General features: G+C 31.9%; 1 protein-coding gene across 1 annotated transcript; it reads right to left on the bottom strand.

The window, feature by feature from the left end:
* Window positions 1–17665: 17665 nt before the first annotated feature.
* On the bottom strand, window positions 17666–57805 carry LOC129224941 (sushi, von Willebrand factor type A, EGF and pentraxin domain-containing protein 1-like). The gene is made up of 9 exons (XM_054859488.1): window positions 57718–57805; window positions 50439–50630; window positions 41213–41395; window positions 34786–34959; window positions 27209–27379; window positions 23870–23929; window positions 23576–23650; window positions 20455–20622; window positions 17666–18184 (listed from the first exon to the last, which is right to left on the bottom strand). The coding sequence occupies exons 1-9, from the start codon at window positions 57803–57805 to the stop codon at window positions 17964–17966; spliced, it is 1332 nt and encodes a 443-aa protein (XP_054715463.1). The 3' UTR covers window positions 17666–17963.
* Between the last annotated feature and the right edge of the window lie 14284 nt (window positions 57806–72089).

Here is a 72089-nt window from a genome sequence, read left to right as displayed (position 1 = left end):
CTTTCTCAGTTCTAAACGCATAGACAGTAACAGGAATTTATATTTATGTCAGAGTTAATAAGAGCTTACTACGGAGGGTGATTTTCTAAAAAACCTTAAATTTTCTAAAATAAGTCTTTAAAAATAAAATGTTTAAATTTTTTTTAAAAAACATGTATACTGAGTCTTTATGATATGCTTAATAAGAGAAAAAAAAAAGGAACTCCCTTTTATCATAAAACAGAGCTATGCTGTTCTGAAATAGAAAAGGCCTGGAGAGTGACATTATTGTGTACAAGGAGAGTGACATTTTATTTACAGAGCCTATTACCACAAGGTCCATAGTTTTATTTAAAGCTAAAAATGTTATTTTAAAAAACTCTTGTCTTTAATTTGAATTACAGAAATAAGATTAATTAAAAAACTGTTATGTAAAACAAACATGTTGCCTAAGAGAGCGACAGAAAAAAATGTAGCATATCTTAAGTTTTCATCTTAAAACTATAATACGACCACAAGGCAAATCAGCACTACAAAATAAATACTCTAGGAATCCAACAAAATGATGAGAAAAAAGTTTTATTATACTGAAAATTCCTTCTTTTTACCTGTAATAATTGAATCCATTCCTAGGTCAGGAGAGTGACATGAAAACTTTGGAACAAACTTTAAAATGATGTATCGTGGTTATTTGAATAATTAAATATAGAATAAAATAATACTATTTTACACCATTTAGAAAGCATAATTTAACGGTACAAATTTAATTTGTGGAATAATGATATAAAATGTTTAAATAAGTTAAGTATATTATATTTTTTTTAAAGAAAACGATTGGGACAAGCTAGGAAAGGGACTTTTTGGTCATTCTAACTTTTTGTTTTCATATGAATGGAAATGAAAAAAATTGTTTATAAAAAAAAAAAATAATAAAAAAAACTTGGTGGGTCAAGCAGTTTTTCTGTTATTCATCAAGGCCATGACATTACGAAGATTTTGAAGAGTCACATCCTTAAACAAATTTAAAAAATATTTTAAAGCAAAGGGACCCTAGTCAACTTTATAAGGATCTTGTAGATTCCAGTCCTGTCAACTTTTCTGCAAGTTTGACGGAAAACGCTGCGTGTTATGAGCGAAAAATACGCGAACAAAATATTTTTGAAAGAAATGCTTATATCTTTGTGAATATAAGTCATAGTTTCACGAAAATCTATAAAATTATTGTATATAGTTAGTAAGTAAACTAATTGTTAAAATTTAGTTTATTCATAGCTATAAAAGATGATCCAAAAAAAAACAAAACAAAAGCTTTTTGTTTCTTCACTTTGTTGTTGATTCCCTAAAAGCATAGGGAGTTAATGTTTATTAAAACATGTCAGCTGAAGCACACCTTTTATGTAACAAAAAATACAGAACAATTGTTTTCATATTTCTGGAGAAATTCTATGCAAAAAAAAAAAAAAAAAAAAAGAAAAAATGCTGCAGTTTTTTGAAGACCATTGTAGGGTAGACCGACCAGTGAGTGAACACCACCCAGTAAATGAACAGCGCGTCATTTTTTTAAAAAAAATAAGCTTCCAAAAATTTTTTTCTAAATAAATTCACTACAAAAGTGTTCTTTATTGATATTCTAAGTTATCTGACACCTGATTGGTTACTTTGGATACGTATTTTTTTTCCTGAAAAAAATTTGAAAGTTTTACTGCCGTGAATCGTTCTTTTTCTCTTTTAAAATAATAAGGCTGGTTTCGCGCAAGCGATTATTTTGATGAATATTATTTTTATTGATAAATTTTATTTTTTAACTTTACGAAAGAAAAATTAAGTATACATATTTAAGCTATGGATTTAAATTGTTTCAGTCAATGCAGAATGCTTAGATTTTCAGGTAGAGGGGTGTTCAGTCACTGGGTTCAAAAAATTGCGAAAACCCAGTGAATGAACAATGGCAAAATTTCTTTTGATTTAAAAAGAAATTTGAAGTTTCTTTGAGTATTTTAATTTTCTTACTTATTTTTAATGCAGATAGTTTTATATGCTTATTTATTTATGTACTAGTAGTACTCGCACGGCTTTGCCCGTAATAGAAATTAAAAGGTCTTTTGGTTCGCCTGTATATTTACAAATAATGTATGGTAAATTTTATCGCCAATTGGCTTATACTCATGTTACGGTTCCACGTTATGATAATTTCGTATCTCGCCAATTGGCTTGTGCCCATGTTACGGTTCCACGTTATGATAATTTCGTAATTTACTCGTCCATCTTATGATATTTTTGTTCTTAAAATTGGAATAAAAAAAGAACCGCATCGAATTTTCGAAAAATCGCTTCGAGGTGCACACCCTCATGCTAAAAACTAACTTCGTGCCAAATTTTATGAAAATCGGCCGGACGGTCTAGGCGCTATGCGCGTCACTGAGATCCTGACAGACAGAGAGACTTTCAGCTTTATTATTAGTAAAGATTTCATTATATATTTTATAATTTCTTTATTTTTGTCTTTGTAAAAAATGCACTTTTTACTGAGTTTTATCTTTTATCTATCTCTATCTCTATCTGTATATTAACCTACCTACCTACATCTATCTTTCTATATCTTTATCTCTCTTGATAGATAAACAGATAGATAGAGAGATAGAGAAATAGAAATATATATACAAAGAGAGAGAATAGATAGGTAGATATGTATGTATGTTTGTATATAGATAGATAATAGATAGAGGAAGATATAGAGATAGATATATAAAAAATCAGAGGTAAATAGATATATAGGTAGATAAATATAGAGATAGAATAGGTAGGTAAGTAGATAAATAGATCGATAGATTTATTGATAGATAAATAGATAGGTAGTGGTTAACAGATAGATAGGTAGATAGATAGATAAATAGATATAGTAGCTATATAGATAGATAGATAAGCAGATAAATAAGTAGATAGATAGATCGAAAGATAAGTATATAGATAGATAGATAGATCGATAGATAAGTATATAGATAGAGAGATAGATAAGTATATAGATAGATAGATAAGTAGATAAATAAGTAGATAGATAGATCGAAAGATAAGTGTATATATATAGATAAGTAGATAGATATATATAGATAAGTAGATAGATAGATATATATAGATAACTAGATACAGATAAGTAGATAGATAGATAGAAAAATTGATAAGCACATTGATAAATAGGTAAATAGACATAAAGATAGATAGATACGATACATAAATAGATAGATAAGTAGATAGATAGATAGATATAGATAGTTATATAAATAGATATAGTAGTTATATAGATAGATAGATAGATAGTTCTCAAAGAAACTTAGTTTCTTTTTGGATCAAAATTTATCATGTTCATTCACTGGACCAATTTGTGTTCATTTACTGGTTCGAGGTGTTCATTCACTGGGTCTTTGGGCCACTTTTTCTTTAAACACCTAAAAAAGTCGGAAGCGGAACCATTTAAGTTCTCGCGATTTTTTAGAGATATTTACATAGATCAAATTAAATGTTTTAGCTATCACAATCTGTATAGTATAAAATTTAAAATTATTAGGATTTTTAAAAAATGAAATAGTGCTTAACTGTTCATTCACTGGTCGGTCTACCCTATTTATATATATTTCAAAAGATAGAGCAATATTTTTCCATGATATTCTCAATACCTTCTTCCTATAACTTTTGTTAATCCATGCATTTTTACTAATTACAGCAACTTTTTAATGTCACCTGAAAGATATTCAAGCTAGAAAGTAGGAATTTTTCTTCAAAAGTAGGACTTTCCCGACCTTTCTACTAAAAAGTAGCAAAAGTAGGGTAAAAACGAGCCTTGAATTAATTGCGCCCACATTTTTTTACAGGTGAATTCAAGATAACAGGTTCAAAGAAAACCATTTTTAAGTACACTTTATTACTTTTAATCAAATAAACAGATTGAATTTTTACAAGCATGTATAAAAATATTAAAAGTAACTACACAAAACTGAAGTCAGAAATCTTTTCAATTCTTTCACATACAAATCTAGCTCTTTAGGATATTTTTAAAATCAACTTGAAAAAAAGGAAGGAAAAAAAAACTTAAATATTTCCAGAAATTTTGTAGCATTAGAATACTGACTAGACTTTTAAAACATTATATTTTTACATACTATTCAATGTCTAGATGTGGAGAAAATTTCCTTGCATTTTCTTTTGGCACAACACAATTTCCCTATCAGAACAAGATGTACATAAAAAGTTCAGTTTCAGATGGATGAACACACTACTATACACTTTTTGACAGTGCATAGCTTTAGAAATATTTCATTTATTCTACCATAGCTTCAGAAATATTTCATATTCTATATCACTTAAAAAATTATAATAATTTCACAATGTCAATAACATGATGAAATAAGTTTGTAGGGCAGGCTAGGCATCCAAAGTTAAATTTGGGCTACTTTTTAATTTTTGTAAATAGTAGCAAACAAATAAATAATTTATGACTAAGTTCACGATACTCACTGACAAATATTAAACTGAGCCGAGTCTTTTAGCCTCTTACTCTTACGTTCTATTAATGCTACTTAAAATTCTAATATAAACTGTATTATGATTTAAAAAATATTTGAATAAAAAAACATTTAATTTGAAAGACTTAAGAGATGCATACAAAATTTGTGCTTTCTTGAGCTCAGAAGGTTTGACATTCAGTGCGTGAAAAATCTATGAAAAGTTTATTTATATTTGATTTAGTTTTAATATATCAATAATAATATTTCTTCTACACATACATATCATTTCTATTTAATTTTACAAATGCAATTGGTAGTATATTAAGTATACAAATGCACTTAAAATAATAAATAATAATAATTAAAAAAATCAGAATTTAAGAGACCCTTGTATTAACACCCTCAAAATTATAATTTCTTCAAATATTTTAAAAAGTAGCTCTACGCTGCAAACTTCAAATATGTCAGATTAGCTATCAGTATTTAAATGTATGCATTAACTTCATCCATAAAAAAAAATGAATAAAACTGTTGTAATATTTTTATTACAGAGGTTTCTTTTAAACACAATCTACAATGTCTCCTCATGCTAGCTATAGCTTTAATATAATTTTAACAACACTAAATAATCCTATATTAATGAATTTGATAATTTATGCTAAGCAAAAAAATTCAAAAGTATACCCCTCACGAATTGTAATATAATGAAATATTGTTTACAAGTCTTTAAGAAAACAGACACAAATGGACAATTTACATTAACCAATCAAGTAGAAACAAAATATTTAAACTGCACACAAATGTTCAATGTAGTGTTTTTCAACCGTTTTTGGTTCAGGTAACAGTAAAATGGGTAAAAACATTTCATAGACGGGTGTGTCTTAGTAATTTTTTTTTAATTTTCAAAAAAAAAAAAAAAAAAAAAAAAACCCCACAAAAAACGTTTTACTTGACTCACATACTTGTACTCAAATAACATAAAGGTTTCAAAGCTAGTTTAAATTTAGAAAATTCCTTTTGAAAATTATGCAACAATAGATTGAATATAATTTTGCTTTACGTATCCCTTAAGTACGTAAATTGCAACTGTGTTTTAACTGTTCAAATTGACTAAGCACCCAATTAATTGGAAATATGCTTTTTTTCTGCTTTTCCTTTAAAAAAATAACAAATAATTGAAAAAAGACTAATATAATAGAATGCTTGATATAAGGAGATCAAAAGAAAAAAAGAACTAAATTCAAAACATTTTAGTTGTTCACTATATCCCATATTAATAAAATCTTTTACAATTTGAGTTTCTTAATTGGTACACACTGATACGTGCACTTATCAGAAACTATGAGCAACTTCTGCCTTTTGAACTTTCCAGGTTCCTTTAATTTTTAATCACAAATTATTTTAAAGCTAAGAGAAAAAAAAAGACTATTGGCACCTTTTGACGGTGGTATAGTCAGAAGAAAAGAAACGGTCATGGTTTAACTTGGAAGGAGGGCGGGGGGGGGGGGGGAATACTCCAAATCCTCCCTTTGGATAAGCCCCTGTATTTAAGCAGAATGATAAAATAAATAAATAATTTTATGCTAGAAGTTCATGAAGTTTAACACACTCCCCCCCCCCCCTTATTTTGACAAAAATAATTATACAAGCATCACTCAAAATTATGGTTGTGAGGATGGAGATTTGCCCCAAACGATCCCCCATTTAGTTGCACCCCTGGCTTCTGAAAACAAAATACTTCTGGTACAAATGTTGTACCGATCTCAGCTTAAAAGTTTGAAACTAAAACATTTCAAAATGCATAAATATTTGGAGAACAACATATCTGACCAAAAATTAATTAATTAAATAAAAAAGAAAGATATGGCTTTTATTATGGTATTAATTATAATCCATCTACTTAATGCAAAACTAAACACACATTTCCATTGACAGATGTTAATAAACTTGAATTATGTGAAGTTCTTGAGAAAGAAGGAATAACTTCAAGTAAGACAGCAGAAAAAAAAAAAAAAAAAAAAAAAAAGCTGGCTAATAATGAATGAATATTTTAAAAAAGTGTGTGTGGGGGGGGGGGGAGTATATCACTTAAATGAGAAACAACATTTGTCTTAAAACTGCCATTTGCCTGGTTAGCAAGTTTCCATGTCAGGAAATTAAACACAGTGAACAAAACTAATAGTATAAAACATGTACTGTCTGTTTATACTTTTAAGAAAGCCAAGTCAAACCACATCAAAGGCAAACTGGAAGGGATAGGTAAATATAGCATGTAAATGTATTGTCAATTTTCAACATGCAATTTTTTAGGGGGGGGGGGGAGGAAAGGAGGTCAAATGGGTATTGTCTCCAGTCAGTTTGGGTTGACTCAAACAATTATAATAATTTATGTCGAACTAAATACAAAAAAAAAGGTCTTTAAATAAGTCATCCAGTTGACACATAATTTTTAACACATAAATAATAAAATTACTAACAAACACTTCACTTAATCAAACCGAATCACATGGTGCATACATTTAGTTAAATACTTCTCTAAATAGTTATTCATAACTTAATAAGTTACATCCTCATCATCTACTCCAGGACCTATGAATTTCATTTTTTCATTTTTGAAGAAATTATAGATTTCATTCATAAGGCCTCTTTAATCTTGCATGATTTTTCAACTTGCATAATTGAGAAAGCTTACAAAAAATATAAATTTAAAGTTATAATTTACATATACTTCTATCACTTTACTGTTGCAAGCTACAAATTACTTTTGCAACATAACGCATATTTAAATAGATATCAGTTATATAAGCACCGGAAAAACAATCATTTGTATGTGTATGTATTTCACACCACATGTGCAGCAACACATATACAACTTTTCTTTTCTAAACAGACATAGATAGTACATGTATGACAAGGGACATATTTGCTTTAAGAAAAGATTCTTTGACATGGAGCATTATTTCTTGGCATGCTTTGGATTTATTGATTATAATTTTTTATTCACATGCAAAAGCATATTTATTAGCAGCAATTGTTTTTCAATATTGCATTCCATGTGCTTTTTTTCTCATAGGGGGATTTTGCTCTTGACACTAAGAAATATTATTAATTTACTTGCCTAGTGCATTTGTGAAAGGTCTAAGCAATTACAACAGCAACCTATTTAGGTAAACATCAAAAAACTAAGCACCAATGGTATAGGCCAATTGTGGCATCACATGGGGGGGGGGTCCTCCTCTTGTGTCATCCGACTGGGGGGTGACACCCAAAGTAAAATTGGAAGTTTTTGAAGAATATGAAGCTAAAATGCATTTTTTAAGACTACAAATTTGAAAATTTTTCTGGGGGGGGGGGAGGGGTCACCATAAATTCCCGCCCCGTGTGTCACCCATGCTAGGTGCACCACTGGTATAGGAAAACATATTGGAAGAAATAAAAACTATTAAACACTATCCAGTGCAACTTTCTATATCATATATCAATAATTTTTCTCAGCCAATTAGCCATAATTGCTAATGCTCAAAGTGCTTGCATGACAAATGTTTTACGTACATGACATTTTGCCAAACAAAAAAGAAAAGCTTCTATGCATATAAGCCTAAATTAAAAAAATTTCAACTCAGTTGAAAATTGCACAAATTAACAATATGTACATATGTAAGCACATATATACAAATATCTAGTTATTTACATAATATTAATATGAGCATACAATATAAATTAATGCATATTAGCTTACGAGCAATGCATACTATCATAAGCAAACATCTACTTTTACGCACAAACTACGAAAATACTATTTTGAACATCACAAGCGTAACCAATTCCTTAAATCATTTCTGCTCTCACACAAATTTTTCATGTTGTATTGAGCACCGAGCAGAATATCTACAAAAGTAACTTTACCACATTCTATTGATCAAACACATAATGCTATGTACAATACAAAAAATAACTTAACTCTGCAAAATTAAGGGAAAATTAGTACAATATTTGAAAAATTAACATAATATATATTTTTTCATAGGAACACTGCAATTTTCAAACTTAGCAAGCTGACGGACACCCGCAGTTTAGAAACCACAGATGCAAAATATAACTCTAAGTATAAAGATTGTTTATACATATATACACAATACACTTTTACAATATACTCTAGCTCATATATGACTTGATTTCTTAAGACATCTAAGAATATCATAAAATTTTAGTAGCATATAAAGCACACTGGCAGAAGTCGATACACCCAAGCATCCGTCAACGTGTTAAGAATTCATTTGATGAGGACCAAAACCAAATGCTAGAAACTTTCAAAAATCAACAAGGAACAATATTAAATCTTGCATTGTTTCCTATTAATTATTAAAAGTAATTAATATAAGAACAGAAATTTAAAAATAAAAATAATAAACTTTTCAAAAATTACAATGAACAAATACAGGAGGGAATTGTCGAAACTTTTACACAAGAAACAAGTAAAACAACTAAATAAATGAAAATTCAGAATACTAATTCATAAAAACTTTTTGGAAAATTAACAAATATACAAGAGAATCAATGCTATTATTACTATCAATAAATATGTTTTTCTAATTTTTACAGCAATACATGACCACTAATGAAGCAAAACACTACTATACAATATAATGCAAGAGAATGAATGGTCCAGGGAAAAGTGACTTCATATTTGTACAGGGCCGGATTTGGAAGTGTGGAGGCCCCGGGGCAACAAAGGAGTTGAGGCCCCTAATCAGGGTTCGAAAAGATTATATTTTCGAAAATATCCGATACTTTGATATATATATCCGAATATTTTGATATATATGTATATATCCGATATTTTCGACTCGTGAAAGTTAGAATATTTTGTAAAAAATGTATTGTGGGGGCCCCTTTGTTGTGGAGGCCCCGGGGCAGTAGCCCTGCCCGCCCTCCCCTAAATCCGGCCCTGTATTTGTAGGAAATTCATGTATTCAGGAATGAAGGCATCGGAGCAGTTTTTTTTATCTTCAAAAAACAATTGTAACATTTAAAAACTGGTGATAATCATGAAATTAAAAAACAAAAACCCCAGAAAATATTTTTTTAAAAATAATTGGTTTAAATACAAGAGGATAAAAAATCTTTTTTTCTTTGCTCTTTTTTAAATACTTTAGAAAACTTAATCATTCTTTTTTTTTTACAATGTTTTAAGCACAGTTACTAATTTTCAATATATTGCAATCAGAACACGCATCTAAATAATCTAAATTTTAAACTCAGGAATAAACATACCACAAAAAATGAGAAAGAATGAGTATAACTAACTGACACATTCTTCCCTTCTTCATAGTTTGAAATACGCATATTGTGTATAAAAATCTTTTAAGTTTTTTTCAACTGCAAAATTGTAGCCCATTCAAAATAGTTTCCACTGCTGGAAAACCTTTGAGCAAATTTGTGAATAATTATCAAAAGAGTCAAAAATCATTTAAAGTGATTTTCTCCATAAATTTGCTTAGGAAGACAGTTTTTTTTAAACAACTTTTCAACATTTAAAACCACAATACACCAGGATTTGTAAATATTAGAGTATAACAAGATTCAATTGTATTTATATATTTAATTCAGATTATGTTTATTTTAACTTACTCTTACAACAGCAATGTTTATTTAGATAAGCAGAATATTTATTAAATGTTGTATTGCTAAAGAAAATTCATTAAAAAAAAAAATAAATAAAACTACAAATTTTAACATAAATTTTTTTATATTGTGATCCTTATCTCTAAAAGTTTTTTTTTTTTTTCCATAATATTAATACACTTCCACATGTTCATCATTCATAGTTTTGGGAAGATTTAAACGATTTTCAACTTTGTGCCAGCCAATAATGGAGCCAGAATTATTGTCTGAAGGATGAGGATTTGGTCATAATAGTCCTTTTTTGGATATAAATTGCCATATTAGTATTTGCAATAGGTGTTAAAGTCAAATATTCTGCAGGGGCTGATTCTCATAATTCCTCCCTTGGCACCTCCAAGAGTTTTTTCTTTCATAGATGACGTTTTCAGATTTTGATGTTAGCACCACTTACAAGCCTTCAGCTGATAAGAAAAAAACTTGAGGAGATAAGGATCAAAATAAAAGAAATATTTTGCATATAAAAATCTTTAATACAGTATAACCCAAATTTGAGGATAGTCAAGAGACTGGAAAAAGTTATTATTAATCATCATCAGGGTTAAATCAAGGATATCCTTGAATCAAGGAGCTTATACATTCAATGCAGTTCAATCTGGACAAGTGAAGTGTATCATCAAATTGAAGGAAATGGTTAAATCCGGTATCATTACAAAAAAATTAAACTGCAGTTTCTCTAAAATGAATTTTCTTTATCCATGCAAGACTTTTAAACAACCTGCATTTTAAACTCATTAGCAATATAAGACTGAGGTTTAAAATATTTTAATTAAGACAATAAGCATTAAAACATGCAATATTAATTAATACTTTGCTGAGGTTTAAGAGTTTCAACATTAGATAGCGTATGATGAGAATTTCAACAGTGTATAAAAATGATGAGCAGAAGAAAAAGTTTTTAGTGTTTACAATAATAACTTTTAAACTCACTTCTATCAGACTCTGTAAGAGCACAATTTCCTTAAAATGAGATCATGCATTATAATTTTATAATCAATTCTCTTTTAAATAAATATATTTTTAAATTTTTCATCTGATTTTTTTCACAGTTACAACACAAGCTCAATAAAATAAGTAGTAAATTCAGCAACAGCATTAAGTTTCTCACATTTTGCATTTTCCAGATTTCACTTAACTACATGTGAGAAAACTAGACCTCTATGCGAAATCTTGCAATACAGTAGATAAAAGCAGTCATTGGGAAAACAGCACTGCAGAGGAGGAGCAGACCCTCAGTGGATATCTTTACATTTTACAGGGGTACCCACATGGGCGGGGGGAAGGGGTCATGGCGCAATCTGCACCATTGAAATTTTTAGGGGAGGTTGTTTTAAGGGGTACTTTCCCTCTTTTTTTTTGGGGGGGGGGGGCTCTTGCTTTTCGGTCTTTGTGATATTTGGAGGAGGGGGGGGGGGGGCATGCCTGCATTTAAGTCCTGCAATGATTAAAATTCTTAGAAGGAAAGGAGCTAAAATTTAAAAACTCAAATGTCTGATTGATGCCTCAATAACCTAATATTATCCACCAAAATTTTGGAAAGGTACTGGGCAACTATTTTTTTTTTGAAAAATAGAGCACTTACTTTATTTATGCTGATCATATTACCTTCAAAAAATTATTTTTAACGCAACTTAAAAGTTGCATTAAATAATTCATCTTATTGCCTTTTTTTTAAAGCAGAAATCTTTATAATTAGTTTATACCTACTTGATAATATCTCTGACCAAAGATGGAAACTGCAAAATTCTCACTTTTAAAATATCTTAAGCATACTTACATGAGTCAAAGGTTGTCAAAATTAATTTATTGATAAAAATGTGATTTTTATAATTGTAGTTCATTCAAAGAAACAAACTATTCCCTAGTTGGGAGCAGGGCTGCCAGGGCTACCTGATTTTTTTGCAAAATCCAAGATTGCCCTATGAAGTTCCAGGAAATTAAATCCGAGATCATGTAAATAATAATTCGTAAAATCTATTCACTTTTTTGTAATTGCCACTGTTGTGGTTGGTTCATAACTAATCCTAAGAATGACAAAGTAAAAAAGAAAAATATTTTTAACAATAATAAATACTAAAATTGATCTCTCATTAATTTTTCTTAGGAGAGATTTCTTTTGAAAACCAGCATAAAAATCATCTGCTGTACAAATTGAAACTAAAAAGGCTTCAGTATTGCCTTAATAAACTGAGGTCGTAGTGACCTGATTAGTAGGGCTTTGGACTCGAAATCGAAGGCTCCTGGGCTCGATTCCAGCCAGTCAAAGATCCGCTGCGGTAGTTAACGGTGACTGGGACACGTTTAGTATGTTGTGGTCATAAAGTTTTCCAAGTGAATCAATACCTCTGGGGGTGCTAAATCAGAGATTGCTTGGCTTCTGGTCTGGTTTAAAAAAAAGAGAGCTATCTTCAGGGCCTCATCCAACTGGTTAAACTACAAATAGTAGTAGGCACAGGGGACCCTGGCGTGTGATTTTACAGATAACACAAGAAAGAAAGAAGGAAGAATTTTAGACATAAAGAGAGAAATTACAACCAGAGTTGCTTTTTTTTTGCTTCTAATCAACAAATCCTTTTACATGGTCACAACATGAGCATGAAAAACTGAATGAGGATCAATCTACATGAATCTAATTCATGTAGATTGCTTTACCAAAACACTACATTTTAGTATATAAATATAAATTTATAGAATAGCAAATTAATTCATTTATACTATTAATAAGTTAAGTGACTCTTAATTTTGAAAATTGTGCTCTTCCAAATCAAAATCTACATCGAAGGACAAATAAAATCTAAATACAAGAAATTTTGTTTGATGTGAGCTCTTCTTCTCCTTCACACCTAACCAACTGATAAAAAAGGAAGGAATACTGCTTGCAATTTGAAAAATGGAAAGGAAAGAATCTTTTTTTTTGGTAATGGACCCTTTTATGCTTATTTTAATTGAGGAGTAATTTATCAAAAGGTAACATATCCTCTTTTTAGAAAAACTCATTCTATCACATTTTCTAAACCTTTCAGATGACCTTAATCGAATCACTTACTCTCAAAAAGTACAAACAGGTCAAATCCTAGCTTATTTAAAGGTAAAGTTTGACTTTTTGATCAAAAGGTAACAAATCCTTCATCTAAAGTATTTATTTTGAACAAAAGGGGAATCCTGAATGAATCTGTAGTGCGTAAAAAATTTAATTTAAAAGAACACACGTCAAAAATTTTCAACATTTAATCCACTAATCTTAGGTTCAAGTACTTCAATAAGAGAATATGGGAAGTTGAAATATTAGTGTTTTGGTGACATTGGAATTCTCAACATTCAGGTTTTCATTCAAAAAGGCACATATCCAAAATTAAGATGGCGATATCTTCTTGTTTTTCTATAAACTTTTCTTACTCTGGGACATAATTTGCTGTGCTTTGGTGCTCAATTCTGTCCCCACAATAAAATAATAAAACTCTTTTGCTTTTACCCTAATGCGTTTTTTTCACCTCTTGAACATTTTTGGTAAATGGATATGTTCCCTTTTGATAAATTAGTCCTCAATTGGTTTCCACTTATTTCAACCTTAAACCCGTTGGAGAATTAAAGAATCTTGATAAATCTGACCTTAGATATAACCCTGATTGTAGTGTATTTAAAAGAACAGAAATAATTCTAATATTTATTATAAAGAAAGGGAGGAAAAGCTAATGCTTCAGTACTTTTTTTTTATAGAGACTAACAATTAAATGGTCAGATGAAATTACTAAATTAATAACACAACTGAGATTCTTTTCCAGTGAAAAATAAATGCGTGACTTACATCATCGTTAAATAAAAAATGAAGAGGAAAAAGTCGAAATTTGCAAGCTAAAAGTAAGAGACCTATTATAAACTTCAAATCTTGGAAGAAAATTTTGACTCATAGCAAAAAGTAACCAATCTCATAAAAATAAATGCTATTAAAACAGAAAAAGAAAATATTAATACAAATAAAGGAATAAATAAAGCATGAACTTAAAAAAGACAAATAGCAATTAAAACTAATTTTGCATTAAAAAAAAAATGAAATCTAAAAGCTACATCCTAATACTAAAGTAACAAAATTTATGCATTGAACTTCAATATTACACATCTATGACTAGTTTTCTAACATATACAAATCTTATAACAACTTCATTATATAAGGCTGTATGTCTATAAACACATGGTCCCTTTTTCATATATACAAGTTGTTAAGAGGTTGCATTGTAATCAAGATACATCAAAATGCAAAAATCAAGATGTTAGCGTAAGATATATAACAAAAATTTTCACTTTTAAACTGATATTCTCAACACAAAACACAGAGAAGTATTTTGTACTCAAACATGCATCATCCAAAGCATTAAATATTCAATCAAAGAGTTTGTTTGGAGAGAGTTTACTTCGTTCTATCACAAAATCAAAACATTAAAAAACTAATTGCACTAAAGCAATAAAAAATTAGTAGTTCTTTAAGTGTGACACGTAGAAATCTATTTTTAAACTAATACGCGGATCTTAAAAACAATATTTCAAACTATTCAAATATAAATATAATGAATTATGTTTGCGTTGGCGTACATCCAACATTTCACAATATTGAAATTACAATAAAACAATGATTTTGAATCTATCAAGATGCTACTAAAAACTATCATTAAAATGAGGACATCAGTAAGTTGAAGGAACACAGACATAAGCTAATATTTTAAAGATTTCAAATTAATTACAGAAGTTCAGTGTACTTCTGTTTCTTAAAATTATAGATTCATGGTTACTAAGAGATTATTTTATTGCTAAATATTTTATTTTCTTTTTCAACCACAGGATAACATCAACTTATTCCCATAAAACACTTCCCATAAATCATCAGTATCAAGTTTCTATTGCTATATTTGTGATATAAATATATTTACTGTCCTTTTGAAATTCTAATGCAGAAACTGAGCACCAAAGCATGGATTATCGTCAAGTAATGAGATATTCATCCCATCATTGTTCTGAATGAGTAGCAATTTGAATACAGTCCTCATTTTAAAAACGTCAATTGAAAAACACAAGTCAAAGATCTGCAATTCTTCATCAACTACTGATGGGGTACATTCATGTTTTAGCTGAAGAAATTCCTCAAACACTAAACTTATTTATCATTTTATTACTTACTACTTATCATTTATTATACATTGCCATCCACACTAAAGTACCTTTAGTATTTCATGATTCAATGGCAGTGCATTGACTAAAGACAGGGTTCATACTCAATTTCAGCAAAAAAATGAAGGACTTTTGGAGGAGTTTCGAAGGAGTAAAATGAGATTTTGAAAGAGTACTGATGGGCTGTCCTTAAATGATGTCGCACTTTTTTCAACATATTTGACCCCCTTCCCCTTTGTCAAAGTGCCACCTTACTCCCCCTTTTGTCACATGCCATATTTTTTTTGAACATATTGTTATAACTGTAAGGTCACTTTCTCTTCCGCCCCGCCTCCCTCATCGTCACTATTTCATGAACATGTCTCCTCCTTAAGTCATGACATCACTTGTGGATGTGGATGACTCTTTTTGTAATATCATAACTGCAATTTACTAAGTAATTGCTTTTTTAACACAATCACTTAATATAGTACATCTACTTATGTATTTTTAATTATTTAAATAATAATTAGACAAACTGACTTTTGCTGCTGAGGGTTTGAAGGAGGGCAAAGCAATAATCATGAAACTTGAAAAATAGCCAAGCACCATTTAAGCATGTTTTACTTCACGGATGAAATGTCTTAGTCATCTAATAACATTTTCACCTTCAACTTTTACGACTTCTATGATCAATTTGTGAATCACATCCTTATGAAAAAAAATAATTATATGAAATTACTACATCAAAATTGTCCTTATACCTTTGCCCCTGAGGCGACGTTAAGTTGTCGATCGAAGTATTTTAAGTTACTGTCATCGAGGAAAATTATGTAGTCTTGAACTTAAAGAAGGAGTTTTGAAGGAGTTAAAGCCAAAATGAAGGAGTTTGAGGCGCCCTTCAAAAAAATTTCCTAGATGAAGGGGTATTGGAGGAGTTTTGAAGGAGCGTACGAACCCTGTAAAGAAGACTGCGAAGATGCACTGTGTTGTTATGGTGTATATAAACTATTGATGTCCTTACACAGGGATCAAACAATCACATTACAGCAGAATATGGCTAAGGCAGACCATGAAATTTCGATCAACCTTTTTTATTTGAAAAACAACAAAGAAGGCTTTTTTCTATGCTGTAATTTTCAAAACTGAAACTCACATATGATAAAACTAAGCAAAATACAATGATTGTTTTAAGTTCTATAAAACAGAATAAGATATAAGCGGATGCATAATAGTTATGAATTAATAGCAGGTTAAATTATAAAAAAAAAAGAAAATGCAGAATTTTGTGGCCATACATATAAAATCTGTAAGTTTTATTTCATTGCTAATCTGGATTTTCGTTACGTAGTATTTTTTGTTCACAATGTTTCAACTTATATGGATTAGTGATTTTTAGAATATGTAAAGTTGTTGCCATAGCTAATTGCTAAAGAGGCAAAGCATTTATATGCTGAAAAAAGTCAAATGAAATGAATGAGATCAGAGCACAACACTAAAGCATGAAAGCAACACAAAGCTGATGAAAAAAAAATTACAGCTCATCCTCACATTTATAATCTTTAATTTAACAGATATATCCATTCAACTTGTTACTCACTCAAACAAAAATGACTTGTTTTCCCTTTAGAACAAAAAATATTTTAAATAAGCACCTATTGCAGGTGCATAATTTTAGCCATTCATCTCATTGAATGATAAAGTATTGCCAATTTTATCAAAAAAGGAAAAGGACAAAACAAGCTTTGGAATTAAGGAAAAAAGCGTGGACAAAATATCAAAAGTATCACAGCTTTGAAACAAAGTTTGTAACAGAGATTGGTAGATCATTTCTGAAAACCAATAAAGTCCCCCAAAATACTTTAATTTTTAACATAAAATTTTCGCTATCATACCCTCATCGGTGCAAATAGTACACTTTTTACAGTAAAACCAAATCTTCTAAAAGTATTTTATACCACAATTACTCAACAATCATAATGAAAACTACAAGTAGAATTATTACAAGTTAAAAAGGAAAATGAAATACTAGTTTAAAATTATTTTTGCATAGATTTTGCATATCAATTACATGAGACTATCATTTATACTTCAGATTAAATAGAAAAAAATATTTACATAAGCAAAACAAAACATGAAATAACTGTTCCTCACATAAAATTGTTCTTAATTTTATTCAACCAAATGTCCAACTTAAAATAACTTGGGAGGAAAAATGCAACCTCTTGAAAATTAAATTTTACAAAGTATATAACAAAAGCAGAATATCAGCAGGCAACATTTCATGAAGCAAAAAAAAAAAAAAAAAAAAAAAAAAAAAAAAAAAAAAAAAATCATCCTGCATAAAAAAAAAAATCCCTTCCTTGTCAGGGTGATATGCTTTGCTTCTTGCACAGGGTACTCTTGAGTGTTTTCAGAAGCATCAGATCATTTCCAGCATTAAAAAATGCATCACTTTACTTAGATGATTAATAAAGGGGCTTGATGATACTTGTTTTAACAACATAAATAGATGGAACATCCATTCTGTCCATCTGTGCTCTAACACAGAACAATAGTCATCCGCTCACTCGCACAGGACCTTGAATTTCCTGTAAGATCATTTTAGAAGCTCTCAAGAGGAAATAGCTTGAATGTTCAAGCCAATTATCTTTAAGTAGTAAGTTACAAAACAGTTACAGGTACAGGCTTTTTTCCTTTCTCCAGTCCAGTGATTTCCTCCAAATCTGCAGCATCAGCAGTCAGTGCTTTGCTTTTTTCACCATAGCCTCGCAACCTTTTTTCTCGCCATCTATAGAAGAACCATCCCGCAATCACAAGCGCAATGAGGGCTATGATGCCAAAAACAATTCCAATTATAGTAGGTGTATCCATTATTTTTTTACCTAAAAAGAAATATTTATTTTGATTGATTAAAGGTTCACAAACATGAGTTTGTCAAATTGACCAAAAATTAATTTCAATTTCTTAAGAGGGGAAACCAGTTTAGAAGGCTGAAATATGTGTTTTCGTGATTTTTTTTTAACAGGGAAGGAATTTGCTCTAATGTGGAAGATATTTTATTCATGTTTTGAAGTACTCTTTGTAATTTTTTCAAGTTATTTCTATCAAAAAACAGTGGAGTTAGAAGCTGATGTCCATGAACGGTCGCCATCAGAGCTTGTTGCTGGTGGGCATTACTGAAGTCAATTTTTATCTGTAAACATTACAATTTTTTCTTTTCGTTAACAACATATTTCCTAAGAATATGAACCTAACTTTGATGAAAAAAAGTTCAAAATTGTATGTTTTTCAGGCATTTAATCACAATCTCATATTTTTTTATCATTTTTTTAAAACCTTTTTTGCATAAAAAACATTTTTAATAATTCGCAACTTCAACAAACTATAGGAGGCGCTGCAGCCACTGTCTAATGGCGAATGAAAAAGGTAAAACAAACAAATGCCGTAACAAATAACTTGCTTTGACGCTTAGTGAATGAAAGCAATTTTTCATCATGTTTGTGGGAAGCTTTCTATTCTATTCCTCTGAAATTACATTACATCACAAACTGTCTGAAGCCTGTAATTTACCCCCAAAGAAAACACGTGCAATGGATTGTTTTACCTTTTTCTTCAGTATTGTTAAACACCGCAAGGTAGCGTATTCGAGCTCTTTAGTTGCGAATATCATCATCCCAGAGTTAGGTTCTAATTGATTGTAAATGAATAAAAAATATTCATACAAATTTTCAGAACGATTGGTCGATAACTTTTTGAGCTAAAATGCACATCATTTGAAAAAATGTAGATTAAAAAAAAATGCATTTGAAAAAAAAATAGTGAAAATGAGAAATTTAAGGCAGTAAGTACCTTTGAGTACCTCCTACCGAAGGCCAACAAACAACATCTGCCAATATTCTTTTGTCTTTAATATCCCGTAGTACAGGAGTATTGAGCCAGGTAACTAAATAAGGCATTACCTGAGCAACTGCTCCGTTCCAACTACTACACACTTTTCAGCCTGAATCGGCGGGTGGTCACAAAGTAATAAGAATTTCGGAATTGAAATTTTGGTAACATGTTCTTGAATAGTGTTACTAACATTTTATGATGTTAAAAAAAAGTGGTTTTTAACTAGTTTCTCTATCAAACATTTTTCCTTTACATTTTTGAAGACAAAAAATATAGAGTTGAGCATTTCAGATCTCAGCTTGAAAAAAAAAAAAAAACTATTTCAGAAATACTTTTACTTTTTACATTGCCACTTCAATACTATTTTCATCCTTTATATCGCAGCTTAAACTAGTTTCATCGTATACCACCAATTATTGATCCAAAATTATTACAAACACAAGCTCTCATTTGTCTCATTATGTGTTAATACGTTTATTGCCCAATCACATGATATCACGAGATGCAAAATAGCTCCTCCTCATTGAATTAGTATTGTTTATAAGGTGTGTCTGCTGGGTATTGGTGGGAGCAAATTTCATAGCAACAAATGGGTTAAAAAAAGAAAAAAAAAATTTTAGTAATATCCCGTTACAATGAATACCAATACAACAAAATATATGTTAAAATAAAATAAATTTTCAGTCCCAATTTGATTTTCATTACAACGAAATTTCCTATACGACAAGTAAAGTCTCTTACAGTTTGTTGTAACATGGTTCTATGCAAGATAAGCTATATGCAAGGCTTTGTAACCTAGCAAACATTGGAAACAAAATCGTTTGAAATTTTTGCTGAAAAAGTTAAAAAGTTATCATCAGATCCTTGTAATGGTGCTTTAAGTGCATAAAATATAGCAAAGTTTTCATTAATACCTCACATAGCTAAGTAACAGCACTCTCTAATTCTGAAAAAGGATATAAATTGCCAATATTTTGAAGCATGTTTAAAATTATTTACAATATTTTACATTACTTTGGATAAAATCAATGAATAAATAGATATGAAACATTCACATAGCACTTAAATTCTATATAATTTCTCTAAACCTTGAATTAAAATTAAGAGATTTTTTTCCCCATTAAGCATAGAAAACATTATCCCAAAAAAACTCTCATAAATAATTTCAATGCAGGTTTTCTAAATAGAACATTAAACTTTTATACAATTGTAGAAAAAAAAATCAACACAATAACAAAATCATTTCAACTATCCGACTTACAATAGGGCAATGTATCTAAGTCCCACTTTCCATTTTCTAAACACAGCAGTATGCTTTTCCCTTTTAACTCGTAACCTTCATCACATTGATAGGTCAGCGTACTGTTGATGTTCAGAGTAACAAATGTTCGATCACCATTCTTGATTTTTCCAGGATCCTCACATGAAACTATTGTTTCAGACATAAAAATAGAAAATAAACATAATAATAAATAAACAAAAACAACTTGAATAGTTTTATCCATTTTGCAAAATAAATATAAAACTAATGTCAAAATGGAACAAAAATAGTAAATGCTTTGTGAACAACCATAATATCCTATATCCTTCTTACTCACTTGTCTGAATTTTGCAGACATTTCTGAGAAATTTTAGTGCTTAAAATTACGTCAAAAATATATTTTCCTACAATGAATGTTTATACCCAAAGCTATTTTTAATTTTAAAAAACTAAAAGCTAACTGTTGAATGCTAAAAATCATCTGATTCATTCCACAGTATTTGACTTCAGTTTTTGGAAAAACTTTTTAAAAAATAAATGTTAAATATTATTTTAAAAGTATATGATTTTAGACATATATATACAGTCAACTCTTGATAGCTCGAAGTCCCAAGGGACCGGCTAAAACGTTTGAGTTATGGGAAGTTTCCACAACAAGCTCAAGAGTTTAGGACCAAACAAAAACTTGGAGAAAAAGGAATATTTGAGTTATAAGCTTCGAGTTATCGAGATCCTACTGTATATATATATATATTAAAAACAAACTCACAAATAATTTTGGTTGAAAGTAATATTTTGATTAAAACGACATTAACATAAATATGTATTTGTTTTCATGTTTTTCATTAGTTAGGATGATTTATACTCAGCTATGATTAGCAGTTAATAAAATTAAAAGTCAACAAATAAGTTTCGTGAAACATTTCATAAGTTACGAGAAAAGTCCAAAAGCACCCAGGAACCATTTTTTTTTAAAGTGATGTACATACTAAACAAAATTTTTATTTCTTTAAAACAAAATCTGATGTGAGAACCATATGACTTCCTTGTATGTTTGTTAAATAATCTATTTAATAACCATAAAGAAAATGCTTGAAATTATTCTTCTTATATGAGGCAGTGAGAAGCAAAGGGATGTAAGTGGACATTTTCAAGTTTTGAGTAAAACGCATTTAAAGATAACATCCTAGGTAGGCTTTCATTGAAATTTTTTTCCAAATCATGCTGTATCACAGCAACTACCAGGGCTATTAGTACCATCTCTTGCCCCAAGACAGAGAAAAGGTTCACCTACCATGCGTACTGGTTATCTCCAAATTTTTAATTTTGCCACTTACATCCCTTTGCTTCTCACTGCCCCATATGTACAAACTTTTAAAATGAATTTTAAGCTTTTTATGAATTCTTAGAAAAATTCTGACACCTAAACTCTTTACAGGGACCTAGTCGACCACCGATAAGATTGAAAGGCTAGCATCTGTTTACAGGCAAAAACGGATGCATCTATTAGTTTTTAAAGATGCCAGTTTTTACAGATGTGTGTTAGCCTCTAAATTAAGCAGAGTCACATTCAAATGAGCAGAACATGCACATTAAATTTTACTTTCCCCCTTCATTCAGATAGACTCATCTTTGGACGTTTGTCAATTCCACAGCAACCATGCATACAGTAGTTAATACAAAGAATGGAATTTACAAACTTAGATACAGTCGACTCCCGCTACAACAGGATTCAACTTATGTGAAATGGCTATAATGCGAATTTTTTACGAGTAATGAATTTGAATTTTAGTGCTGACGTGAATTCCTCCAACAAAACACTATTTTTTTTTTTGGAAGGAAGTATCAGCTTCGTTACTGACAACTGAATATTGATTTTGTGAATGTTATTACATCACTTTAGCATAACGAACAACGAAAGTTTCCACATCAAATTAGTCTACACATCAAGTTGTTAGTGCATCAAATAACCACTCAGCATCTTTCTTTTTTTTTCTCATTCTAAACATTAAAGTTAATGAAATATAATGGCTCCTTAGTGCACTGTTTCATCTAAAGTTTATGAAGATGGGAAGAAGAAGATTCTAACAAAAAAAAAAAGTTAAAATTCTCATTATGCTTGAACAACTACAAAACGTCAATGGTAAAGCGACAATACGTATGAGTGAATCTTCCATACATACAATTAAAAGTCAAAACAAAAAGATATCCGTAAAAGTTCAGAACTTAGTTTCAATATTGAAGCTTGCAGAGTCTTAGCCAAGTGAATATTATTAAAATCAAAGCTGTTCTTGCATTGTGGAAGAGATTAGGAAAAGGGGCTGTTGTCATAAATGGAAACGTTATAAAAGAAAAGGCGAAGCAACCGTATTTTAAAATGTATTGGATAAGAATAATGATCATGGAGCATAAATCATCACTATCTTCATTTTTAAACTCAAATATTGCTGTGTCTACTGTAGAGTACTATTTTAGTGCAGTATTTTATTATTAATTCATACTGTGTGCACCATGTTGTTTTATTTAATGGCTTTCCTTCCCATGGATCATTCATTTTGTGAGCCTTAAAAATATTTTATGTTGAACAAAACAGCTTTTTTTTTTCATTTTTTAAACACAGTAAAAGTTTAGTTCTTTATGTAAGAAACTAATGTATAGTTGAGGAATGATTTAAGGCAGTTTTTAAGGGTGTTTACAAATTTCTAAAATAATTTGGTATGTTTCTAAAAAAATTGTATACATACATTTCTTCACAACGCGAAATTTCGACTTACGCGAGGAGTCTTGGAACGCATCTCTCGCGTAAGTCGAGACTTGACTGTACCATCAAAAATAAATAAATACTGACTTAGACAGATTGAAAAATTGTTGTACAAGTATATTGCAAAGATAAACTGGAGCAAAATTAATCAAGAATAATGCAGCTATGCAGCTTTTATTCCCATTACATGCATGTTTTTTTTTTTGGGGGGGAGGGGGGGGGGGCTTGCGATTATTGTTAACAAGGAATATTGCAATAAATTAACTATAAATAAATTAATAAATCAGGTTAAGTAACTGACAAAGACAATGAAGAAGCCTAATTTGTTCAACAGAAATTGAAACTTATGGAAAAATGTACCTTTCTTTTCGATTGATGCATCAGTAAATACATCAGGAGTGGTCGAAATCAAAGAAGAATCTGTCCTTTTCACTTCTAAAATGAAAACAAATCATGAATATGAAATTCAGATTTCCCCAATCCAAAACACTATTTCTTGCAATGTTAATATTAATTAGACAGAATATGTTAGTAGTTAAAATGAGCTAGTGTAGGATGTTGCAAGTTTGTTAGAAACATGGTGCTAAAAGCATAGTTTTTTAGAGTTAGAATGGCTCCAAAATTGTTTGATACCAGTCATTTCAACACACTCACCAGTGATTGTTTCAGGTGTGGTAGCTGCTGTTATAATAGTCGATTCAGTCTTTTTTACTTCTGCAAAAAAGTTTTCAATTGGCAAAATCAAACACATGCAGTCAGGTTTATAGCAAGTAACCAATTAGGACATGAAGAGAAGGATATTTTTACAGGAATCAATGATGAGAATACTGCGTTGACAAGAAAATATGAGGGAGGGGGATACGTAATATGATTTTTTTAAACAAACATATACAGTCAACTTCATTTATCATGGTTGACCTGTTCCAGACTTTGCCGCAATACTTGAATTTCTGTGAAGTAGTATTCCTCATTTTTAATAAAATAATTTGCTAATTAATGAGTAAGAAACATTTTTACGACCTTTTAAAAATAGGTTCTAAGTCTCAAAACAGATTTTTTACCAAACTAGCTCAAACCAAACATTAAGTTAGCTATTGATGCACTCTTTGGAAAGTGACTTTTCTTTCTGAATAATTTATCACCAGCAGTCCTTTGATACACTATGATATTGTCTTGATAAGGATTATATTCAAATTATCTTGGCAATTTCCGCAAAAGGTAGATAGCAAAGTATAGCGAAGATAGCAAAATATTTCTAAAAATGAAATTTTTACAGAAAATGTAAGAATGAATTGGTAAAAAGAAAGTAAAAATATGTATGCATATATCGTTAGAATTTCTAAATCATATGATAAATTTTTAACACTTATTTTAAAATATGAAAAATAGGGTCTCTTAAGTTTTGGCTTTTGTAAATTCCCGTCTTTACCTTGAAAAGTAATAAATGTGAAGTAATGATAAAATTTAAATATTTAACAAAGACATTATCTAGATTAAGACTATGAAATTTGGCATTAAGTTTATCAAACCAACCATTAAAGTTCTGTTTAAAGATTGGTCAACCGTCAATAATCTATAGATTTTTATGAAGCTTGAAGTAAAGGACAAAGATTCAAGGAAGAACAGGTCAAAAACAAAATAAATAAACAAGAAAAAAATAGATGCCAAGCAGCTTTCTTTAAGTGTGAACACTCTGGTTCTACTACAAGTTTCCAAAAATCAATTATTGAAGCATATCTACCTTGTATTTACCTAACCCTCTTTCATTTCTATTTATTTTTATTGTCTAATCGTATGTTCAATACATATTATTTCACAAACTGAAAATCTATCGATAATGTTACAAATAAAAGGATTAACAAATCATGCATTAGGACAACTTTATATTCAGACTAACAGAAATTATGATAGGCGTCACACTGCACTCGAGGAAAAGATGCATTATGCCTACTGTTGACATGCACACTAAACATGGTAAAATTTGAAAGGAGCAAATACCACACTAGATAAAGTTTGAAAAAAAAAACATATTTTGAAGCAATGATGCCAAATCAAGTAATAATCTAAATCAAAATACAATAGATCTCCTCTAATGCGAAATTTTGAACAATTTGACCCAAATTCATTTTTGAAGATTACTGAAAAGATTACCAAATTTTAAATATACAGCATCTAATTTTTGGACTTAAATGAGACTAAGAGTAATCCAGTTAAGCAAAAATCTGATTAAGCAGAGAATGAATTAAAAATATAATCTATTTGAAAAAAATGCACACTTCAAAGTTGTATTAAATAATTAAATAGCATCACATTGCACAAACAATCTTAAGACAATGCATGTCATTTCAGATGGTATAGTACCATTTTCAATGCATCTCCTCTTTCTGTAGGTGGTATAATGGGTGTCGAAATTTGCCATGTGTGTTGGAGTCATTGTCAGCGTAAAACATTTGAGCAATTTTCTTGATGTCATCATCTTATAACGTTTCTTGCTGAAGATTTGACAGCAACCAACCATTGCTTTATTGTAGGGCTCAACTGCATGGGAGCTCACAGGAGCTCAGCCTTGTACTTCTTTGGGGTTGGCATGATTTTTTACACGTTAGGCAAAATCCAAGTTATTTACGCGAAAAAAAAAACCATTCTGTGGACCATAGGGTTCCTGCACCTCTTATGTTAGAAATTAAGCAGCGGCTCCATGTCTTCATCATTGACATTTTTACATCCACTGAGGTGAATGGTGACTTAAAGTTCAAAGCAAAAAATTTCGTCTCTTCTACTGCTGGGGCTGCCTTATCTTTTGTGGTCATTGGCTGAAATGATCAAAGTTTTCATCAATTTGGATCAGGAAAACTCTGACCACGACTCCAATATCATACAACATCCTTGAAATGAATTGATTTTAATCAATTGATGATAGTCACAGTTAGCTTCATCATTGAATGCAGTTTGCATAGTTGTCTCTATTCATTGAACTGAATACTAGTCAATCTGTTCCCTCACTCATATTTAGGAATCCATTAATTATCCTTATTTTTTATTTGCAAAGAGAATATGATATCACTGGTAAAGAATTTCTGGTTTTTTAAGTTTATTTTTTTAACTACAACACATTTTATGACATTTTCATTTTTTAAGATTTTTGTATTTAAGTGAATTACAGCTGGTTAAATCAGAGATTTGTTTAAGCTGAGGCTGGTTAAGCGGGAGTCTGCAGTACTAAACACACACACTAAAAAAGCCAGTGCAATTGTTCAAAGATCACATTTACAATTAACACTAAAGTTTAAAAAAAAAAAATGATGACATTTATCAGATGCGTTGTGATGTTACACTCAATGAGGAAGCAATATTAAGCCTAACGTTTCATGAATAAAACAGCTGTGGAACTTGAGTTTTCATTCAATTCTACATATCTCAGTGATATATATCCAGCTCATTTGAAGCTTCAAAATGAGAAACAAGAACATTTTCTGATTCATTAGTTTCTTCTAGAAAAGACATCTTGTTCTTAACTATAGAGAAGTATATTTCTTCAGTATAGAATAGATTGGTTCCAGTATCACAAGACAACCACTTGGGTTACAGTGAGTTCAGTTGTGTATGTCACAGCAAGGGAGGTATTTCTTAAATTGTACTGAAAAGACATCCATGTTCTATTGCAGAATCCAAGAAATGGTAGTATTGAGTATTTTTAACTTACTATCTTTTCCTTTTCTATCGGAAATATCTATCGGAATCGGTAACCTAAGTTTTTTAGAATCCAAACAAGTATTGGTCTTAATTAGTTCAAATTAGCAAAGTTTCAACTGTGTTATGGATGATGCAAAACTAAAAAGTGCTAGTTTACTTTTTATCTTTGTTAATTAAAACAATTAACAAAAACTGCAAACACTAATAAGTCATTCTAGAAATTTTACAGCTCTTGTCGGAAAAAGGGGGACTAAAGACTAAATTGAGGTAATTTTCACTGAATGAAAAAATGTTTTATACCTGGACAAATTGGGGGTCTAGAAGTCCATTCTCCATTGTCCGAGCATTTGGATGATGCTCGAGTCGTACCGATTATGCATTTAAAAATAACTATCTCCCCTGCTTTGAACTTTTGCTGTTGAGGAAGAACTTGTATGTTATCAAAGGGCCCAGGATCTGCACAATATATTTCTAAAGTGATAAAAATATTGCATTTGAGTTCAAGATATGAATACTTAACTACCATACAGACAAAGGTTAAGTATAAAAATTTGGTTCTGTAAATCTAGTTTGAAATAGCCCACAGAAGCTACACCACAAAATAATAGAAGTTGCTAAATAATATCTCATGTTTTTCAACCCTTAAAATGTAACCACACTGCAAACAAAAAACATAGTTAGGAGTATGAGTTGGACTATTATCTTGAATACTCACAATGTTTGACCTTAGGGTATATTTATATTACTGTATAATATTTCTGAATTTTAATTGCCTTATTTTACTCATTGGTTCACTACTTGAGTAGGCAACATGAAAAGTTTTAGATACTAAACAATTCAACATGTTCGATATCAAGCTTTATTTCTTCATAGTTTTATATGAAATTTCCTCTCGTGAGAGGAGAATTCGATTTTTCCTACATCTGTCTCATCGTAGTCTCTCAGCTTCCAAACTGAAATCTGGAATTGTAAACTTTTGTAGTACAGCCCAGGCAAAATCCTTGACTTTTGATCACAACTTGACACAAAAAAAAATCCCTCTGATCACATTTATATCATTCATAATCACAGCTAATATATTTTTGGGCTTTCCAAAGTAAATATTGTGCAAAATCACAATATTGATCACAATTATGAAAAGAAATTAGATTCTGTTGTTGTTTCAAAGAAGTGTATTGGAGCACCCTAGCAGGAATGGTGGATTTTAATAGCATATGACATTGATGAATATACTATCATAATATATATTTTACTAGTTTGTATAAATTCTTTGAAGGACTATCAGCTGTCCTAAATAGCCGCAAATTCCATTTGTCATTGCTAACCATCTTGAGTGTAATAATGTTACAGGTTCCATACTTGAATGTTAGTAGAATAATAAATTATGATAGTACCTAAGTGGTTTACTATTAGAATCCACCACTAAGATGATTCCAAACACCTCTTTGAAACAATAAAAAAATATTGTTATCCCTCTACTGAATGATGATCAATATTGTGATTCTGCACAATGGTTATTTTTGGAATCCAAAAAATGCAACAGCGGTGATTGCGTATGATTGAAACATCATCATAGAAAATGGTTTGAATGGGCAAATTACAATGGCAAGGTGGAAGAATGCAATTGGACAGCGAACATTTGCTTTCAATTCTAGCTTTCAATTTTGAACCTGAGAGATTTTCTTGCAGATACTCTTCAATTGCAGAACTAGGAAAAACTGGAGTCTCTACTTACTAGGGGCATTTTAAATAAAGCTTTGAAAGGTATGGTACTTTATGGCACACCTATACAGAACAAAACTTTCCCTGTCATACTAAAGCAGTGAGAAGATGAGTAACATTGGACAAAGATACGTCAGGTAGGGTTTGTGGTTTAACCAAGAAAGAGAGGTGTATTACAGTTTGAGTAAAATCCAGAAATCTTGTGCCACAATGTAACGCTAAGGCCGAACACTGACAGTAGTCAAGAAAATAGTCAAATTCATCCACCAAACTATGTTTTGTGTATCTATGTTTTGTGGTTTGCTATGTAAAGGTCAAGATTTACGGTCGCCACTCGCCACGTGGCGACTCAGTTTTCAAAATTGGCGACCCCAAAAAATCTCTACAGTCGCCAACTTTTTTGGGGGGTTATTTTTATTTTAGATCCCAAGAAAAGAATTCCACACCACAGATGCCTCAGTACAATAAGGATTCACCGATAGAGACCGTACTCCGACTGAATGTTGTTTATTTTACAAAGCTTGCATGTCCTTTCTCACTGCCTGCCTGAATGTTGGTTATTTTACGTTGCTTGAATGTTTCTCTTACGCGATTCAGGCAATGTAAAATAAGCAAAAATACAGTGAATAAGGAAGCCATTTGCACAAGATCAGAGCGTTTGCTCCTTTGTCTTGACTCTGTTTTTCAAGTAATTAGCGTACTATAATCATGATTTCAAAAAGAAATCATTATATTTTAGATTATATTTTAGATAAATTTTGATTATGCCTTCAAAGTAATTACCTTTTCACGTTTTTAGTTTAGTTGCTCAAATGGTATATTAAATTCAAACTTTATTTTTTTTACATCGTATTATACACCTGGGATTATACGAAGCTTTTTTTTTCTTCAGGCCCATTTTAGAACCTACAGATTATAGGCCGCCCGCCGATAATACACAGGAAAATATGGTTATTAAATTAAAGGGTTCGTACGCTCCAGGAAAACCTGGAATTGTCTGGGAAAAATCAGGAAAATTTCAAATTTTGCCCCCAAAAAAATTTTTTCCAGGGAATTTTGAACCTTGAGTTCTAATCTTCGTTTTTATCGATGTTTCCTGAAAAAAAAATTTAAAAAATTTCGAGGCAAAATGACGCTGGCAATAAAATAAAAAAGGCGAACCAAAAAAAAAAAAACTTCCGCGGACGCCATTTTTGCCCCTCAATAGTTCCAAAGAAAAAATTTCCTAGGGTGAACAGGAATTATGCACAAATTTAACGGGAGAAGAACATTTTCCTTCTTCTAAAGCACAAGCCTGCGGACGGTAGGGTCAATTGAGAAAATCGTTTTTTAATCGAAAAGTCTTTTCAGCTACGAATGAAACGTAGTCGCCATGTTCGGTCATTCATAAGATGGAAGTAGACACGATGCTTAAATGCCTAAGATTCCAAAAACAAAGCAGAATTGGATGTTTTCTTTAACTGTAAACTAATGAAAACAACGCAAAATGTGCTGCAAGTTGTTTTTTTTTTATTTTTATTTTTTATTTTAAATATGTAATTTTCTTGAGAAATGAAAATTTTTGTTTTTAAAACTTAATCTTATCCTCATTGCCTTGGACGCAAATGTGCTAAAAACTTTTCAACTGAAGTGTAGTTTCACGAAGATTTATTATTTTTAAATTGTTTTCATGCTACAAATTCAAAAAATTATTTCTTAATTTTTGTCGTAGCCGCCATATTTGGTCATTCCAAAGATGGCAGTACACAAAACCTTTTAAGTGCCTAAGTTTCCGAAAATAGCATTGGATATTTATTGCAATGCAAACTATTGATAACAACGCAAAATGTGCCCTTTTTCCGGGTAATTCGTAATTATATTCTGGGAAAATGCAAAATTTTATCTCCAGAATTTTTTTTTATTCTAATTGATTTAGACGCTTATGTGCCATAGATCTTAAAATAGAATAGATGTGCCTTCTCCCCACTTTTCTCCTCAGAGCGCGCGTCAACATTCCCCGTTGGACATCACGTGATCAAGGGACTCCCCTCATAAGAAACTGTTTCCCTTATCGAAGAGAATCACTTTGCGCCGCGATCATTTGCACAATTAAGGAAAATTAAAGCATTTAACCCATGGGTTAAATGCTTTAAGCATGGGTTAAACCCCCCTTTAAGCATGGGTTAAATTAAAGCATTTTACCCATTATTAAAGAAAAACGGAACACTCTGTCCCTCACGTAACACCTCATATTTTTCACTAAAAGTAATAATTAAAAAAAGGTAACTTTTTTTTTTCATTAAGAAATCGCAAATGTATTTGTTGTACTTTTGCAAAAAATGTTCTTTGTTACCTTTTTAAGTTATTACTTTTTAATGAAATGCGGGACAAAATGACAGCTTTTTCATGGAATGCTCCATTAGATATTTTCCCATCATAACTTTTGAAGCAGGCGCACAAGCTATTTAAACTTTTTTTCAAGTGCTTTAAATACTGAGTAGAAAAAGACGTCTTCAAAAATCTTAAACAACAATTGACCTTATAAATTTTCTTTTATTTCAATCAATTTTTTCAAATACAGATAAATAGTTTCAATGCGTGCTTTTTCTCACAACTTTTGAAGCCAGTGCAACAATTTAACATAAAACCCGATCTAAAACCATAAACCAATTAGAAATACAAATGTAAATAGTATCGAATATCAACTCAATTAAATAATATTCTAATATTCGCATGCGTTTCGCACCAACACTATATAAGCCAAACCAATAACTTTGGTTTGTTCCTAATTTTTAAGCAACTTTTTTTTTTAAGTACTCAGAAAATAAATTATTTACAATTATAAACTACATGAATGGTCATTTGACTTCCGCCCTCTCCCCAATTTTTCTTTTCTTCTTTTTTTTTCGTTCCACAGACTATGATAATTTTGACAATTTAAACTCTAGGGTGAAAAAAACTAGTGATTATTGTCCCTTAACAATATTAATTTTGTTATTTTCCTACTTATTGGTCTTTGTGAATTATTTTCATTGTTTGAATTGGCTGCGCGATACATTCTAACGCTTAAATATTTAGTAACGATTAATTTTATAAACTTTTTAATGAGAAAATCTGCTGCTTCTGTTTCTAACATATGCTTATTTAAAATTAGAAAAACGGAATTCGAAATTTTTCGCATAACTCCTGTGGTCTCATGAGTAACATTATATTTTTGTGTTTTACTCCCAAAATTTTTTCACATTCTCGCTCAGTTGTTCTTCACAAATGTACATATTTCAATGGCTGCAATCATGCAATAAGTTATCACACTTGAATGTGTCCCAAAATTCTTAAATTTTATTAGGTCTATTTTTTGATTTGTTGTAGTGAAGACTGCGTTGCAGTCGTCGCAGTTCAAAACAGAGTGCATTTGCCGGACAAAAAATCCATTGTAGTCAGAAACACCATTAATATACTGCGTCATGTTAATTGAGATGATTTCTGAATTTTCCAAATCGTCGTCAAAGGAAGAAAAGGCTTTCTTTCAAAGCATTTTTGTTACGCTTCAAATTTAATCGTAGCATTTGAAGGTTGTCAAAATCAGCGCAATTTGAAGAACTGGACTCTTTAATTTCCGTATGAATGAATAATCTTTTTTTCGCACTTCGAAATTATCCGACGATTATTGTTGAATCCCCCTTCACATCCTGATCGCATTGAAAAAAGTTTCAAGGTGATCCTGAGTAAGTTTATAAGTCATTACGCAGTTTAGAACTGGAATTCGGGCACCTACATACTTTTCATATGTTCCCAGCACACTTTTCATAGAAATTAGGAAACCTAAAAATCCAGTTTTTCGCGGACATACTATAACTAATTTTCCATCGCTTGTTTTTAGTGATTTAATATAATGCTCGGTATCTATAGTAAATTGCTTAAAATATTCTTAATTTTGACTCTGCATGGGGACTTTTTTTGCCTTTAGCAGAAAGAAAGATTTCTGTTACTCACTATGTCTTTATTTTTTAATAAAATTCATCAAACCCTCTTTCGCTAGAAAATCTCAGATTCACACATATAGAGATTTCTCACACTGCTGCCCGAGAAGAGGGAGACACGATGTCCCTTGATCACGTGATTCTCGGAAGAATCATGATGACCCCACTTTCTCCGGGCGAAATACGCTGCGCTGTAGGAGAAAGGCCTATCTATCCCTTTTAAAGATCTATGTTATGTGCTAAAAACTGACTATTTTGTCTTATAATTGTAGTTTTTTAAGGATAAATTATTATTTGTAACTACTTTTATGTTACAAATTAAAAAACTACTCATTATCTTAAATTTTTTACTTAGTCGCCATATTTGGTCATTTGCAAGATGGAAATAGACAAAAATTTACAAAAGATGTTTATCTCAATGTCTATTGAAAGCAATGTTTATTGAAAATAAATGTGCAAAAAAGAAAATTTTTAATTTTAATGCAAGCATCCTTTATATGCAAAAGGAAAAAAAACTGATTATTGGCATTGGCTTATGATTGACGGATGTTGACTTTTGATAGAATGCATTGTATGGTATGCCCATCGATGCAACAAGTTAATCATATTTATACTGAAAAATAGCTTTGTACTTTGCTCAATATGTTTTGTGTTACATACTAATAGGAAAATAAAAAGAATCGTAAACCAAAAGCGGAGAAAGATTGCTGCTGATTACAGCAAAACGCTAATATGCATGACATGTGACATCAGAGAAACGTTAAAATAAGTTGAAAGTACATTGTTTTTAACAAATAGTTAACAAATGAAAACAATTTTTAACGAAATGTTTTTTTTTTAAACTTGTGACACAATTTTTTTTTTTTAAACCAAGTTTTTTTTTTTACAAGTGGAAAAGTTTCAGTTCTTACACATTGCTACTTTGAACAATTTTGACTATTTTGAAAATATTGTTACTTAAATTTAATTTTGAGTGAAGCGAGTAACCTGGAATTTTCTAAAAAAATAACCTGGAAAAGTAAGGGAATTTTTTTTAACCAAAAATGTATGAACCCTGTACTTTTTTCAAATTCTTTTTCTAAAACAGTTTTATGTTTTGCTTTAAATCTTGTTCTGAAAGTATGAAAATATTATGCAAATTTTGGCTCTTTAAAAAAACACCATTATGTATGTTTTTTTACATAAATCCTCGAAGGTCGTTCCGATCCTATTCGATTCCCAATTAACTCAAACAGTCTTCATTCTGAAAATCGTCAAAATAGGAAAAAAATTAATTAATTTAAAACTTAAAAAGGCAACTTGTTTTTGACTGCACAAAGCCCCCCGCACCCCGTTTTATCATTCCTTTGCCATAGTCAAAGTTCCATGTTTTCCCATAAATCCTGTATTTCATTATAAATCCATCATTAAAAAAAGAAATAAAAAATATATTTCTGTAAACTATATCTTATATTTCTGCTGTGATGTGGACAGTAATACTCGCGATCGATTAGGAATACGTTCCATTGAAAATCGTTTAAACAACGGGGGCTAGTTTCTATTTATTCGAATAACAGTTGTAATTTTTTAATTTTCAATTGCATCAGATTAAAATATAAGCCAAATAGCCAGTCCTTTGATTGTTTTCCCTTCATAGTCATCCTAACATGGCGACGCTGCGTATTGAACGTAGTCGCCATGTTTGGTCATACTCTTAGTTCAAATAATGCAAAAAGAATGATTTTTTTTGGAAATATATTCTTGGTAAATGCCAAATTGTATATTACTGGAGGAGGTCTGTAGTTAAATATTTTTATGCCAAATTTTTTTTTTTTTCACTGTGGGACCATGGTACTGTGTACACTACTTTATTTTTGGCTTAATGATTTTTTTTTCTTATGAAACTTTAAAATGGGTGGAATGAACCATTTGCTTCAGGAGCTCCCAACCTTCACCCTATGCCTCTTATGTTTCCATGATTAATATAATTTATATTTCTTGTTAGCATTCCTTTAGCATCACTTTCATAATATTTGTTTCAAAAAATACAAGTCGAAATCCCCCCTTCCCCCACCCCCATTCTTGTACTACAGCGCTGTTTTCGAAACCCGGTAAAACTGGTGGCCACCAAGCTTTTTGAGCCAAGTGGCCATTGGCCACTTGAAAATTTTCTGAACCTTGAGGTCTATTGCTATGGTGTTACAGTTACCAACATACCTTCACAAGTAGGCATAGAACCGCTCCAAGTTCCATCAAGAAGACAAACTCGTTCTGCACTTCCCTTCAGTTTAAAATTTCTAGCACACTGATACGTAGCCACAGAATGAAGTTTTTTTTGTGATGATATTACTTTACCATTAGGAGGATCAGTTAATAATGGACAAACAATTTCTGAAAAGGAAAGGAGGGAAATTAGTACAACAAAAGTACTAATCTTTGAAAATGATAACATTGCAACAAATGCTGCATGTAAATAAAAACAACAGATACTACTGGTGAAATACCAGTAGTTAAGTTTTGAAAGGGGAAATGGGGGAAGTATTTGGAGTCGGCAGTGGCACAGTCAAGGAGGCAAAATTGCACTTTTCAACCTTTAATTTTGAAAAATTTCATATGAACTGCACTTCCTCCACCCCCCTGGAAAAATATCTTGCTTCATAATTAATATTTAGTTTTTGTTATTGGCATCAATTAGAAAGCAAATATCAGGGCTCCCAACATATTTTAGCCGCAGAAAAGGGCAAAAGAGGATTACTTTCAATCAAAAAGGGGATTAAAGAGGACCAATTAGGATTCAAAAGAGGACCTTGGGAGGATCATTCACTGTTAAACACAGAGAAGCACCAAAAGGCAAATCAGCTGCCTGCTGCTAAATCCGTGAAGATAATTCGTAAATTAACCATTATAATGATTTTTAATGATACTATTCCTTATCACCAGAGTCAGATAAAAATATAAAGTATCTGCGCACACAACTCAAAACTATCTGCAAGCTAATAACTGTCTATGACATAAAAAAGAGGGGTTTCAGGGGATCGGATTCCAAAAATATTAAATATTGTTAATCATAAGAAATAAATGCATTTCGTAAAAGTTAGACTGTCTAAAACAATGTTATAAAGCACGAAATTGCAAATAACTGCAGTTATATGCTTTGAGGTTACAAAAAGGAACTATTTTTCAATGCCAATTATGTCAGCTATGAATTCAAAGACCTATGCTAAATTTCAAAACTAAGCTTCTTTTGGCAGATATCTTTGCATTCCTAAGCTTACATATTTTTGGGAACTATATTTTCACTGTAGATCATACAGTGGTGGGACCTTTCTCTTCTTAAGCTGTCAAGTCAAAAGGATACCCAAATTTCTGAGAATGAAGGAAAAACTAGCAATTCTCCAGTAGCTGCTTTTCTGTTGAGAGAGGGGGCAAAAACAAGTGCAATAAACCTAGTAACAAAAGTGATATCTATGGAGAGGAGAGAGAACACAAGGAGCATGGAGAGTCCCCCTCCCCCCCTTGGGACCCTTAATAGCCCAATGCAAACAAAGATTCCAAATATATAACATATTTTTGAGCCTAAGCACCGCAGCGCTTATGATAAAAAAGATTTACAAATTGCCGATGTGGCGGATACAACGGGTGCGGCGCATACGATTAATTATTTTTTCTTTCAATTTACAACATTTTAAGAAAATTAACTATTTTGAAAAGAAGCTAAATAAAATGTAAGGAACTTGCTTCCGAAATGATCGGAAATGTGTTCAATTTTTTAATCATGTTTTTAAAAATGTTCTATTTTTGCAATCCCGAATTTCAAAGCGGATTAGTTTCCGCGATTTATTCTTTTTTAACGTTAGTCCTTTTAGCAGAAAAATGATGATTTCATACTTGGCGTGTCTCGCCTTTTTCACACAATTTAGCTTCATACTGTATTTTAAGTCTTAATTAATGGGCAGATAATATAAAATTATACCAGAATATGTTAGTATTCATTTCTTTAATTTTTAATTAAAATAATTGAGCTAAAATCGGAAAATTGTCCAAATTTTCGAGTGTAGATTGGGAAAAATTTGGAAACTTATTTTGTGGTGATGTTCAAATCTCCAGCTTTAAGCATCGTGTGAAGTGTTGAAATTTAAGAGAGTTTGTCCTGTAATTATTTCAAAGAAAGTTCATAACTTTTTAAAACGTTCATAAAGGCGATTGTTCAATGTTTTTTCATGCGCAATGTCCAAATTTTCAACAGCGAACCAAAATTCGGCCAAGTCCGTGGTTGTCTGATTTAGGGTAATTATTTATCAGCAATTACAGTTAAGAAATTATTTTTTGAAAGACTTAATCTATTTAAATTGCGCTCCAAATTTCTTCAAAAACAACAGAAACAACTTTTCTTTCACATCTTTCTAAAACTATAAAATATTTACAAGATGCAAAAATGATTGAAATCTCAAACACAAGAAGCAATTTTTCGCGAAGTTTGAGTAAGTGCAATGCTTCATGTTCGAAAAATAAGAAAGTTATATATTTATTAAAATTAAACACAAAAATTAGGCAATCTAAGGTGGCGTATGTCAAAATAACTTTCAATTACCAAAAATAACAAAATACAGTTGGCTCTCTGTTTAACGGCGCTCTATTTAACGACGGCTTTTCACGGTTCCAGATGGTACACTGTAGTGTTAAAAGCATTCTATTTAAGGACGCTTTCTACTTAAGGACGGTTTTTTGTGGTCCATTGAAAGTCATTAAACAGAGAGCCAACTGTATTTACAAGATTCAAGGAGATTGAAATCTCAAACTGAACAAGTGATTTTCGGCGAAGCCCGTGTAGTTTTAATGTTGTCATGGTTCCGAAAAAAAAAGTACTTCATTAACTATTGAAATTAAACATAAAATAAGCTAATCTAAGGTAATGTATGTTAAAGTAACTTCTGACTGTCAAAAACATCAAAATATATTAACAAGATGCAGAAAGATTGAACTCGCTAACACAGGAAGCTATATTTTGTGATGCTGCATATCAAAGCACTGGAAAAAAAAAAAAAAAAAAAAAAAAAAATAATTTTTTTCAAGGTTTTCAAGCACTTGAAAATGATTTTTTTTTCAAGCACATTTCAAGGTTTTTTATGGGCGTATGAAGACATCATAACTCCTTCCTCAAACCCAGTCTTGCATAATAAGACGAACGCGCGAACGGCGTTCACAGAAATTTTTTGGCTCTGCAGAAGTTTTTTTTCATAACTACTAACGTTGATTTAATTTTTTTTTCTTTTTTAAAGGGAATTGTTAAGAAAATCCCAGAGTTTATTTCTGTTAAAGCCTTTTTTCAAAAGTCTTTTAAAGCACATGTATAAAAAAAATAATGGTTTGGGCAGTTTTCTTCAGTTGGTGAAAAATAAGCAAACTATATGTTATTGTAAAAAAAAATTAAGTGATTTAAAGCACTTTTTTTGTCTCTTTCATATTTGAATATAAATTTAATTTTTTATTCAAGGGTGAATTAGGCAAAATAATTATTTGCAGAAAATTTTCTAGTTAGGATTTGTGTTCGCAGAAAACTTTTCATTTTATCTAAGTTTGCTCAATCCTCTCCATTTGTTAGATTGCCATGCTGCACCAGTTGAAGGAGGAGTAATGATGTCAATCTGAAGCGAAATAACAGGGGAAAGTCAGGTTGAATAGAAACAAGGCGCCGCACAGTGGAGTATTTGACTGAAAATCCTGGCCAAAACTAGTTTGAAATTTTCACCCTTCTGAAGGCGACATCCTTGTGTGCGTTTGTGCGCTGTACGGCGAAGCTATCCCACTTATAGACATGAAACTTGGTATACAAGTTGTCTGAAATGTCTAATGTTACAATTTGAAACTCGATTTTTAAAATTTGAATTAGAAAATGAAATATTTAATATTTTATCCACGGTTTAGACTTTTGCATGTTTACAACCGTAAAAACGATCCTAGTAAACGTAGAAAAAAACCCAATGCATCACTAGATAGGAAAAATAATTTTCTTCAAGATTATGGTTTGTTTGAAGATCTAACGTAATTAACCGAATTTCTAAGAATTTACAAAGGGAGGTCACTTTTTCGACTTTTTTCAATTATTCAATCCATGTAAACTAAAATTCTTGCATCCAATATTCTAATAATGTTATGGCTCTGAAACTTTTTAAGAAAATAATATAAACACCTTACCTTCATTTACAGCGAAAACGGTGAAGTTATGTTCTTTCACTGATTTATAATGAATTTTTTTTCAATGAGTTGAAATAAAAATTTTCAATAATTTTCACTCGATCCGAAATGAATGCCACGGTTGGCTCTTTGCCAATAAAGCTTAGACAAGTGATAAGTAAACATGTTCGATGCGAATTGCTGTTTTCCTTTGAAGATATGTAATTAAGTGCACTGTTCGAGGGGGGAAAAGAGCAAAAAGCGGTGAAAAAAATCCTAGTATTCTGTACAAAACACTAATTTGAAACCAAAAAAATAATCAATTTTATTCTTTTCGTTTGGTTTCAATTATTAAAACCCTGAGTTAATCATGCACAAAAAGAATTAAAGACAAGGGTTTCGGGGTTACAAAGAACCTTTTTTCTATTGAAAAAATAAGTAAATAAATAAATGAACTAGGATATTATAACTGTAAAAACACTCGAAAATGGATATTCAAAAGCTCTTTGTTTTTGAATTGTATATATTGTACTCGTACCTTGGGTCGATCCTTAGTTTTACATCGTGTGATGTGTCCCGCTAAAAATTGTACAAACAAATTTGGAACTAAAATTTTATATAACTTTAATTTCCCAATGAGTAGGTAAAATGTCTTAAATATGGATAGCTCGCTAGCGTAGGAACGTTAGGAGATAATTACAATTGTCTCCTAACGTTAGCAAGTGTGTGTGTGGGGGGGGGGGGGGTATTTCCCCCCTTTTGCTACGTATAAGGGGGAAAGACCCCCTCCCCCGGCACATTATTTGCAGCAATGATCTGAAAAAATATAAATATTTATTTATTTTATCTAAAATCTATCTCAATTTTAAGGAAGAGCAAATTTTCTCAGCGAGATCACAAAATAATTTAATTTATTAACTCATTAACGTACATGAGAAAACTAACATAGCTGAAAGCAAACATATGTTTTAGGGGTGCAGTGAATCTCTTTAGCGATGCATAAAGGTAAGCGTTTTCGAAATTAATTGGATGATTCTCATTCCATAACTTATATCTTTACACATTGATGAAGCGGTTTCTAATAACCATGAAACTCGTGTCTGAAATTTTATTGTTGTTTGTGCGCTCAAATATGTCGATCTTTTCATTCAGTAGTACTTATGATAACTTTTTTGCAAATTTATTAAATCTTTGTAGGTAAATTCAGTTTAAAATCATGACTTGTCACAAAAAAATCGGATTATGCACTTTTTTTTAAAAAAATCATTTTAAAAAAGGGCAGTTGTAGGCGGAAGATTTTTTTGCTGAAATTAGCACTAGAGACTTTGCCAAATACGATGCAACTTTCAAAACAGCCCGACCAAGCCCGACACCCATTTAAAAAGCTTTCTCTAGTTATAAATTAAGGCGAAAAGCCTTTAAAAATCTCATGTACCAAGTTTTCTTTATTTTTTTCACTAAAAGAAAATAAAAATATTTACTTTGATTTATAATTAGCACTAAGCCCTGACATTTCTTTATACCGTAAAATTGGTTTGGTTCAATTCCATTCATTTAGAAAGCCACAAAAAAATCTACATTGAAACGTAATAATTAAGCTGAAACGTAACAAAAAAGCGAAAATTCTTATAGAAATCTCATCTTTCACTGAGGCTATGAGTAATTGTATGTGACTCAAGTTTCCAAAACAGGTGCCGATCGATGCACCAGTTAGTCAACTATCATGGAATAAATTTTCATAAAAATCGGGTAAATTTTTAATTTTGGACTTTTGGCCAGGATTTTCAGTCAAATACTCCACTGTGCGCCGTGGCCGCGTGTTTGGGCGTAATAAACATCAGCACACACTATCTTTTAACGTAATGAAAACTGTTAAAATCTGATTTAAGTAAAAACAACATAAAAGCAGACTAAACGGATCAAAATGCTAAAAAGCGGTCGAAAGCGGACTTAACCCTTAAAAACGGACTTCGGAGGGAAAAGGGGACTATTTGGGAGCCCTGAATATGTATTGGTCTTGGTTGGATGTCTAGTTGATCTTAATTGTTGATTCATCTGTGAGTGGCTATGTGTGTGTTTGATTCTTAAGTGTTATGAAGATACATGATTTTAGCAGAGGAATCCTATGTTAAACAATTAAATCTTGGATAAGCCATACTAGTGTTTAAAGAATTGCAATTTTTACTTTGTTCTTTATTTAATGTTTAAAGAATAACAGCAATATTGCAAGATTCTGAAAAAAATTTGAAGTCCCACACAAAAAGTGAACTCACACTTTGATAGACATAGTGGGGCTTAGGTGGCTTAATTAATTGAAGGTTAGGTAATAAATGCAATAAATTTTATATTTAGAGCAACACACTTGGATTTTGAACTTGAAGAGACACCTGAACGTACCTTCTACAACATTGTTATCAAAGACAGATTCAAATTAAAATCAACAGAAAAAAAACCCTTGTTGATTTCTTACCTTCACACGTTGGCATATTGGAAGGATGCCACAGACCATTCGCCATACATATTTTTGTAGCACGGCCATTCATCTTGTAACCTTCATTACAAACGTAAGTTATGTTATGAGGGTATGTAAAAACAAATCCAAGGCGATCGGCATTTTCGATAAAGCCAGGATCATTACAGCTGATAACCTTAACTGCAAGTAAAATGAAGACGATTTATTTAAAAAGCAGAATTACACACAAACAAACAGCAGATTTTTTTTTTTTTTTTTTGCGTGTATTTGCACTGAATAAACTTTGTCTATATAAAGTTAATCTGGAAATATCAATATCACGTAAACATGCAATAAAATGATCTACCAGGAGGGGAATGTGGGGCAAAGTGAAATGGTGAAATATATATTCTGCTCTTAGCAACACCTATCTGGTAATATTTTAACTTTGTATTAGCACATGTAGTCTATTCCAGTCAGGGAAAAAATGCTGCCAAAGATGAAAGCATATGATAATATAAGCAGGTTTCAAAAATTAATACTCATTTTGTAACATTTTGTTGCAAGTCAAAAATAATTTTTGTTATTACAAAATGGTAAAGTTTTTGTTATTAACATTTTACATATTTTGTACAATTAGTAAAGTACATACATGCGGGGCAAAGTGAAATAGCTTATTTTGTTTACACACTCAATCACTTACATATTCATTCATTAATCGATTCATTTCAGTGACATGCAGTCCGCTAGTGATGGGTATAATCGAGTTCTCATAATCGAATCACTCGATTATCCAAGATCATTCGAGAACTCGATTATCATGAGTTCTCGATTATCGTATCTCGAGTTCTCGATTATCACTTTTCGAGTTCTCGAGCGATGAACTTCTCGAGTTCTCGATTATCACTTTCCGAGTTCTCGAGCGATGGACTGCTCGAGTTCTCGATTATCACTTCCCGAGTACTCGAGCGATCAACTGCTCCAGTTCTCGATTATCACTTTCCGAGTGCTCGAGCGATCAACTGCTCAAGTTCTCGCTTTGAACTTCTCGAGATGTTGAGTTCTCGAGATATTGAGTTCTCGAGATGTCAACCACTCAAGCAGTGTATTTTTCGATCGATTTGAGAATCGAATGAATCTCTCAATATAGTTGACTTCTGACAGGGGTGCCCACCCAGGAAGGGGGGGGGGGATGGGTCATGGCGTAGACTGCGCCAATGACATTTTTTGGGAGTGTTTTAAGGGGTATTTTTCTTATTTTTGGGGGCTCTGCGATATTGAGTGGGTTGCGTCCTTGATTTCAGGGGGGCACCCCTGCTTCTGAAGTGATTCAGTTGCGGGGGCGGATCCGTCATTTAGGGGATCAGAGGGCTGGCTTTGAAAAGTTAATGATTTTAAATATGAATGGGCATGATGAATGAATTGTTGTCTTCCGAAAAGATATGCACTGAACCCTGCCCCCAGAAAAGTTTGGAGTGCTGAGGTGCCCCACAGGGGAGGTGGGTCATAGCGCAGACTGCGCATTGAAATTCTTAATGAACGTTAATCTTTTTTAGGGAATATCCTTCTTGAGGGGGCATTTTGAGGGATATTTTTCTCTTTTTTTTGGGGGGGTGGGGAGGTCTTTGCGATATTGAGGAGGGGTGCCCTTGACCTCAGGGCGGGTGGACACCCCTGCTTCTGAAGTGTTTCAGTTGCAGGGGCGGATCCTTCACTTAGGGGGGCCAGAGGGCTGGCTTTGAAAAGTTAATGATTTTACTTATGAATGGGCATGGTTTTTGTTGTCTTCAGAAAAAATTTGCGTTGAATCCTTGCTACGTAAAAATTTGGAGTGACTGGCTGCGCTGCGGTGCCCACAGGGGAGGTGAGTCATAATGCATACTGCGTCATTGAAATTCTTAATGGACGTTAGTCTTTTTTAGGAAGTATCCTTCTTGAGGGGAAGGGGGTCCCTAATTTTAAAAAGTGTGCCAGCACACTTGAAGAATAGATACTCTTGAGATTTAAATGGTGTTATGCTCAAATAATTGCCTCTCGAATGTTTCATTTGAATAGTGTTATAATTGAATGTTTGCTGTCGAATGCTTGATTATGAAATGATTATTTGGGATACTTTGGTAGTCTAGTGATATGTTTGGTGGAAGTGGGGGGCGCTAATAAGGTTATAACTTGAGAGGTATTAAAATTAAAATTATATTTCAGGTGAAAAGGGGGGAATACTTAAGTTGAAAACCTGAGGGGAGGTCTTCCCCCCTTACGTCCACCTTCGACTATACCATTGGGTAATGATACAAGTGTAACAGGCAATAACAAACGTTTTAGAACCCAATATACAAATTACTGCAGACACGTGTTTCGGGGTTTCAAGGAACCCTTTTTTCAACGCAAAATAGTGAGATTGTGGATGTAAGGACATTACTGGATGTCTTTAGGGACCATTCATTAATTACGTAAGGGTCCCGAGAGGGAGGAGGATTGGAAAAATGTCTACATACTTGGGGGGGGGGGGGGGGGTTCAAACCCATTCTTACGCAATATCCAAGTTGATGTTTTACATTTGAAATTGCGCGGTCAAGTGGTTTGACAGGGATTTTATATTTTATTTGCGTCTGGAAAGTAAAAAACCTATTAGGATAAGCCGTTTTTTATTTGTTTGACGAAGAATGAATAATGTAAAACATAATAAAAGAATTGCATTATGCATGGCATGTTTTATTTTTAATTAGTATAGCATCATATACAAAAAAAAAATGTCGAAAAAACATTCAGTCTAGATTCCAACTTTTTAGTAAATATTTCATTACACAAAAAGGTTTAATTTAAAAGTAGTGAATTTAATTTCGATTCCAGTGACAGATTCGTTATTTTATTATTTTGAAAAACGAAATGGAATCTTACGTAAGAATACGGGGAGGAGATTGAAAAATCTTACGTATCCTTACAAAAATTTGCCAAAATCACCCTTACGTAACTAATGAATGGCCCCTTACATGCAAAAGCTTACTATTTTGTTGAAAAAATGGTATCTTAAAACTCTAAAACACGTTTCAGCAGTACTCTGTATATTTGGGATACAAAACGTTTGTTATTTCATATTACTTCTCGGCACTAAGGTATTTACTTATTTCTTAATAAAACAAGTGGTTTACTTCTTTTGTAATTCCTTCCTGTGGGTGCAAATAAGAGGGGAGTGGGGGAGGAACTGCGGGGTTGTAATTTTTAGGGAGTTTGTCTCTTTTGAGGATATTGCTCTTGGGGAAGAGCTTCATAGGCGATGCGCCTTCGCTCTTGGGATGGATAGATTTGGAATAATTTTAAAATCGAATGAATGCTTTTCGCTTGCTTTACTCGAAAAATTGAATGTTTGGCGTCGAATTTTTGATAATTGAGAGATTCCTTAATAATCCCACGATATTTATCGAACGAAAATTGTTAATTATCGTATGAGCAGATTTATGGAGGGGCATGTGTTGTATGAGTGGTGGATACAACGGGAAAGTCATGAAGGTCATGCCCCCCCACCCTAAACTGTCGACAACAGTATCCGTACACATTGTGTTCAAACACTTTATGTATAAAATGTAAACGATGACGATATCTTTTCATTTCATTAATTATTTTTCAAAGTAAATATTTGAATACTACTTCGTTTCATTGCTCATGAAATTAATTTGCAACGTTTATCTCCAATTAGGTGCCTTATTCCTGATCGATTTGATGCTTTTTATTGACTCCCAAACAGATTCCGACATTTTTCGTACCAAAAACGAGAATTTCGTTCATGGGGGTGTGGGGGGGGGGGATCTCTTCAACATGACACCCCACCTAAAAAATGGTTTTCTGTGTCCGGCCCTGGTGTGATCTGGTGGTGAAATCTTGAAACAAAGGGTTTAGAAAAGCTTTCCATATTGTTTTGAACTCGACAATTATTAAGATCAAATACGTACAATTTTTATTAAAAAGTGAGGGATAATTATAATATGGGCGGGTCTTTGGGCGACATCAGCAGGTTTATAAACTTGAGAGTTGTTAATCTTAAAAATATATTGAACCAGTATGGTACAAACCGTGTAATTGAAAATGTAAGGTGGTCTTAGCTCTTTTTCGAATTATTGTTTCTTAGGAGGAGGGGGAGGGGGAATTGTCATAAGAGGCACGCCATTGCTCACAGGTACGGACGGACACCCCTGCCATTCTATAAGGTTTCAGAATCAAATAATTGCTTCTCACATGCTTTTTTTTCCAATGGGGTTACTCAAAGAGCACACTTCGTTGAGATAAAGGTTTTAAAACGATTGTTAACGCTGTGACGACCATGTTGAAATGTTTAAATGCAATGTGTTCATAATGCAGTGGTGCCCCCCCCCCCCCGGCGATGACACTCATCCCTCAAATGTGACGGAGAACCCCCAGAACGAGAGCCCCTTAAAATAAGACTAAAAGTCCTCTTATTAGTTACCCTCTCCTTTTCAAAACTTCAATGGCGCGGTCTGCGCCATGGATCCCCCCCTGCCCTCTTTCTCGTGAGGACCCTTGTATAATATATTGCTTGTTGTCGAATGTTCGGTTATCGAGCGTCTCGGATGAGTTGAAAACCTAACACGTAATCTGCTTTTCAGAGAAACTTGGTAATCAATTTAAACTTTTTTGAGGACCAACGAAAATGAAGCGTAGCTACGGAACCATAAGTTCCGAAATGGGACCGTCGCGAGCCAAAGTATTTTCAGCAGTTTTGCCTCAATTTTGCAAAAAAAAAAAAATTGCATGAAACAGCACATCAATTGACTCCAAATTTTTAAGTTGAGTGAACAATATACTAATCAACATTTATGAAAATATAAGGAATATGACATAGGAAATATAAAAAATATAACATAAACAAGCAAGTAAAACAAGAAAAACATTTAAATTCAACTACGCACGCGAAAATAAATGCTACGCAAAAAAAAGTCACAAATATCTTACGTATAGAATTTGAAAAAAAAAAAAAAATCTGTATAAAATGTTATTTTTATATTTAAAAAAAAATGGAACAAAGTGTGGAAGCTCTAATATTAATCCCACACGACAAACTTCAATATTTCTTTTTAATGCACTCAGAAACATTTCAACTTCCACTCCCGACACTTTTACTGTTATTACATATTTCCCAAGTCAACGAATGAAAAAGAAAAATAAAAAAGAGCGAATCAAGAAAAAAAAAAAAAGAACTTCACTGCACTTCAAGCCACACTTGTAACTTTCAATGCGCCGGGAATCCCAATCTTCTGGAAAACGCAGCCTGAAATATTTTACCCTCCCTCCTCATGTATCAGTCAGATAAATATAATTCCACTAACAAGAACATCAAAAAAAAAAAAAAGCAAAGCAATAAACTAGAATAAAAGAGTCTTTCTTCGCAGAGAGCAACGATTCCCGTACAAAATTGTTTACATTATTAACTTCGTGTTTGAGTGCTCACAACCATTCGAAATAACCACGTGATATCTGAGAATCATTAGTTAAAATACAAAACCATTCGATAAATCACTCAAAATGAATGTAAAAAAAAATAAATCGAGAAATCAACCCCTTACACAAATTGAAATGGAAGGGGGAGGGGGAGGTTGATAGCGCACCATTTCAATCGCTACGGGGCATCCTCTGAGGGCCACCAAGAGTCAAGGGCCCATTGCCAGTTTTCTAGCCACTACCAATAAACATATAAAAGTTTATACTACTCCCAGCTGGGTCGCCCAAATGCCGAGCTCCTAGTTTCTGACACGCTAACAGGAAATCTCGTCGAACCAGCATCCCACATGGATTGCGACCCCCAAATAAAGACTAAAATCTATCAAATTGACCACCTAAAACAGGCTTGCGTTTCGAACCTTTCCCGAGGGTAGGGAGAAAGGGTTTATCTGCTCATTTTATCGGAAAACAACAAAAAACTAGACCCACTTAAACGTAAAAACTAGATTTTTTTTTCAATTAATTGGAGCGCGGGGGGGGGGGGTGGGGGGGGGGGGGGGGGGGGGGGGCAGGCCCGTTATTTCGAACCTTACAAGTGAGTAGGAGGGGTTTAAAGAGTATCCCACGAGTTGCATATTATGCCGAATAACATTAAGGACTTCATTTATATGAGTACAACAACTTCTAAAAGCCAGGAGGGTTCGCCACTTATTATACCCCTCAATGATAGGCTTAATGGCACATTCCTATTTCGTGCGTACCCCTGCCAAAACAACTCGGGAATTCAATTGCTCCAAAAGTCAAGGGTATCCACCCCCCCCCCCCTTTCGCAGGGCGATGGCGCACCCTCTCAAATGTAACGGAGAATCGGTCTAGAAAGAGCTCCCCCCCCCCTCCCGAAATGTGATTTAAAAAAAATTCTCAAAAAACCACTTTTAAAAATTTTGGTTTCGCAAGCTGCGCCATGGACCCCCTGCCCCCGCCCGAAAATGAGATTTAAAGAACCCTCTCAAAAAATCAGCCCTAAAAATTTTAATGCCACAGGCTGCGCCATGCCCCCACCCCACCCGAAAATGAGATAAAAAACACTCTGAAAAAAACGGCCAATTGCGCAGGCTGCACCATGCCCCCTCCCCCCTTTTAGTGGGCATTCCTGTAGCAGTCCACTCAATTCTGGAAAAGCTCAGGAAATGAACTACTTGAGTACTCGATTCAAACGTCTCGAGATCTCGATTTGAAACATCTCGAGATCTCGATTAAAAACATCTCGAGTTCTCGATTTAAAACATCTCGAGATCTCGATTCAAAAGATCTCGAGAAGTCAATTGCTCGAGTACTCGATTCAAAAGATCTCGAGAAGTCAGTCGCTCGAGTACTCGATTCCAAAGATCTCGAGAAGTCAATCGCTCGAGTACTCGATTCGGAAGATCTCGAGAAGTCAATCGCTCAAGTTCTCGAATTCAAAAGATCTCGATTATCAATCACTCGAGTGATCGACTTGAAAAGATCTCGATTATCAATCACTCGATTATCAGAAGTACTCGATTCCCGAGATCTCGATTATCAAAAGATCTCGATTATGCCCATCACTACAGTCCGTCCAAGCAAACCAAGCAAAGCTTGGGCACTCCAAAAATAAATTTTCATTTCTCATTTGTATGCTTAAAATTGACAGGAAGTATAAAGCATATTTTTTTGCTTATTGTGACATTCACTGAAAATCAGTTAAAAAACATTTATTAGTCACTCAAATGACGATTTCCCGAGAAAACGTATTTCCAGGCAAGGAAAGTGAAATCCACACTGCAGTCCATGCACAGAAAGAAATGAAGGGGTGTTGCCGTGACAACACAGTGACGCTGTCGCACCTGTCCAATGAGAAGAGACCGCTGTTGGCGCTTTTTCAGATTTGAAACCAAGCAGTTTCTTGTAAGGGGAAGGAGGGTTGCCAGATTGGCTTTTCTTGTGCCAAGTTCGAGAAGTGAAGCTTCTTTTGTAGAAAAAACCGTCTATCTTCTTGGCTTTTTTTTGGATTTCGAATAATTTTCAAACAACTTTTCGATAAAATATGAAGTTTTTTAGACTATGACCTGTTTTAAGTTCTTCATACCTTTTCAAAAATTTTATTTGGGCTTTTTAAACCACGCTTCAGTTTGCTGTTTTCATTTTGATGGAGAATGTTTTTGTCTTCATGATGATAATAGGCAATGGTTTTCAGCTGCTAGAGTTTTTTACTCCAAGATGGTCGATAGCTGTTCTCTATTGCAGAATACTGATCTTTGATCATAATACGCAAATACTTTAGAAGGGTTCCCCACTCCCAAAAAAGGCGGCGCAGGCGCACCTTCCGAATGAAAATAAAAGCCTTTAAAACAACCATGCCCTTAAAAACTTCAATGTCTCAGTCAGGCGCTACATAGCTCCCCCCTCCCCCCCCCCCCCCCCGCTATTACTCATTAGCTATTATTATTAGAAATACAACCCTAGAATATACTCTTTTAAAAACAACTCACCCAACAGGTTTTTCGATTCTGTAATGGAATACTCATGTTTTGCTGCTAAGGAACGAAGAATGGAATTCAATTATGAATGAACTGTTAAATTAAATGCATTATTTGCTTCTAAAAACTTGAAAGTTGGTGGTATTTTAGTCACATGATCAAAAATTACTTTTTGTAATCCCAATAGAAAATATTTCATTGTGAAAATATCTCTTATTCACTATGCCCCACAAAAAAAAGTGAGCATTTTCCACTTTTGTTTGACGGCATAAATTTACTGCCAAAAATAAAAACTACTGATCAAATGCAAGTTTATTACAAAATACAATGTTCTTTTGTTATGTCCTGTAATTTCCAAAACAAATTTCCCATTTTTTCAGTTCGAAAAAGTTTAGCCATCTTAAATATTTCACTTTGCCCCACATTCCTCTACATGTGTTTTGGAGTTGGGAGAACCTCAAAAGTATTTAGCCTAGGGCCCCTCAATATCCTAACCAGGCCCTGGTGCTAATAGCTTCAACATAGCTTTTTAAATGAGTGGGTACTCTTCCACTACAGATATTACAATTGTTTTAACAGCATTTGCTTATTTTCTAACGAGACAAAAGCAGAAAAACATTGTTTACATAGCAGCCAAGTTTGCTCTAATGTCTCTTTTTTGAATTTTACCTTTAAAGGAACTTTTATTGATTTTTAATGACTTAATGTCTGTACTTCAGGGCCAGAACAACGTAAGTCACATAATGGTGACATTACAAGAGAGAGGAAAAAAGGTTGTCTGGCACATGCAAAAGATGGAACGCGCCCTCTTTTAACACTGGTAAAAATTTACAAAGGATATTTTTAAAAATTTCATTCCCATGGGTTGATGCGGAATAAGATTCTACATACAATGCCTTAATAAATTGAAAATAACAATTTTTGAACTTACGTCTGTCTGGCTCTGAGGTGCAGATATATTTCTTCAAAGTATTATTTTGGATAAAAAAGGAACTTTTAATACTTTTATTCATTTTGCAAATTATTTTAATAAAATTTTTCCATGTTATTTAGTGTTTTTAATTTGGAGGAATACTTTCATTTTTAAAACTTAATTTAATTCTTTTGTGGATACTTTTTCATTTTAATGGACCGTTTTGTCATGTTTAGGGATTGCAATACCATGATATTAGTATACCAAATACCGGTATAGTATAATAAACATATACACATAGTAATAAGCATATAGAGATACAAAAGTATTAGAAGATCAAACAACTAATTGAAAGCTTTCTTAGTTTTATCCTACTTACGCTTGCAATAGCTGTCATTTGTCCAATGGGCAAGTCCATTTTCTACTGTGCAAGTAAATCTTGGATTCCTTCTGTCTGATTCATAAGTTTGATCGCAAGAAAATTCTACGATGTCCCCAGAATTAAAAGGAGCTTTTCGACCATTCAAAATTAACCGTCCATTTTCGATTGAAGGCAGTTCATTGCATACAGCTATAGTAACAAATGAAATTAACACATTAAAGGAAGCAGTACTCCATAACATTTGGTTGGTTGAGAGAAAAGTACTTTAGCAGGTATACAGTAACAGCATCACCTCAAGCTTTTTTTCCCCCCTTTTTGTTCAATACAGTAGGTACATACTTTACTCAACTTTCTCCACTTCAGTGGGCACCAATAGCATACTTATAAATTTCTCCTCATAAATACTTTTGTTTTTCTAACATTAAAAATAAACACAACATTTATATATATATATATATATATATATATATATATATATATATATATATATATATATATATATGCATATATATACATATATGGCTCATTTGGAAGAAGAGTGCCACAATACAAAGAAATAAAATTTTACAGAAGCGTTTGAAGTTGAACTCTTCAGGCAAATTTCATTAAGAAAGATAAGTTTGCTGTGCTCTCCAGTGGTTAATATTAGAACAAAAAATCCGTCATTATTTTCCAAATAAGATAATGTCCTTTGAAGACCTTTAAGAAAAAAAAAAAAAAAAAGAAAAGAAAATTAAAAATTTTGTATTGTGGCACTCTTTTTTCAAACGAGCGACATATATACAGCATGTCTCCGCTCAACCTGCAAGACCTCTATTTCAGCAACTGTCCCCAAAGCAGAATACTTGACGATGTTCGCAAGGTAAAATCAAATTGACGAAAATTGTTCTGCAAGTACTTCAAGCATTGTATACACAAGCAATCAACGCCACCTTTTCCACTAATCGGCAGCCCTTAATCAAAATCGTTTCATACAAGAGGTTTTTCTTTTTCTTTTCAGTTTTTAAAACTTCACTGCTGCTATGTATCTCTGTGGAACCTAAACTGATTGAAATTCTCCTCAACTATTTTATATATATTTTAAAATGCATAATAATAGCAAAGATAATTTTTTTTAAATAAAAATCTGAACCTAGGTATCAAACCACGTTAATTTTACAGAGTATGAAGGAGCAATTAAAATAATGGTAATAAATAAGTAAATTATTAAAATAAAAAATAAAATTAGTCGAGCGAGGGTTGCATATAATATAACCAGGGTTCGTACTCAATTTAAGAAATAAAACCAAAGGAGTTTCGGAGGAGTTTTGAAGGAGTAAAATGAGATTTTGAAGAAGTACTCATGGGGTGTCATTAAATGATGTCGCACTTTTTCTCGACATATTTCACTCCTCTTTCTTTGTACAAAGTGTCACACTTAACCTTACTCCTTCACTTGTCACATGTCATTTTTTATGAACATATTGTTACAACTGTGTGGTGTCACTTTTTGTCACCCTCTCGATTCCCCTTCAATGTCAAAACTACGGGTGCTATTTGGCTCCCTGGGGTGAAAACACGGTGCTTCAGGGTGCAATGGAGGGTAGGAAATGTTATCCAGATGAATGACGCTAATTAATAGGAAGACAGACCTCCTAAAAACAAGGGTGAAACGTTGGCGCAAGCGCTCTCAAACATCATTCAACTACAATCAATGGCAGACGAAGGAAGTAACGATGCAGATGCACTTTCCCATTGAATGAAGTACGAGAAATTGGATTAAAACTCAAAAGTTTCTGCAATTTACTCTTTAAAATTTCGTGTAAGTACAAGCATTTTATCATAGTGTAGCTTTTAAGGCTTTCGAACATATTTAAAAGTATTTCAAAGGTACGTAGATTGTTCAGTTTGCGGTTATGTACGTTTGCTATTTCTATCATGCTTAAATTTTACCTAAAAATAGCTATCAGCATTGGATAAGTAACATTTAATAACCAAAATGCTTAAATTAGATGATATTTGAAAAGTTAATTCAACCATTAATTTTGAATATGTGGTTTTATTTTCTTGTGGATTTTTAACTAGAAGATTTATTGTTAACAATGTGATGCAATCAGCAAGTGAACTGAAATTCTAATGGTGCTGCATATAAACAAAACAGAAAGCACAAAAAAAAAAAAGAGAAGATGGTTGAAAAAAAATTCTTTCTCCGTCTCGATTTTTTAAAAATTCATTATCTCATGTCTAAGTTAACTAATCTTCTGTTGGCGTTATTGCATGAAGTGAATGACGGAATTTTTTTCGCCACTCTAGTAAGAGGGAATAGATTGTTAGAATTTATTTTGGCTTTTAATTTGTCGAAACACTTCACATTGAAAAAAAAGTGCTTATTTATCATCTATACAGATATTCAAATTTCGAATCATGAATCATATATGTACGGCTCTTGATTAAAATTTGGAACGTTAATGAAACGATTTTATTTTTCCATGTTTGAAATATAATTTAATACATATGGTTGTTCCTATGAATGCTTTACAAATACCTATGCTCTTCATTTTCGGTACGATCATGCTTCAATAAATGTCAATAACATATTAAAATTACTTAGCAATCCAAGTAGATGTACGAAAATTAGTGCACAAACAGACAAATTAAGGTGTTGAACACTTCTAAACTATGTTGGAAAGTTGAAATGTGATCAAATGCCTTAAATTACAAGTTTTAATCATTTTCAGAATGTGGAAAAGGTACAAAGGCTGTTTTTTATAGCTCAAAGTAATAAATAATAATTTACAGAATTGCATCCAAAAATGTACACAACAGGGGGAAGGGGGGTCAGTAACAGGAAACAAAAAGGGTGCCAATGTTCTGGCATACGGTTCCATTTTTCACCGAGGTGCACGCTGAATGAAGGGTGCGAGTTTTTCACCCGTGTTAAGGGTGCAATTTTGGCACCATATAAAGTGCCGCTGGTAAACAAGCTTTTCACCTTTGAAAGGTGCCAAATGCAACCTGCAGTTTTAACAGTGATGTCACTATTTCATGAACCCGTCTCCCCTTCAAGGTATGACATCACTATTATCATAACTGTGATTTACAAAACAATTGTTTTTTAAAACAATCACTTAATATAGTACATGTATTTTTAAATAATAATTAGACAACCTGACTTTTGCTGCTGAGAGTGTGGTGTAGGGAAAAAGAATTATTCGAAAACTTGACAAAAAAGCCAAGCACCATTTAAGCATGTTTTACTTCACTTATGAAATGTCTTAGTCATGTAATAATCTTTTCACCATCAACTTTTATGACTTCTTTGATCAATTTGTAAATCACATCTTTATGAAAAAAAAGTTAACAAAACTACTACATTAAAATTGCCCTTTTACAATCGCGCTTGAGACAAAGTCAAGCTGTTGGTTGAAGTATTTTAAAAGTTACTGTCATAGGGGAAGATTATGTAGTCCTGAACTAAAAAAAGGAGTTTTGAAGGAGTTAAAACAAAAATGAAGGAGTTTGAAGGGCGCTTCAAAAAATTTTCCTAAATGAAGGTGTATTGGAGGAGTTTTGAAGGAGTGTACAAACCCTGATAATACTTTGAAACACTCTAAATAAGTGAAATATTTTCAGGATCGATGCAAAAGGATTGAAATCTTAAACAAGACTCGCAATTTTCAGATGCACGTGTTTCAGTGTTGGCTTGTTTTCCAAACACACGTTTATGAAAGAAATTGCAGTGGATGAAGATCGATTGAGAAAAATAAGGAAAAGTGGAACCAAAAACACTAGAAAAATTAAGAATCTTTCTAGATTTAGAATATGAAGTTTCTGCAGAAACTGCCGATTTTCTACAAATATCTTCCAACTCAAAATAGAATTTTACACAAATTCTGCAGATTTCTTTAAGTTAAAAGAAAATCTCCAAGTTCCTGCTGATGACTTATCGAATTCAACATTTTTTGCAAGTTTCTGCCAAATTATCGTAATTTCAGAGAATTTTAGACTTTCTTCTAATTTAAAGAAATCTGCACATTGAATTTGTGCAAAACTCTGTCTTGAGCTGGAAGATATTTGCAGAAAATCTGCGTAAACTGCAGATTTTTTGCAGAAGTTTCACAGAAATCTGCAGAAAATTAGTCTGAGTTTTCTTCTCACATTTGAACAGAATTGTTCTACAGCTCAGGTATCTGTTCTGCGACGTACGGCGCAAATTTTGTAGCATTCTGCTTTTGGGGCAACTGTTAGTCTTAGTTGCATACTTTCAATTTCAAAAATGGTCAAAATAAGATGCAGAGTAGTTTGAAGTGAAAAAAAAAACAACAGTAAAAAAATCCGAAATCTAACTTTTACATATTCATCTTCACTAAAAAACAATACCAACACAGAAAATTTGAAACATTGGCCACCATAAGTCATGGAGATATTAAAGTAAAGTAGTAAAATTATTAGGGTCAGTGCAGAAGATGGAACTGGACTATACATAAGAATACATTTTGTTGAATTAAAAAACAAAATATTTATACTTTTCATTGCTATTGAAAAATAAATGGTAATGTTATGCAATGATAGGAAAAAAACACTAAAAATGCTCGTACAATTTGAAGAAACACACTGTATGAGCAAATATAATTTTAAACCCCAGTCAGTCGCTATATTTCCCCTCAAAAGGTGAAATTGAATGCAAGTGTAAAGTGGTATAGGTCAAAACTGCTAGGCTTCATATCTTCATAAATATTGATCATACCTGTGTAAGTTGATTACTTGCGGTGCACTACTTTAGTGATCATCTTAAACAGTTGGTCAACTTATAGATGTTGATTTATATGATATCGATCTATATTCTGTGCCTGAAAATAGTGGTCAACATAACAGGTTTTACTGTGCTATTGTCAAATTTTTTCAGTTCTTTCATGTTTGTGATTTCTCTAAATGTAATGTAGGGACTTGAGGACGCACTTTTTCACTAATTTTTTTTTCGCTTCAAATGTTTCATTTCTTAACTGTATCTTATTTTTACAATTTTTTCAAATAGAAGTATGCATCTAGAACTAATGGTTACAAAAATGAAGGTCTTGTCAGTTAAACGAGGCTACACTATATACGTATATAACACAAATACTAACAGGTGAAATGAAACACAGTGCTAAAGAATGAAAGACTCTGAATGTTTTTCTGATATTATTGCCTGAAAAAGAGGGTCTTTATTGCTAGTCCAAAAGAAAATGGTGACTAGACAAAAAGTGAAGTGTGTGTTATGGTTACTGTTAGCCAGAAGAAAACCAACAATAACCTTACAAGAAACGTTTGCCGGATGAATCATAAAAATTCACCTGGTCAAAAAATTTCCTTCCATAGTAATTAGTTATTTTGCTTTGTCTAACCTCAACACACTGGGCTGTCCCCTGTTCCTCTTTTCTTAGCTCAATTGGCTAGCAATTAGCACCCTATCGTTCAGGCAAATACCAGAAAATTTCTTCCAGAGCTTATCATTCTTCTCTAGCAAACTTTCAGTTCAGCTACTAATGTTCTTGTTATCAGAATGATAAATATCTTTCTTGGATACCCTGTATGGCTGTATACAAATATATCAGGGTTTAAGTGGAGTCAATCCAAAAATAAATAAATAAATAAATAAATAAAATAAATAAAATAAAAATAATAACAATAATAAGAAATAAAATAAATAAATAATTACAAAAAGAGATTTAACAAAATGCTAAAATTTATTGAGTTTATAAATACAAATTTGCATACATCAGAACTAAAGCTCTAGGCTAGGAATTTTGAATAGTAGCCACTGGCTACCAATATCACAAAAAATTGTAACCACTTTTTGCACTTTTGGTAGCCATTTAAAAAAAAAAGTAAATAACATAATTGCCAGTGTCGGAAATAAGTATTTAATTTTGAGGAGCAGTACTTTCTGATGAAGTTGCTATTAAAGTCTAACCGGAGATACTAAATGGTGATAACTTAAAATCGGGAAACTTTATCTCAAGCGATCATTTTCCCTAAATATCCATTTGGAGTTTTAAGTCCACATCCCTGATTTGTGTTTGTGAATAATTTTTGTTCAAATCATGAGTGAGAAAAACGGGGGCGGGGCGGGGGGGGGGGGGGGGGGGAATCATAGGCAACATTTTTAAGAAGCCGGTGATTGCATTCTGAGAGAAATCAGAACACCAGTTGAGCCATTACGTTTTTGTTTCGGCTGGAATAAAACAAACAAGCAACATTATAGAAACAAAATGACAGATTTGATTTAATGATGATTTCTTTTCAAAGTAACAATCTACATAAGAAGCACTATAATAATTGACAGTATTTAGTGATTTATCGCTTGCAAAAGCATCACAGTAGTGGCTATATTTTTTAGTTGCAGATTTAGCGGAACAGATCCACGCATCAGCTGATCCCCCTAAATTAACTTAAAAAAAATTATCAGGTTAAACATCAAAATATAAGCTATTTTTATTTTGCATTTTCAATTCCAATAAATAATTTCTGAAAGGTCCATTTTAGTTGATTGGAACTTTGTGAAAGGTTTGTTTTGGTAAATTGGATTTTTTGTTGAATGGTCCATTATCAAATCCAAATTTTTTCTGTCCAGACCCTTGCAATAATAATCATGTGTTATTCTGTCATGTAAAAATAAAATTTAAAAATCGAATACTTTCCTATTGGCTACTTCGAACCAAGATGAGGACAAAATTTTATTTTTTTGTTACTTATAGTAGTTGGGGCAAACTTAACCTGGCAGTTTTGTGAAGCTTTGCAGACCATAATCACATCATTATGATGTTATTTGTGTTGAATGTTATGCTAAAGCTTCTATTGAACAGCAAAAAAAAAAAAAAAAAAAAAAAAAAACCCTCAATGCCTACTTATATCTCAGTCTTGATAAGTCACTTAATTACTTGTAAAAATGTGTTAAAACAATGTAACAAAAGTAAACAAAATTATAAACAAAATACAAAATTAAAATCAATAACATAAAAGAATGAAAAATCATACGTTCACATGATATATTAGGAGGCTCCCAATAGGCTGTGTCATTGTTGCTCACACAAAGAGCATAAGTATTTCCATGTTGATGCATGACATACCCATTTCGACATGAGTAAGTAATTTGAGTTCCGACTGAATAAGAAGCATTCAAATCTTGAGTTACATCTGTATTCTCAATTTCAGGAGGATTGCTACACATTTCTAATCAAAAAAATAAATTAAACAAAACTTTGTTTTAACTTTACATCAATTTGAAACTGCAGCTTCAACAAAATATCTAACTTACCGTTTGCTGATAGTGAAGCAGCATGATGAACAAATATAACTGCATATATAATCACAGAGAAAACTTCCATGTGTTTGAATAGTATCATGACATCTAAAAAATATCTAGAAAAATATTTTGTTTTTATACACTACATCATAAAAATATAAATAAAAAATAATACTGTTAGAGATTAGAAAATGATGAATTCAGTCATGTAAAGCGCATAATTAAAAATTATGAACAAAAATTTCCCCCTAATTACTGTTACGGATCTCAGCATCATCATTTTCACAAGTTTTTAAAGAAATTTTTCGATTAAAATTATCATCTACATTAAAGATGAGTCTTTGCTTTATTTGTCCCAAGTACGATTCAATGTAGAATCTAATCACTATGTAGTAAACAAATGAAAAGAATACAATATTCACATCATTTAGAAAATGCTTTTTCATTCTATGTGACACTTTAAAACTTTTACTAAGTTTTATTTTGGACACCTCCTATATCAACATTACCGTGAAATGTCTCAATCATAAATAAAACCCTCTCATAGTTGAAGGATGGAAATCCATCAACATGCTTTTTTTAGACGAATTTCCATCTGGAGGACAGAAAAGTGCCATTCATGAGTATTTACGTCATGATAACTATCTATTTTTATTTACATTTCAAAAGGATATTTTTGATTCAGTTATAAAACACAGACACTGAATCAATATTAAAAAAAAATAAACATTAAGGTAGCTTATTAATAACAAATGAGCATTAAAATAAAAGTTATGTTCTTACTCATTTACCATTATTACAGTTGAGCCTAATTAACCTGGACTAATAGAGGATCCAATTCGTCCCAATTAATGAAAGAACGGATTAAACAAAATATCCTATAAACTGTGCCAAGGTTCATAAACAAGCTACTGTAAAACTTGAATTTTTAATTGAAGATAAGGAAGTATAAAACTGCACACGAGAAAGTTACAAAACTACATTAATGCGCTACCTTGCCTGTTACTTATACAGCACATACATCAAAATGGCTTTCAGGATTAAGAGAAGACTGGTTTAATAAGGTCTGTAAAAATGAGGGTTTACTGTGTAGGGGAGACTGGGGATACTTGATCCCCACTTAAGTTTTCAATTTTTTTCTCTGCTGCAAATTATCAGTTTTTTTTAAAAGTATGTGAACAAAGGTAATTTTTTCCTCTCTCTGACAATATTTTTTTTAAGTTGAAATTAAACAGATAGTTTTTGTAAAATATTTTTTTAAATTAATTTTATAAAGGGATCATGTATTCCCACATCAAGGGATACATGATCCTTTCAAGGGGGATACTTGATCCCACTTAGAAAATACATAGGCTTTTCATTAGATCGGCAATTTATTGATGGATTTAAGTTTTCTATATAACGTTTCTAAAAAATACCACCATTTCTAATTTTCTTTATTAAATTATAATAAAGTGAACACAAAGTAACATACGAGAAATACACCACCAGCTCAGTCATTTCCAGCCGAGGACTGCAGTTTCCTGCTTATTAGCACTCATCAGCTCGGCATAGGAAAGTGACTGAGCTGGAGATGGAAAACCTCTTAAGGAAGCCAAGAGTGCGAAACAAACTGGTAGCTAATATAGAATTAGCAGCTCAGACGAGTGAAAGAAGCAATGGTTCGGTTCAACTCGAAGATTGAACGTGAGGCAAGGTATATTCAGTAAATTACCGCCCATTAGCTAGGGCTAAAGCAGAAATACTTGAAATACACCGCCAGCTCAGTCATTTCCAGTCAAGGACTGCAGTTTCGTGCTTATTAGCACTCATCAGCCCGGCATAGGAAAGTGACTGAGCTGGAGATGGAAAACCTCTTAACGAAGCCAAGAGTGCAAAACAAACTGGTAGCTAATATAGAATTAGAAGACCAGACGATTGCCCCGCTGGCCCCCCCTTTGGAACGGCCCTGGTATGCATGTATATATAGACCCTTTATGATACGAAATACTTCAAGAAGTGGTTGTGATGCGGGTTAAGATAAAATATAATGAAGATCCAAGAAAAACTTTATAAAACCAACATAATATGAATAATTATCGAATAAAGGTAAAAGTTATATTTTTAAGCATAATCCTTTCAAAAGAACAATTTTCATATTTTTTCTTTCTGATCTTATATAACACTGATTTTTATATACACAATGTCGCAAATATTGAAGTAAAGCAAAATGTACAACAGTACATGATTGAACAGCCAAAAAATCGATTGCTGTTGTACTGACAAAGTTTAAAAAAAAAGTGCTGCTCTATATTCGACTCCGTTCTTATTTTGGAAAGACTTGGAAAAGATATCGACTATCGCTAAAACAAAGAACCAAATCAAAAATACAAAAATTGGTGTAACATGGCTTAAATTACAGCTTATTTACTGGCATACATGTTGCATCCAGCATTGAAGTTTAAAAAATATTAAATGCAAACTCTTTGGAACAAAAAAATGTGTAGCAAATTCTATTTCAAGAAAATTTTTTTGCCAAAAACGTTATATCTTCTGCAACAGTGACTGAGTGGTAGAAAAGCCAAGAAAAAGAATTTGAAAAATGCAATGCAACAGTCTTTAAAAGTCTAACCAGCTTCAGAAAAGTGCAGTGCATATATTTTCGTCATTTAGATATCATTCATAACTCAAAAATTGATTAGGCTCTGGAAAAGCTTCAAAACTTGCGTTTTGTTCAAAGTACTAAATAACATAAAAATAATATTAATTTATAACGTAAAAGTTGCTATGTATTTATGCATATGTTATTGTGGTGTAAAGTTGATTTTATGTAACTGTAAAAAGATTTATACACATATTTCTGAAATGAGTTGAATACATTACATATACAGGGTGTCCGAAAAGTCCTCGACACATAACAACGGTACTTTAGGTTAAATGTGTCAAGGACTTTTCGGGTACATTTATTTATAAATGTAATTTTAGTTTTTGTTTGTAACATATTTAAAAATATTTTGTTTTAAAGCAAAAGAACCGTTGTTTTCTCCAACAGTCTTTAAAAAAAATTCATTTAGTTGAAAGCCTCGAACAAAAAGACTAGCTTTGAAGCTTTTTCCAATCCTATTTTTTGGATTTAAAAAAAAAACTTTAAAAAAAAAAAACCACATGGTTTTTTTTTTAAAGTCAATTGGTTTAAACCATGGTTTAAACCAACGTGGTTAAACCCTGACGGAAACTAGCTTATCCAGTATGTATCACTTAACTTGCTTAAAAGCAACTTAAATGAATTTTTTTGGGACTTCAATTACAAACGAGTTTTGCTAGAACCCCCTCCCTTCCTAGTTTATATCCTGATGAGGAAGGAGGTTTTTTGGAGGAGCTCACGAATCTTATATCCCTTTCTAAAATATGTATAAGGGGCATTCCACAGTATTTTTAAAATTATGTAGAATCCGTAACATGATCTTTTTTTGCCATAACTTTTTAATTTACCGTTTGATTTGCAAATTATTTTAATTTGAGCTGGTGTGTTGGTAGGAAAAGATCAAAATAAAATAATATGCTAATCAAACAGTAAATTAAAAAGTTATGGCAAAAAAGGTCAAGTTACGGACTCTACATAAATGTCAAAAATACCTTGGAATGCCCCATAAATGTAGTTAAAAATCGAATTTTTTGAGCCTCGAAGGCAAAATATTTCCAGGAAGGAAGGATTCTAAGCACCTTCACACTTCATTTAATGTATGCAAACATTACCCAAAGGTGCATTTTTAGGCTGGACAGCTGAAGAGCTAGAAGAGCACCCCTCCTCTTCTAACTTCTCAATGTATAATGATAGAATATTTTGGTTTCTAAGCTTTATTTTCAAAAAGTATTTTGGGGCCAGCGCCCGAAACCTGACCTTTCTCCATACATCATAAAAAATGGACAAAATGCGTTTTTAGTTTCCTAATTTTCAAAAATTACTTGGAAATTTAAATCTTGAAACATTTTTGAGGGAGATTCCTAAATACACCCCTTAACCTAATGTCTCGATACCCCGAAAATTGAGTCTTTAAAACTTCATTTTAATAAAATTTCTGGTAGTTATCAGGGCCCAATTTCCCAATAGGCAGAGTAGGCAGCTGCCAAGGGTGGCAAATTTGATAATATAAAACACATTTTTTTAATTAAATTGTTATTCTTGAAAGTAAAATATTGTAGAGACGTACCGAGTACTCGGTAACTACTCGGTACTCGACCAATTTGCCGAGTACTCGGTACTCGGCCAAATTCTGATCAGATACTCGGCCAATACCGAGTAGTTGCAAAAAATTGAATATTTTCCAAGACAGATACTAAAATTTACAAAAAAAAAAAAAAAAGAGCAAGCATTATATTTTGAAATCATTTAAAATTAAAATTTATAAGACAAATTTAAATTTTGAGAATAATGAAGTTTGTAATGCTTCAATAGAATAAATCTTTATTTTAATGTCCCCAAAGTTAATAAAACTTATTTATTAAAAGTTATGCAAAAAAGGTAAGTATAGAAAATATAGAATTTTTATATTAAAAATGGATTTTTGCTACAAACAAAAATTAGTCATAAAAAATATAAAAATACCTTTGCTTAAAAAATAAAAGGAAATAAAACAACATTAAAAGCACAGTGCAGGAACACTGCAGACACGTGTTTTGGCATTACAAAGAATTCCTTTTTCAATGCACAAAACGGAGGGTCGTAGATTTAAAGGCATCCGTCAAAAGTCGGATTTTTTTGTCGAATGTCTACATTCTTTAGGTCACATGTTATGCACTGCAAAAAATGTTCCTTGTACCGGGGGGGGGGGGTGGCAGAAACGTGTGTCTGCAGTGTTCCTGCATATTTGTTTTATCTTCTTTTAAAAATAATTTATGTTTGGCGGACTAGAACTATAATTGATTGGTATACAGTGAAACCCCACCTAACAGACACCCCTCTTATGCGGACAATTTTTAATTCCCCTGTTCCAATGCAAATAACAATATTAAACCCTTGTCCTGCGAACACCTCTCTATTGCGGACAAAAAAAAATTGTCCTGTTAGTGCCCGCATTAGAGGGATTTTACTGTAATTTGTTTTAATTCCAACTTGATTAATCACACCTTTTATTATTTATTTTTAATTTTAAAAATAATCCTTTTGTAAAATTTTTGACACAAACAAAATTGCTTATACAATGCGTAATTAAGTTTCAGCAGGAATTTAGTTTTAAAAACTATTATATGGACAAGGAGGTCTATACTACTAAACCAATAAGTTCAAAATTCATCATATGTGTGTCGGTGGTTCTTCTTAAAATATAATTGGTACTTGGTAACTCGGCCGAGTAGTGAAAGGCCGAGTACTCGGTACTCGGTATGTCTCTAAATATTAGCATTCTTTCATTTTCCACAGAGACAATTTTTTCTTGTAATTTAATAATGATTACTTTCACATGTAATGAAAGTCGAATCAAGGGCGCCCATATAGGGGGGCAAGGGGGGTCTCAAGCCCCCCCCCCTTTGAAATGAGAAATTCCTTGCTTTTAATGCTTTTTTCTTTGCAAAAATGTATAAAAATTTCTTTTTCAGCGATTAATGAATAAGTTATTAAAAATGTCAACTCTTAATGTGTCTAATCTGTACTGAAATCAGTTTTTAAGGGGGAAAATATTTAAATATTTTGCTAAATCATAGGGAAAATTTTTAAGCCCCCCCCCCCCCTTAAAATTTTGCATATGGGCGCCCTTGAGTCGAATGTTTTTCAATCATTGGATTTGCCAAATCATCACCAAAATCTGCTGATTAAAAATTTTTTTGGGAGAACACTGTGATGATTTCATCAGGGCGCCTCAGAATATGAAACGCCATCATTTCTTTATAAGTTTGACAGTTTGAATCTGGTTAACCCTTTTTTAGGTTTTTTTGAGTCAAGGATATTTTGCTTCTTTTAGGGGGGGGGGGCAGATTTCAAATTTGCCTAGGGGTGGCATGGAGCTACATTCGGCCCTGGGAAGTTTGTTCAAAAATTTCGGTAGGCCTCTAACAAAACAATCGGCTGGATCCGCCACTGGTGTAGCTTAACACATTTCGTCAATTTTTCAGGAAAAATAGATTGATCAAGCACATTTTGCTTCAGAAAACTTGTTTCAAACTGTAGAAATTCAACTTTGAATTCTGTCCGCTAATGGTTCTACATAATGGGCTCATTTTTTTTTTTTTTTGTAATCTCACTTTTTTTGTTGTAAATCTAACTATAGCAAAATCATTTTTTTTTTTTGCTTTCAAACAAAGATTTGACATCTTTTTCAACTTGCTCATGTTCATTTGGTTGATCAGAACATAATTTATCAGTAGAGTTAGTTTATGTTTAGATGTTTGAGGTGTTATGTGGGTTACAAGTGGAAACTGATATTTTAATTGTTTAGCATATTTACAGTGTATATAGTGATTGTTTAAATCTATCACTCAAACAATGATAAATTTTATCATGTTAACATGGTTTTGAATGTTTAAAGTTAATGTCAACTAAGTAAACAACATTTATATTGTTCTCATTATGTTTATATTGTTATATGGATACTTAACCCCTGGGATCATGTATCGCTGTAAACGACGGAATCAAGTATCCCCAACATGCAATTTTTACAAACATAACAAACATACTTGTTCTATCATTAACAATCAGTGGCAATTTACTAAAAATATGTCTTAATTATTAAAGACTATCTATACTTTAACATTACACTTCAGAATTTTTTTAAAGTTGTATTTAATGGATAATGCAAATTTCGGAATGCTTCCCTTGGCACATTCAAACAATCATTTCTTGAGCTAAAACAAAATGAATGAAAAAAAAAATGTTGCCAGTTTTTATTTACAAGTATAACTTTAATATAATTGTCAGGTTTCAAATCTCTACTTAATGATTTTGGTACATTTTTGGTTATGGGATCATGTATCCCTAGGGATCAAGTATCTCCAGTCTCCCCTACAGGGTTGCCACAGGAAAAATTTAATAAAAAAGTAACAAAAGTAGCCTAAAACTATATTATAAGTTGCAAAAAAAGTAGCCCGAGAAACTAACATTTATATGATTAGATAAACGACGCCATGAATAAATTGTGCAGTTGAAAATGAAAACGTTGTAAAAAGTCAAAATTTCTTTTGTTCATGGGTTCAAAATGAATGTGCAATGCAAAGCAAAAAAAAAAAAAAGAATTTTTGTTTGCTAAACATTTTAATTTAATGAAAAATATTAATGGTACATATAATTCTCTCCCTCTCTCTGTTTATCCCCCGGAGCTCAATACTATACTCAATACTCTATCATAACCTGAACTGTCTTAATGGGAATAAAACAAAAAAATCAATATCAAAGCAGAAATTTTCAAGAAAATACTGCAAATAACTATTTCAAGCATGCAACAGAACAACTTTATCAATGCAAAAAAGTTTGTGGTCTTCTGTTACAATAACTAGTTCTACAATAAATAGTTTCTCCCATGGAATAAATTAGACCTTCAAAAGTACAGCAGTGGGCTAAATGAGTAGTGACGGAGAATGTTTGTTTGCCTGTAACTCAATTTTTCAACATTATTTTTTCTTCTAATTTTTCAAACACAGCCTTTCAAAAATTACCCTTTTCAAACTCTGTCTTTTTTGGATCCAGTAATGCAGCTGCATGACAGGTTTTGGGATAAAAATCTCCTATTCATTTTCCACCCATAAATAAAGGAAAAAAAAATTTTAATCTTTTCCAAGCTAAATACATTCTAACAAAATAGTTATTGAGTGGAAAGCAGTTACAAATTACTTTTTGATTCTTAAACCTAACGTTTTGCAATGAGCACATCTACTTGTATAAGAGGGTTGACAGGGTTTTAAAATATGGTCTAAAGATTCTTTGAAACTATTTGGCTATAAATATTTAAATATTATTTTTGTATTAGAAATGTGAGTGAAATAAAAAAGCAAAAATTTTCGATTGTGAAAACTACAGTCAAACTTTTCTGGTGAAACCACTGTTTTAGTCCACTTTTTTTTTTACAATTTTGCTTCCTTTATTTTTTTAATTTTAGCTAATACTTGCATATAAGTTGAGAAACTTATTACAAAAAATGAGATTAAAAGCTGAGAATTAATTTTTCTAAAACTTTTGCTTCACGATTCTTGGGGAAAAAAACACTAGAAAAGATTATAATATTTCCCCTGTAGTCTGGCCCTTTCAAACAAAGGCTAGAGAAGCAACTATTCATACATTCTACTATAATTTTCCAAGGGCTGACTGAAATAAAGACTAAATAGTTGCAGAAAAATATTGACCATGCGAAAAGTGCGGATTTGCTGCGTTGGCGAATTTTCCAGATGGTCAAGTGGAAACTAAGATGTGGTCGTATTACTTTCATTAAGAAAAATGGAAGTAATACGACCACACGTAAAAACATGCCGGATGTCTTTACATCCAAAAGCTCACAATTTTGCATTAGAAAAAAGGTTCTGTTAAACCCTGAAACACATGTCTGCAGTAATTTCAGATTTTGTGCTACAAAATGTTGGTTGTTTCTATTTGTATTGCTTTTAATTAATAAATTTATTTCTGCCATTTGTTTGGTTTCTAGTATTTACGCCATGAAAAATAAATCATTATTTCTAAAAATTTGTGATAATATTGTAATGCAACTATTGTCCAACTGTTTCACTTTGTTTTCATTTTCTTGAATTTCATTACTTCTACAGTAAAAAATGAGCCATACCAAAATAAAATTAGCAGTTTCCTCTAATATTTATTAGAACATATGAGGGGCATTCCACGGAATTTTTGACATTATGTAGAGTCCGTAACGTGACCTTTTTTTGCCATAACTTTTTAATTTACCGTTTGATTTGCAAATTATTTTAATATTAGCTGGTGTGTTGGTAGGAAAAGATCAAAATAAAATAATATGCTAATCAAACAGTAAATTAAAAAGTTCACGTTACGGACTCTACATAAATGTCAAAAATACCTTGGAATGCCCCATGATTGGAATAAAATGAAAAGGGTGTTCAATTGAACCAAGCATTGCAACCAGAGGTCTATTGGATTGTTATTAAGACACAATCACTACAGTTTAATTGCATGGTTAAGTAAAAAAAAAAGACTATTAATAGGGGAAGGTGTTGTACCTTGGGCCATGTTGTACCTTGGGCCAGCATGCATTTCTCTTTTCAGATAACAGATGGCAGGCCAAAACCCATCCCACTTTGTCAATTTGACAGTAGAAGGCATTGTATTCTTTGTTTTGTTCTTATATCTTATGTGCATGCTGACAAAAGTTGGAATAGAAAGTTTTGCCTATGCTAAAGTAAATTTTTTGTGCTTTGGGCAGTTCTCAAAAGGTGGGAACAAAAAAGTTAACTTTGAGCAATTTCAAAAATTTTCGAATTTGACATCAATTTTGATTTTATTCTATAGTATGCATACCTAGAACACAATATATGAACATGAAAAGACAGCAGGTATTTGTAAAAATTGTTAATTAGCAAATTAAATCAGCAATCTGTAGGTAACAGATTTTGGACATTGCTTTCCTGTAGGTAACGGATTTTGGACATCATCATAACGTAAGTTTCATCATTTTTGACAATTGTTAATCTGATTTTTAACTTTTCCAATGAAAATGTTATTTATTACTTTTTAAATTTTGCAATTTAATAATAAAGAGGATATTAATGAAATACTTGAATGGCTATACATGCTGCTCCTTACATTTAATAAAGTTTTGGAATGATTTTGAAGAAATTGATGCAAAGTTTAAAAAAAGCTTCAAATTAAAAATAATACAATTGTAAAAAGTGACATCAGTTTTAATAATGAATATTTTTTCTAATGTCATAAGAATTAAAATGATGTCTAAAAAAATTATTGAAGAAAGAAGTTCGTATTTCTATTTGGAGATCGTTAAATTATGTTTCCAAAAGAAAGAAGAGAAAAAGAATTCTAAAATAATAAAAGCGGGAAAAAAAAAAAAAAATGCTAGCGCAGGTGATAAAGTCGCCAAAAGTGGTACAGCTGACGATAAACTACATTTGTCAGACTGGAATTCCCCTCTGGTAACCTTTAGCGTATCGTATACTGTGTTGTCGCCAGCGGAAGTTTGCTTGGCGATGTTAGCGCAAAATGGCTTTTGTTCGATCATAGAAAGCCATGTTACTACTGTAATTTATGCATTGTTCAATGTGTAACGTATTAATTATGCAAAATACCAATGGATTAAAAAAGATAACATTATAATAACCTTTTTTATTGAGGTTAGAAGACAGTGGATCATCAAAAATTATGAATAAACGGACAGAATTATCGGCATCAAGATCGTAACGCCATTTGGACATCTCACATGTATGTTTAAGAAAAATCATTTTTCTTCTAAGATACTGCATAAAAGCTTATGAAAACACTTTTAAACAATTAAAAATTGATTCTGAGGATCGATAAATACCTTTAAAACAAAAACATCATATACTTAGTTCTCAAATAATAGCATTTTAAAGATCGCAACTTTTGGACATACATCAAATTTCTAAGTTACGTTTTTTTTAAATCGTTTACAAAGTAAACAATCTATCTTTATTTTTGTTATCTGTGTAAAATATTAACAAAAAGTTATTCAGTGTAAGATTCATACCTTTAATTTTTTTTTGAAACGTATGGAAATAATTTAAAAAAAATTTTTTTTAATGGTACATTTGCTCAGTTAACGTTTTGGTATGTCCAAAATTGTGCCTTTTAGCAAAGAAAATATTTTTTTAAGGGCATTTGAAGAGCATTTTTTCCATAATTTATGTCAATTCTTGTCTCTATACAGTATTATAGTTTAACTCAAAAATTTTTGAGTTAATTAAAATGAAAGTTATTTGGTGTTGAAGCTTCAAAGTTGAGGTCTGTGTTTGTTCCCACCTTTTGAGAACTGCCCCTTTATGTTTTTTGTTTTGTTGAAAACAGCTTCTACAAAACAGATGAAGTAAAATAGCAGGTAAGAAGTATAACTCTTTATCTTTATTTCTGTAGTAATTATGTTTTGAAAACTTAACTTGCAAACTCAGTAGCCATTTTTTCTTCTAAAAAACCATGTGGTTGTACCTTGGGCCACTCAACTATGTTGTACCTTGGGCCACTTAACTATGCTGTGTTTTGGACTCTGTAGTTAAGCCTGATTTAAAAATTAAATAAAACTATTTAATATTATCAATAAAATAATATAATATTACTTTAATAATGCCTAAAATATAGTAATAATGGCCAAATAGCTAAACAAGAATTTAAATAGTACTAGTGTAAGATTAATGATGTATAATTTGGCAATAGATTATAACACTATATTATTTTAATATCTATAGTAATAATAATAATCAAAGAATAACTTAATCCATAATAATTAAATCAAAAGAATAACTTAATCCTATTGTGATTTATTTAATTAATTTTTTTTTTAATTTTTAAACATGATTTTTTATCTTTTATTTTTTCTAGTCATGCCAAGAAGCAAGACTCTTAAACAAGCTGCTAATGATGTTTTAGAAAATGGAACTAAAGTAAGAACAGCTGCAAAGAAATTTGGTGTTCCCAGAACCACACTAGATAGACATTCAAAAAGGTTTAATAATTCATCTGGTCAATCAAAAACATTTGAATATATTGCTCAAAATGATGTTAAGAAAGTTTTTACAAGAGATCAAGAACATGAGCTTGTAGATTATGTGAAGCAGGCAGCTAAACTCCACTATGGACTAACCAAAAAAGATGTTAAGTTAGCATATCAATATGGAAATATGAATACCATAATTATGCCTCAAAATTGGGAAAATGGAAAATCTGCTGGTATTATGTGGTTGAGAGGTTTACGGAAACGTCATCCATCACTAACACTTGGAAAACCTGAAGCTACAAGTCTCTCCCGTGCAACAAGCTTTAATAAAGAAAATGTTTCTTTATTTTTCAAAAATCTTAAAGATGTGATGCTACGGTATAAGTTCACACCAGATAGAATTTATAATTTAGACAAAACAGGAAATTCAAATGTTCATGTTCCTCCTAGAATTATGTGTGAAAAGGGTGAAAAACAAGTTGGGAGCATGACATCAGGCGAGTGTGGTGTGAATGTGACTATGATTGCAGCAATTAATGCGATTGGAAATCATGTCCCTCCAATGCTAATTTTTCCACGCCTACATTTTAAAGAACACATGATAAGAGGTGCACCAACAGGTTCAATTGGAGGAGCTAATCCATCTGGATGGTCCAACGAGTGTTTATTCATTGATTATCTCAAACATTTTGTGAATTTTGTCAAGGCTTCTATTACTGATCCTGTTCTACTTATTATTGACAATCATGAATCGCACATATCAGTTAAAGCTATTAATTTAGCTAAGCAAAATGGGGTGGTTATCCTCACTCTGCCACCCCATACTTCACATAAACTGCAGCCACTAGACCGAGCTGTATTTAGCCCTTATAAAACTTATTACAATGTGTCTCTTAATGAGTGGATGATAGAAAATGCAGGAAAACCTGTAACAATTTATGATATTGCTGCATTAATTGGAAAAATTTTCAACAAGGCATTTACTAAAAGCAATATAGAAAAAGGTTTCAAGAGTACAGGAATATATCCCCTTAATGAAAATATTTTTGAAGCGGATGAATTCCTATCTTCTTATATGACGGATCGTCCTTATACCATCAATAGAGCAACAGATGCCACTGGATCTCAATCAATTACACTTGCTTCAACATCCATTTTATCATCTCCTGTTGCATTCTCTCCTGAAATGATTAGACCCTTTCCAAAAGCAGGACCTAGGAAAACAATTTCTCTTGGAAGGAAACGTGGAAAAACTAGAATTTTAACAGACACTCCTGAGAAAGAACAAATTGAACAAAAGAAACATCAAACTGTATCAAAAAGAATTGCGCCAAAAGAAATAACAGAATCAAGTTCTGAAAGTGATTTTGAGATACCATATGCAGATTCCAGTGAGGATGATGCAATGCAAGAGGAAATTACTCAATACAAACAAAATAAAATTATTAAAGACTTAACAGAAGGGAGCTTTGTGCTAACCAGATTAGCAGGAAAGAAGAAAATTTCTTATTTTATAGCAGAAGTCATAAAAGATTTAGGTGGAGGCGGCTTAGAAGTAAAGTTTTACAAGCATTGTGGCAATACAGATAAATTTATCATAGAAAAAGACGATCTTTATATCATTAACATTGATGACATTGAGATAGTGTTACCGCCACCAATTACAACTGGACAGTCAGAGCGCCAACTTTGCCAAATTTCTTTTGCGGTAGATTTTAAAAAATATAACATTTGTTAAATTAGTTTATAGTTTCATTTAATGATGTAATTTTGAATGTATAAAGTGTAACATAAAGTTCTTTTTTTTGCATTTAAATTCACTTTTTTTAATGTGGCCCAAGGTACAACACCATGTGGCCCAAGGTACAGCACCATGTTGTACCTTGGGCCATTTTGCATTTTCTTACTTCATTACTTTTGACAACTTCATTTTAAATATTTTCTTCAAAGCAAATATATTTTTAAGAAGCTAAATGTATGAGTGTTCTTTCCCATTAAAAAAATTGAATCTACAGGTTGAATTCGTCTCAAGTAATAACTCCAAAAAAAAGTGGCCCAAGGTACAACACCTTCCCCTAAATATTGGAATAACATTATTATGAAATTGAATAATGTAATAATTCTATTGCATTACAGGAGCAATGCTATGAATTAAACGTGTGGAAAATTAGTCGATTTTCATTTTGCCCAATTTCTTCCGGTGTCGCGGACACTTTAACAAAAAAAAAAAAAAAAAAGGACAAAATACTAACTCTGATTACCAAACCACAAATGCGTTAGATAATATAAAATTAATTATGAAAAAAATATATAACTAAACGATTTCAGAACATGTAAGCTCTACCCAATTTGTATTCCACAGAGATGAAAATAGTATAGAATATATAAAAACAAAATTACTAATTACTTAAAGCTTAAGTTGATGCTCGATAAGCAATTGGAATATTCCAAGATCCTAAGGATTAAAAAACAAATGTTTTACTTTTCAGGGTTTTTTTCATGAAAAAGAAATAATCTAGTTTTACTTACAACCAAAAGAACTTGAATATTTACAAATATTTGTCAGCAGTTTATTATAATCGTGACATAGCAAATGTTTTAATGTGGTTTGTTTATCAATAATGTATAAATAACAAAAGAATACTATTTGTTCAAATGTTTTTCAAGACAAATTCTTCAGCTTCAAGAATGTGCTTAAAATAACTAAAATAATAAAAATTTCGTCCAATTTCTACAAATCGACAAGAACAACAACACAAGAACTGAAACATTGAA

The sequence above is a fragment of the Uloborus diversus genome, chromosome 6, assembly GCF_026930045.1.
Source record: "Uloborus diversus isolate 005 chromosome 6, Udiv.v.3.1, whole genome shotgun sequence".
In the NCBI taxonomy this organism is placed as follows: domain Eukaryota; kingdom Metazoa; phylum Arthropoda; class Arachnida; order Araneae; family Uloboridae; genus Uloborus; species Uloborus diversus.
Note: the sequence above shows the minus strand (reverse complement) of the source record. Positions and strands in the feature narration are given on the sequence as shown.

What these genes read in the sequence shown, in the direction of transcription:
- LOC129224941 (XM_054859488.1), bottom strand. Translation starts at nt 57,805, where the DNA reads ATGATACTATTCAAACACATGGAAGTTTTCTCTGTGATTATATATGCA. An exon ending in TGCTTCACTATCAGCAAACG is followed by an intron (nt 50,631 to 57,717) that starts GTAAGTTAGATA and finishes TTGTTACTATAG; the next exon opens with CTGTATGCAATGAACTGCCT. An exon ending in CACACCTGAAACAATCACTG is followed by an intron (nt 23,651 to 23,869) that starts GTGAGTGTGTTG and finishes TTTTCATTTTAG; the next exon opens with AAGTGAAAAGGACAGATTCT.